The sequence below is a fragment of the Pyrgilauda ruficollis genome, unplaced genomic scaffold, assembly GCF_017590135.1.
Source record: "Pyrgilauda ruficollis isolate IOZ18807 unplaced genomic scaffold, ASM1759013v1 scaffold10, whole genome shotgun sequence".
NCBI lineage: Eukaryota > Metazoa > Chordata > Aves > Passeriformes > Passeridae > Pyrgilauda > Pyrgilauda ruficollis.
Genome location: NW_024508101.1, coordinates 3498127 through 3570215, shown reverse-complemented (window position 1 = coordinate 3570215; position 72089 = coordinate 3498127). Strand labels below are relative to the sequence as shown.

The 72089-nt window shown below is 45.8% G+C and overlaps 1 protein-coding gene across 2 annotated transcripts; it reads right to left on the bottom strand.

The window, feature by feature from the left end:
* Positions 1-17785: 17785 nt before the first annotated feature.
* Positions 17786-59940, bottom strand: LOC121352432 (RING1 and YY1 binding protein). Of its 2 annotated transcripts, XM_041465389.1 has the most exons (5): positions 59705-59940; positions 58758-58883; positions 25876-26052; positions 25663-25761; positions 17786-21773 (listed from the first exon to the last, which is right to left on the bottom strand). In XM_041465389.1, exons 1-5 carry the CDS (start codon positions 59734-59736, stop codon positions 21521-21523), a joined length of 687 nt encoding a protein of 228 aa, XP_041321323.1. In that variant the 5' UTR covers positions 59737-59940; the 3' UTR covers positions 17786-21520. The 2 variants fall into 2 exon arrangements, with proteins under 2 accessions (XP_041321323.1, XP_041321314.1); XM_041465380.1 differs by lacking the exon at positions 59705-59940 and having other exon boundaries at positions 58758-59017.
* Between the last annotated feature and the right edge of the window lie 12149 nt (positions 59941-72089).

Below are 72089 nucleotides of genomic sequence, written 5' to 3'. Positions count from 1 at the left end.
GCCACCCACGGGGACAGGGCACAGAGCCTGTCCCACGGCACCCACACAGCTCCTCAAAGGGAAGGGCACAAAACCCACCCCAAAGTCAGATATCCACCCATGGCACAAACCACAAACCCCCCGGCACAGCTCGTGACCAGCACAAATCTGAGCTCACGCAGGGAAGGAGCAAAGTTTAGATAAACCAGGCCCCTCCGGGCTGCTCTGAATTCCAGTGCCTGGGACCTGACACAATTCCTGCCTGGCTCTGCAGCCCTTTCCCCCAGCTTATCAAACCCCGTCTTGAAACAATTTTGTCCTTGAACAGATTTGTTAAGCAGCGTAATATGAAGATCAAGGAATAAAGATGAGGAAAAGAGAAATTAGATTAAGGCTGTAGATAGCATTTGAGTATAACCAATGCCAAATAGCCAGAGGGCAACATGTCAACAATTTAATGGGGCACAACGTAAAATAATGTTTTCAAAACAAGCGCTTCATTGGATGCTTCCCCTTTGAATCAGATAAAGTATATCACCACAGACAGATTTGCTTTGATCTGTTCTGCAGCAGAAGGTCAAGGGTGTCTAAAGCAGCTATTCAGAGCTCATGAGTAATAGAATTAAACCACTCAGATCACATCTCTGAGCTCTCAGCATCCCCAGATGTGGGGCCAACCCCTGGGGTGGGGAGCCAAGCCTGCACCCCCGGCTGGCAGCAGAATTGGGTGCTGGTTCTGAGCCCAGCCTGCTCATGTACAGCCTCTTGTGGGGTGCCTTGAGGCAGAGGATAGATCAGAAACTCAGGATCTCTGCACCCATGTTTGTGCAGGAGCCATCTCTATTTCTATAAAGACAAGGTAGCACCTTCCTCCATAAAGGACTTTGCACAAATAAATTCACACCAGTTCCAGGCACAATGAGATATTGTGAAACCTGATCATTGTGAGGATGATTTAACCCCAAAGCCATTTTCCACCTGTGCTGATGGTGACAAGCCCAAACTCTGATGTGCCTTTTGCAGAGGGGCCAGTTTTACCTGCTCTCCTGCCCCAGTGGGTGAGAAAGGTGCTTGTGGGGCACAGCAAACAGGAAGACAAGGTGGGGAATGGAGGCAAATAACGGGAAAAGATTAAAACAGGGCAGCAGGCGTGTTTCTGATGGCTGCAGTGCACAGCACCACAGCATGCCATGGCATCTCACTGCCCCTGTCCCAGCTGTAAAACCTGAGCAGAGGGAGGTGCCACAAAAACCCCTCCAGAAGGGCCAGACACAGATGTTCTCTCCCAATCCAAGGGATCTTGGCAGCAGGCTTGCTCTTGGTAAAACACTGCAGCAGCCTCAGCTCTCTCCCAGAGCGTGGCTCAGATTTTCATAGCCTTTGTAAGCCCCACCTGCACAAACAGGCAGAGCCAGGGGGATTTGCTGGGAAGAGCCCTGAGCACCTCTGCCACAGCTGATGGGGCCTCAGGGGACTGCCTGGGGCTGCAGGCAATAATGGGAGTCATTTATCTCTGGGATGTCACCCTGATAACAGGCTGCTGGCTGTCCCACACTCGCTGGGTACTCTGCTGCTGATGGAGAGGGCAGCTGGCACAGGTCCCCCTGCACCCCGTGGGTCGGGTTGTTTTTGAGAATTATAGCCTTGCCTCATTTCAAAATGTTGGCAGCTTTTTGTTAGCTCGATTTTGTTTATGCTTTTTTCGCTCCTGAAGGGAAATACAGGCACACACACTTAATCCGCCTCAGCCAGGCAGTTCTGCTCATTCCATTTTAATTTACTTCAGACACGAGGGGTTCAGGGTTTCTCTGGGTAATCAGGATTGCTCTCCCATCACCTGCTCATCTTTCCCTCTGAAACCACCTGATGATCTGTGTTATTTGTGTTATCTGCCTTCTTCAGTGCCCCTGCAGCCCTTCCTTGCCCTTGGAGGCTTCTCCCAGGTACCAGCCATCCCATGCCTCCACAGCATCCAGCCAAAAAGCTCCTATTTTTTTCCAGGCTTTTGCCCAAATTCCCTGTCTGCACAGAGAAGCACCCAGCCCAGTGAAGCCACAGCTGGGATGCACCTTTACTTTTTTGTGATGCCCTTCCAGGAGCTTCTCAAAGTGTCAAGTTTTGCATCTGTTCATCAGCTTTGGCTTCTTGACCTCTGAGGAGAAGTTTGTTTTCACAGGCTGTCACGTCTCAATTAGCCCTGTCCCTGTGGCAGGGCAGCGTGTGACACGGGGTCACCAGGTCTCCACAGCTTTGTAGTTTCAGCATGGAAAGGTAAATTCATCTGAGCGCCCAGCAGTGCTCAGAGCTGCCCCTTCCCTGCAAGAGACTGGCCCCAGAGCAGGGACATAGAGCAGTGAACCCCTCAGATGGAGGCAGAGGCCTCTCCTCATCCCAGCTTCCCAAAGGAAAAGAAAATTTGGCAGAGGCAATGCTCAGCAGTGACCTGCCTGGACCACATCTGCTGCCAGCCCTGCTGCAGACAGGCAGGTCCAAACCTTGCTCCTCTCCTGCTGCCGTGCTTTCTGCAGGCAGCAGAGCCTCTGCCCTGGAGACCAGTAGTTAAAAGGAAACCAAACACCAAGAGGCCCTATAAAATCTCCACCTCCCACTGCTGGAGCTGCCTCAATGAGTTGTCTGGCAGGAGCTTGTTCCAGCTCCCAGCTCATCCCTCCTACAGCCCAGCACCCCCAAGCCGCCAATCCCTCGGAATGCTGAACCCCTCCTGCCTCCTCCTCCTCCCCCAGCCCTACCATACCCCAACAGCTCCAGAGCTCTGACCCTAAATCCAGAGAAGAAAAGGGACAGGAACAGCCAGAGCAAAGCTGCAAGCTGGGGAAGGAGAACAGGTTTAGCCCTGACTCCTCCAGGGTAAACTTGCCACCTCCAGCGGCGCTTGTCGGGGTGCACAGCTCTGTGTGGCTCTGGGGTGCCAGGGAGGGGCTGATTGCCACCCTGGCCTGTGCTCAGTGACCCGTGGTGGCCCGGGAGGGAGCACTGGGGCTTTGCTTCCAGTGTGGTGCCACGGGGACCTTGCAGCTGTGGCAGCGAGGGTGGGACTCGGCTGATCGCTAATTACTGGAGCTTGTAATCAGCGAGAGGCACTGCTGAGGTTTCTGTGCCCAGAGAGCTCCAACTGGCTGTCCTGACATTTTGATGCCAATTACCAAAATGCCCACACTAGAAATAGCTATAATTGATAAGGCAGGTCAGCGTGCGTTAATGAAGCTGAAATTGAGACAAAAATGGAAATGAAAGTTTGTGACAATGCAAACAATTTTCCTCTCGCTCTAATAGCTGGGTACAACTGGGTGTTATTTATGGCTGGGTTTTTTAAATAGGATGCTTCCTGTGAGGCATCCAAAGGAAATGCCAAGCTTTGCATCCAGTGTGCTGGAATGGGCAGGACCAGGTGGGTTCCCACAGCCACCCCGAGCCCACCAGGACAGAGGGGTCCCATCCTCACCCATCCCACCCCAAGGTGGGTGCTGCAAGTGAAATCAGCCAGGGTGGCTTTTTCCCTCCCCCAAACCAGCCAAGAAGCAGATGGAGGGGAAAATCCCTCCTCTCAATTCCTGCTAGACTAACATTTTACCTGCAAAATTGAGGTAGGAGGCTTTTAAATGACTTGTAGGTGGATCTGGTTCTAGAAACAGCTCTGTTTTACAACAAGTCTTTGCTGTTTGAAGAAGGAGGGTGTAACAGCAAACACAGAAACAGTTAACTGCAGCCTGATGTTCCTGCCTGCTCTCCCCAGGATTCTGAAATGCAGGGATTCGGGGGGTCACAGTCACAAATTTACCATTAAAGCAAATGCCTGTTTCATCCCTTTCAAGGGTGGGTTTTCTTTAAAGCTTTCATCCTGGCAGAGATGTTTGAGGAGCTAAAAATAGGCAGCAAAGTCACGTGAGAACCTCCGGATGTGAGAAATCACATAAAAGATACGAGCGTGAGTCCCTGTTTCCTTGGAAATAATAGTAGTAGTAATTCTTGAATGTGAGGTTGTAATAGCAAGATCTGAAACCGGCCCCTTGTTCTCTGAAACCCTCTGTGAGCAGCCAGGGCAGGGTAAAACCAGAGAATGAACTGCCCCAGAGCACAGCACTGCGTGAGGAAAACCCTCCCCTGCAGAGCTCCGGAGAATCAGCCCGTGCCAGAGGTTTCTGTGTGTGCAGGATTGCACCTGGAGACACTCCATGGAGGGATGGGAGAGCTGGGCAGAGGGGCACAAAGCTCTCCAGACATCCAGCAGAGGGGCACAAAGCTCTCCAGACATCCAGCAGCAGCTGGTGAAATCTTACTGAAGGTTTCAGTTTGGGACGAGCCCACGGGAAACCCCTCGGTCCCTGCACCCCCAAGTGTTGTGTGTGGATTTAAATTCAGATCTTCAGCTGGTGCTGGGTCAGAGGGCTGGCTCCAAGGGATTTGGACACCTCTGGAGAGATTCCAGGTCAGGAGTAAAACCAGTGGCACGAGCCATCCCTGGTGGGAGTCACTGAGCTCAGTGGCAGCAGTAAAGGGCTCTCACCCCTCCACAGGAAATGCCTTGTACTTACATTTTAACATCCCCAGACTGAGCACTCACTGAATTCCAGGCAGTTCCCAGGGACCTGGGCAATGCTGGGCATTGTTAACAGGAGCACGGTGACCTGTGGGATGTCCCCACAGGGCACAGGCACAGAGCCACCCTCCAGCCACAGCAGCTGCCACGTGGGGTACGGGGTGACCCCGAGCCCCCAGTCCTGCCCCATCCCTGCCTCGTGCTCCACTTTCCATTCCTGCACTGCCAGCTGGAGCCACACACTGCCTCCTATAAATCCTTTCTAAATGAGCATCAGCATTTAATTTATTTCAGAAAGACTTACTGCTTTGCCTGTATGGATTCTGCATGGGAAGCACGGGTAAAGACCAGTACTCAGATCTCAGAGCCAAATGCTCACCAGTCAGTAAATGCTGGAAATTTGGGTTCCATAACCCATCCTGCCAAGTCAGAACTTGGCACTATAAGACAGCAGTGCTCAAACTTTCCACTAAAGCAGCTCCCAGTGCCCAGCATGTTACTGGGCATCACTGTGAGTCACCTACAGACATGAGAGCAGATGTGGCTAAAATCCTTCCACTGCTGCAATTCACAAACAAATCTACTGGCAGTGGAAGGCTGCCAGTAGAAAATTTTTCAAATTTTTTGAGCTGGATGTGTTGTTCCCCTAGGCTAGAGAAATGCCACTCTTTTCCTCACTCCTCCTCTCTTTCCTCTTTTTTTTTGCTGTCATCACAACCATCAGCACATTCTCTCACTCCTTTTTGCCAGGAAACAAGGATGGGAGAAAGAGAAGCAGGAGCACCCTGACCGTCACCAGGATCATTGCTTTGAGCACCCAGCTCCAGGTGGTACCCAGCACTCAGCAGGATGCTGCAGAGCCCTCACCTGAATGCTACACTCAGGCTCACTATAAAATCCTCAAAATCAGCCCCAAGCAGGGATTTTCCTGAAATAATCATCATGCCAGATGCTCCAGCACTCCACCACAGCCTGTCTGTCACTCTGATTGCCAGATGCCTTCATGAGGTTTTGTTCTGGATGACCAGAAACAGAATTAGGCTGCATCCAAAGAGCCAGTGCAAGGTTGCTAGGAGATTCCTCTGTCTGCAAGGAGCTGACAGTCACTGGAGGCACTGATGGGTGCTGTGGTGAGGTTTTCTCTTCTGCATATGTGACTTGGGCATCTTTGTGCAGACTCCAGACTCTCAGGGCAAGAAGACTTTGGCTCAGCTTTGAAGCTGATGGAGCTCAGGAATGGGGTGGGGAGGGGATGCTGGTAAGGCCAGCAGTGCCTGTAAGGAAAAACAAATTGTGGGACAGCAGAGGCTTCAAAATCATATCCTGCTCCAAAGTTAGAAAAAAAAATTAGCTTCCCCCTTTGATGTAAGGTGAATTGCTTTTATGGCAGGGAAAATGGCATTTCCTCCCCCAGGGCAGTGTTATTTCAGCAAAGTCTTTGTTCTGCATGACAGCAAACACTGCCCGTGGCCCGAGGTGATGCCCCAGACAGCTCAGGCTGGTCCTTGCCTGGCTGCACCAGTGCTGCATGTCACGGCAGCAGGGCAGGATGGCCACTGTCCCTGTCCCCCACGCTGCTGGCAGGCACTGGCGTGTGTCACAGGTTAATTACACCTACTCATTAGGGCTGGTGCCAGAGGGTTTGTGGGGAACAGCAGGGAAATGAAAGCAGCTGCAGGAGCAGTCAGGGCAGGAAGGGGAGAAGGCAGGAGGGGACTGAGCAGGGGGAAATTTATCTGGGACTCAGGGAGCACTCCTCCCACTGCTACCTTTTACTAATAAAATGATGCTATCCAAAAAGGTGAACTTTGAGGCTTTGGCAAACCTGTTTGCTTTAATGAGGCTGGTTACACAAATTTCTGCCCTTAAATGCAGCTGGTACCAGATGCAGAAAACAAGAGAATGAGGAGGCTGTCAAAGCAAAGAAGTGGGCAAAGAACATTAAAATGAGCTCCTCAACAGTCTGTGATGCTCTGAAGCCTTGAGCACACGGTCACCCATAGCTGTCCCAGTTTCAGTGGCTCTGCTAACATTTTGGCTTCCCTCAGGGACTGTGGAGATGTTGATTCAGCAGCTCTTCCCAAGGTGGGATGGGGTGCTGTGGTGCTCAGCAAGCAGCCTCTGCTCCAAAATCCTGCACTGACAGCTGTGGCAAAGGCAAACCAGTCCTAATTCACCACATCCTCCTGTACCAGGCACATCCAGCTTTCTCAGAGCTCCCACCTGAGAGGGGAAAAAAAAAAAAAAAAAAAGCACACTTATATTTCTCAACAATGCCCCTCATTTCATGCACTTTCTGGGTGGAGAAATTTCAACACCAGTCCTAGGAGGAGAGGATGCTCTGCCTTAACACCCTCTGGAAAGCTGAAACTGTTCCTTTGCCAAGAGAGCACAAGACCAAGTTTCAAGAATCAAGTGAGCAAGTGAGCCCAGGGGCCCTCAGGAGTCTGGGGGGCTGTGCAGATCCCCCTTTCTGCCCCAAACCTCGGGCTGCCTTGCCCCTTTCTGCCCCAAACCTCGGGCTGCAAGGCAGAGGCTGCAGCTGCTGAGGAAGCAGGAATGTGCTGCTCGCTGCCTTGCAGGATCCTGGCTGGGAACAGCAATTGGCTCAGAGTCATCCTTATCAGCTAGCACATTAATCTTAATTAACAGATCGACAGCAACAGTTCCTCCCTGAAGCTCCCCTGAGCATTCCCAGCCTTTGCTGTGCTGCTGCTCCAGCATCACTGTCGTTCCTGACACGGAGGAAAAAACCAAATTCTGCACCAGATGGAGGGGCTGCCCTGGCTGCAGCCCTGCTGGGGGACCAGAAGAACACCCACCCATAGCTGGGACCAGCACCAGGAGCATCCCCTCCACCCCAGAGCACAGAGTCTGGTCTGGGCTGTGATGTAGCACCCACAGTCCCCAAACTGTGCCACGTCCTTTGTCCAGGGACAGACCTGAGAGAGGAAGGGTTTCCACATGTTTGCATGTTTCTTAAAGAAGAGGATTTTTTTTAAAAAGAAAAAAAGAAAGCAAACCCAGAGAGTTTATCTGTGTGGTAAAATCCATCCAAACCAAACCCCAACAGCAGGATCTCTCTCACCTTCTGCTCCCTGCTTCTGTCAGGGCTGGGAAATCAGTGCTGACTGTCCCAGCAGTGATTCCACCCTGGTGCCTGGAGCATGAGCCCTTGCATGGGCAGCCCTGAGGGCTGAGGCTCCAGCCAGCAGGGACCCCACTGCTGGCATGGGACCACAGACCCCAACTCTGTGACCCACTGGGGTCAGGGGATCCCCACCTTGGGGTCGTGGGGCAGCACAACTTCAAGCAAGCCTGAGTCCAAAGAGGCAAAGGCTGGAACTGGGGCAAGGGGGTGAAGAGAAGCAATGGAGTGACTGAGGCTCCAGTGAAGAAGAGAGAAGTTACAACCCCTGGCTGCTGCAGTGTGCATTTAGGGCACATTCATTCCCAGCAGGTAATTAAAGGGCACAGGGACAACCTCCATCACACCTTGTCTGAGGACATCTCAGGTCAGATGCAGAGCCAGGACAGCTCAGGCCTGGCAGAGCTCAGAAAAGAATGTCTTTCTCTTATTAGAAAACCCCAACAAACAAAACACAACAACAGCAACACAAAAAAACCCCCAACTCCTTTGTCCAGATCAGCAAACCCCATCACCTCTGTCCAGACTGGACCCTGGGATGGAGCAGGCACTCATGGCCACAGCAGCAGCCTCAGAGGACTGAAATCACGACTGTGACAAGCAGAGCACTCTGAACAAACCCCGTTAACTCACTGATGAAGGTGTCCCAGGATGGTGTGTGCCCCTCAGTGCCCTTGCCCCCTCCCTTTGGGTATCTCCACACTCAAGCCTTGGGTGCAGCAGTGGCTGGGACTGGGGTTCCTGATTCCCAAAGGCACCTGGGAACCTGAAGCTCAGCTTCTCCACTTGCACAGATGTTACCAGAAGAGCAGCCTGGTTTGCTGAAGCTCCTTTCCAGGGGTGCTCAGTACTTGTGAAGCTGGAGCACCACGTCAGGCAGAGAGGTCAGCTCCAGGCACTGACTGCTGAGCACACTAATCTCAGTGTTTTTCCAACAGAAGAGAGGAAAAACCTCATCTCAGCTGAAATACCAAGGCTTTAAAAATTAGTTGCTGTTCATGTGCAGTAGCTCTTGTTATTGAAAACACCATAAAAGTTTTACTGTGCTGACTTAGGGTGCACGTAAAGAACCTCGCTTGTCTTGACAGGCCATAAAGGAACTTTTATGACCTATTGGGTCAATGATTTGCAGAGAAGGATTTACACTGCTGTCCAGGGCTGGGATGAGCTGCTGGAGGAGGAACACACCAGAAATGGCACTCAGAGCTGAGGGGTGAACCTGCTGTGGGATAAATCCAGCACGACTGTGTGTATCAGCCTGCCTTGTTTTACACAGATTGTGCTAACTCAGAAGGGCACGGGATTATGTGCTGAGTGGGTTTAACTGATTGACCTTTATTCTTTTGGGTTTACAAGTGGAGTTTTAGGAGGAAAAACCTTACCCATGCATCAGTTCAGCTCTCCCCTGGGGATAAATCTTCAGAAATCCAGGCTGAATCCCCAGTGTTGCAATCGCTTTATCTTTTATCACAAAGTGTCAGCTCCACTGGTCCAAGGTTCACTTTCAACACTCTCCTGGGGGAACTCAAGGGAGAAGAGGCCCTGACTTAGTGAAATATCATCACCTTGGGCTGATGTTGCCTGGTGTGCTCAAGATAGATGGAAGGGTGTGAGGGAACTCCCTGCTGTGCCAGCAGCCTCCCATCAGCATCAGGGCTTGTTTGCCTTTATAAAGCACTGGGCACAGACTGCAGCTGCAAGCAAAGCTCCTGTGAAATCCAAACACACACCTCAGGGGCTGGTGACAGGGGCCCAGCACCATTTGCAAGTGACAAAAACTGCCCTGGAAAAGGGACTAAGCCCCCAGTGCCACCTTCCTGGGGCAGCACACCCACCTCGCAGCCTCTGCTCTGCCTGGCCAGCACAGCTTGTGTCACCCCAGCCCCCTCCAGCCCAGGCTTGGCTGCCCACATTCACTGCTGGGGTTGGAACCATCCCCAGGGCTGGGCAGTGATGGGGGGAGTCAGCCAGAGCACCCCCCATGCTCCTGCCCAGGCTGCCAGCCTGGAGGGAGCAGGATGGTGCCAGCCATGGGGAGAGCAGGATGGCGCCAGCAGGGAGGGAATAGGATGATGCTGGTCATGGAAGGAGCAGGTTGATGCCAGCCAGGAGGGAGCAGGATGATGCCAGCCATGGGTGGAGAAGGATGATGCCAGCCAGGAGGGAGCAGGATGATGCCAGCCAGGGGTGAATAGGATGATGCTGGTCATGGGGGGAGAAGGATGGTGCCAGGCAGACTCAGAACTCCAGGGATCTCTGCTCCTGAGCCCAGCACCTTCGGGAGGGAAACAGCCCAGAAAGATCAAACACTTCAAATGTTTCTCTCCCGAGTGCCAGCGTGAGCTGAAAGGAAAACCAGGGAAGTCTTAGTGCCTGAGGCTGGAAGGATCTTCCAGGCAGGCACTCACAGGGGCGGTGCTGCTCCCTGGGGTGATGTCTGGAGGGTCTCTGAGGGATGAGATCTCCAGCCCCAGCTCACCCAGCTGTCCATGCTGCTGTGGAGATGCTCGTGCAGGTCAAACCCTTGAAGTGGGGCCCTTGCAGCCTCCCCAGGCAGCAGCAGCAGCAGCAGCAGCAGCAGCACTCTCCCTCCTGCAGCTGCCAGCCCCATCCCCAGGGTCATCAAGGGCATCGGGGTGGCTGGACTCTGCAGACTTTCCTCCCCAAAGCCCTTCTCCTTCATCTCTTGGCATCCAGATGGATTGAACCAGATTTGCTGCACACGTGGCAAGCAAATGAAATGGTTTCTTTGGCAACAATAATGAAAGCTTAGGGAAAAAAAAAATCTGCTTTCTGTCTCCTGTGACTCCAGCAGCCCAGGTACCACAGAGCGGGAAGCAGAGAACTGCAAGCATCTGCCTTGAATTACTGCCTCTGATAGGAATCAGACATGCACTCCAGCATGTCTGCTGCACGTTTATTTATTTATTTGGGGCCTGATTGATTTAAAGACTCCCTATTGCCTGAGCAGCAGCATGGCACAATAATTCACTTGATCTCTGATTTATATTTCATGTTCAAGTGAAGCAGGACGCTTCTGTCCAGCACAAGAGCTGTGTGTGCCAACATTGTGCTCAGCAGCTTCAGAGAACCTGGGCATGTAGAGAAGCAAAAGCTGTGGCTGCAGAAGGGATAATCACAAGATAAAAGCCCTGTTACACATCCAAAACTGCGTGGCCAGGGTCACAAACTGAAATGGGGACTCACAAATCACTGTCCCTATTTGCCCCCTTGCACAGTGCTCAGCCCCTGGCTGTGTTTTCCAGCCAGGATCCATTCAATTTTATCCTCTTCCCGAAGCACTCCCCTCACCCCACAGCTCTAACAGCGACCCAGGGGTCAGTGATGATCCTTCCTGAGCTCTCCAGCCTTTCCATGGTGCTGCAAGACTTTGAGCCTTTTACAGCTCAGCAGGAGAGAGCACAAGGTCCAAGGCATCCCCAAAACTCCTCCACTTTGGCCCTGGTGGGCCCAGGATTTCCTCTTTGACCTCATGCCAACAGGCCTGGCTGCTCTGCAGTGGGTGAGGTAACTGCACCTAATTAACTCCCTCTGCTCTTCTGCCTCCCATATGGAGAAGGATCAAAGCCCTCCAAAGGCAAGGGGGGCCCAGGAGGGGTCTCCTGGGCTGGCAGGGGGATGCAATCAAGCAGAGACACCCCCTTTTTCCCTGCCAGCATCGCCCTTCCCGTGGCCCCTCCAAGACATCCCCAGGAACCTCTGGCTCCAGGTAGAGTCAGGAGCCTGTGCACCCCATGGGAGACAGGACCAGCAGTGACCCCTTCACCCCATTCCCCTTCACCCTCAGGGTACCAAGGGCTGCAAACACCTCCAGGAGCTTTGCTACCCCATTGGTGGCACCAAAAATAGACGCAAGCTATTTCAAACATCTCTCTCTCCTTTTCACAGCAATTGTTACATGGAGCAGAGTTAAGATCTGCTATTCTCTGCTCTGCTTCCCACTTGGAAATACCTTCTAGAAATTAAGGAGGATAAAAATAGTAGCATTCAATGGGAACAGGAGCGAGCTCTTCTCTTCAGAAGATGCTGCAATCACGCAGCGCCCGCGCCCGAGCCCGGAGCCGCCGTGAATAGCGCTGCCAGTTGATCTCCTTCAAAGCATTGTTGAATGAGGTCTTAGCCTCGTAATTTAAGGGGATGAAGTCCTTCCTGAGGCTGTGAAGATTTGGGCTTTCCAGATCTATTATTTTATATTAACTCCTCCTGGACAGCCTAATTAGACAAGGGAGAAAGGGCTGTTCCCTCCTCGCTCCGTTATCCAGGGCCCTTCCTCCTCCCGCAAGAGATTTTATTTGTGCTGCACAGAAGATTTATCAACTGCCTTTATAGCCCTCCCTGCACTAAATCACACTCCTAATGGATAGCCTGAGGTAAGAGCACCACTGTTTATTTTATTATTTTTTTTTTAATCCATGGAATAGCAAGGATATATGCACTCAGAGCTGCAGGCTGAGCTCTGCCTCCCCGGGCAGCAGTTTTAAGACTCCCGAGCGGAATTACTTGCACTGGCCAAAATCCCAAGAGAGAGCTTGTGAAAGCCTCAGCAGGAACATCTCAAGGTCCAAGAACACAGGACAAGCCAGGGATGACTGGAACAGAGAGGCAGCTTTCCCTGCTCCCCCTCTGCTCTGCTTCTGCCTCTGCCACCAGGTCTGTGACCAGATCCCAGGTCCCTGTCCCTGCAGACACAGATCACCTCCAGCTTTGCCAGAAAGATGGAAACAATCCAGATGCAGAGATACAGTTAAAAAAAATATCTCTATTTACCCTAGTCCAGATGTCAAGAGTATTGTTAATGCTAGGTAAAGGTGAGAAAAGAGAAAAACATCCCTGGATTTTAGTGATGTTTGAGATCCACTCTACCGTCCCAGCTTTCGGGAATGCCAACCCCCTACTGGCAAACCCAACAGGAAAGAGAACATGTTGAGCACCAGGAGAGTCATTAACCCACAACAAATAAACTTCTGATCTGCTGTTGGGAAAAACATCTCCCAGTGTCCAGCAGCACAAGACACAAACTCCCTTCCTGCATGGAGAGTCACTCCCAGCCATGTGTAAAATACAACACTCAGCACATCAGCAGGAATAACTCCAGTGGCTCAGTGCAGGCTCCTCCCCAAGACAAGGAGGGATGGTGGTCTGCCAGGAGACCAGGGGTCTGAAAGCTTCACATCCTGCTCCATCCAGCTCCTGCTCCTCAGACAGTGTGTGGATGTGGGGAGGAAAGGGAGCACTCTGACGAAATCCTTTAGATAAAACCCTTTCCTCCATGGGTTAAGCTCTGTGGCTGGCAGAGAGGGCAGAGTGAGCCCCCAGCACCAGCTCAGGGGGATCACCAGCTCTACAGGAGTGAGCCCTGGCTCCTCACTGCTCTCAGTGGAGTCACCTCCCACTTGTTTTAACTCATTGCCTTTGATCTAATCTCTTGATTGACGAGGACTTTGGATGTATAGATCTGTGGGATTTATAACTTGGCACAGGAGGAAAATTACAATTGGCATCTCTGATAGGACTTGCAGAGGATACATGTGTTCATGAGGACCCAAAAGCAGAGCTGCTCCTGCATGGTAAAATAAACTGAGGCAGGAAATGAGCGTAAGGCTTGACAAAGCTGTGGGTGAGGGGTGTCCAGCGGGGCCATCTCCCCAAGCCTGCTCCAGGATTGCTGGAGCAGCACAGCAGCACGGAGAAACAGAATAGGGAGATGGCAGGAGGGATGGCAGACCCTGCAAAGACTAGGGGGGTGGCAGGGGGATGGCAGGGGGATGACAGACCCTGCCAAGGCCAGGGGGATGCCAGGGGGATGGCAGGGGATTGGCAGACCCTGCCAAGGCCAGGGGGATGGCAGGGGGATGGCAGACCCTCCTGGGATGAGTGGGAAGGTGGAGGCAGGCGGCACAGACAGCAGCCAGGGCTGAGTCAGAGACAGCAGCCTGCAGCAATTCCCAAAACCTGGCACCCCCGTCAGCCTCTCCCGCCCCCCGCCAGGCTTTCTCCCGCTGTGAGTGTCATCACAATTCGGGAGCTCTGCAGTCAGGGGAGGTTCCCATCACTCATTTTCCCCGTGCCATTGTAGCAGAGCGACTCGCAGGTCGATCCCTGTCAGGGGCTGTCGCGCATCCATCACATCCCGCGCTGCCAACAATCCCGCCCGCCGGGAATCGCCGGATTCCTTTTCCAGGGAACGCTTCCGTGACTCCAGTCCGCATTTCCCTTCCTTAACTTCACACCAACAAAACTTGCGTTGAATAACGAGAACAATAGGAGCGGCTAAATACATTTCCACCGCCTGTCCCCGGTAGCAAGCACAGGTCCTGGGCACGCAGGGATGCTGCCAGGCTTCCGCAGGCTCTGCTGTCGATTCTGTCAGAGCCTGGATGCAGCCCTAACCCTCAGCCAAAGCCTCAACCTCTCACAAAGGCTGAGCAGAGAGATTTTGAGATTTCAGAGGCTTCTCCTTGCTGGGAGTGAAGAAAAGGGACTGTGCATGTGGGAAACTTGAAAACAGAGGCATCCTCCTGGGCAGAGGCTTCCACAGGGCTTCCCCTGGCTGTGGGGCAGTTTCTCCATCCAGGCTCCCTGAAGCCTCTTCCAAAGCCACTGGGAGGCTCAAGGCTGATGGACATCTCTTCAAACCTTTGAAAAAAATCTGGATGTATAAATAAATTAACCCACCCAGAGAGTAGCATCAGCCTTAAGCCCTAACCAGCTCCTTCTGCTGCTCCATGATTTTGTCTTTCTTGGATCAGAAAGAAATTAATTTAATGGAAAGCTACTTTTTTCCTGCCCTTTCTTCATCTTGTTTTTATAAACCCCATAGGGAAGTAAAGCATATGAACAGAGACAGCCTACTTGGTGTGGAAGCCAATTTGCAGAGTAAGAGAGTAATAACCACCCAAAAGGGGTGGGAGGGATTGTTGGCCCTATTTACTCTTGGCTTATGCTGGTGATTTCTCTAGATACTCAGAAAAAGAGTAAATTCCTGTCAGAGACAACTTTTGACAAGTTGTGCTTTTAAACTTCACTTTAGCCTATCCCACAGAATATCTCTACAACCTATGTAAAAGTATACCATCTATATTTAAGATTATAGCTTGTATGTATTAGGTAGGTATCAATTCCTGGGTGAAGGCAGAATTAAAATTTCAGTGGTTCTGCTTCTCTACTGTGAGCTTTAATCCCTCCTAAAATACACACACAAACATGGAAAACTCCTCCTGCCAACTCCACACCAAACCTCCAGGGCAACATGAATCAGACAGCACACATGGGGAGGAACAAAAATCAGCTTTATCCATTCCCATTCTACTTACCTGGGCCACTACGTGCTATTCCTACAGCATTCCAGCCTCCTCCTGCTCACAGGGATATTCTGTACCCAAATTCAGCTCCCAAACTTGTTTTTTTCCAACACTTCAGATCTCTCCCCCCCCACCCCAAACTCTGTCCAGCTCCAGTAGCTGTGGCCAATTAAAAAGCTTCCTAAAAAGCTTTTGATGTGCTGTTATCAAGTGTGTATACACTGGGAATTTCACAGTATTTAAGGGAATATCAGCTTTGGATGCCTCTGCCTCACCTGCTGGCAGGAGGAAGGGAGGATTGCCAAGGCAGGGATGTGGAGCAGCAGGGATTCTCACACTGGGACTCTCTAGTTGCCACTGTGCCATTTTCAGTCCTTCTCAGAATGGTTTTGGAGAAGGGGGGGAAGCGGAACAGTCTCTTAAGGATGTCAGAACACTTTTGACAACTCCTAACAATGAAGGAAAAGAGGTTGGAAAAAATTAAGAATGTTAGAAAGTAATGAAATTCCAGTATGCTGGGAATAATAAATAGTCATGGTGGAGAGCAATGCCTCTCTCTTTTCTTTTTCCTTTTTTTTTTTTTTTTTTTTTTTTTTTTTTCTGTATGGAGACAGAGGAGAACAAGGGAGTATTTGTTTCTTGATTCCTCATCTAGGAAGCACAACTGGCTCGTGCCTTCCGTGCTTCCTGCACAGCCAGGGCTGCCAGAGCAGCTCCTGCTGAGCAGGGAGTGATCCCTGTCTGAGGAGCACCAGGGGACTGCAGGCTAGCGCTGGGATGTGCAGCACTGGCTGCAGGAAGACAGCATTTTTACCTTTCCCATCAATACTAGCTGCAGACCAGAGCTAGGCACAGAGTGTTCTTCACTGTCACAGGCTTCCCTGCTCTGCCACGGGGAAGTTTTGCAAGTGGGATAATTGCAGTGGTGTGAAGTGCTTTGATTGGGAAATTCTGAAACAGCTTTTGATGTTATTGGTGATCTCTGCATGCAGGTTTTTCTCTGCTGAGAATAAACAATGAGAAAACACAGCTGAAGTTTCCAGTGTCTTCGTATTAGACAGGTTCAGCTGGAATCAGCATCAGCCCCAACCCTGTCTAGGAAAAGGCTCCACACAAATATCAAGCAATCCATCATTGTAAGGGAAAACAGTGAACAAGCCTTGCTGTGTCTGCTGAAAGCAGGAGCAAAGGCAAGCAAGACTTGGGCACGTAAATATTCAAGGAACAGCCAAGAGAAAGGCAGGCAGAAAGACCTGACATTTTCCTCTCCTTGTTACAACTACAAAAGGCATGAGGGCATCCAGGTGTTACAAAATGCAGCCAGTCTCCCTCTTCCTTCCAGATCCTGCTGGTTCTCCAGATCAGTTTGTTCTGGTTTTCTTTTAATCTGATCACTTTGTGAATCACAAGTGAAGTTTCACAGCTCTGCTCTGTTAAAGCATTATAGACTCAGGTTTACCTTTAAATAACCAAGTGGGGCTGTAGGAATCCATCCAGCCTGCTGCCAGGCAAGCCACCAGCCTGAATCTGAACATGTGCATCCTGGAGGGATCCACAAATCCGTGAGTGTGGCACTGCATCTTCTTCATGCAGTGACAGCCAGTGACAACTGCAGCTCCAGCTCGGGAGGTGGCCCTTGGCTCACATGGCTCCGTGGCAAGGAATTTCCAGACCAGACACCTGAAATCCCAGCAAAGGGTGACTGTGCAGGCTCTGAGGGAGATGACACTGCCATGGAAGTCTTTTGCTGGCTCCATTCAAGCTTTTACCTTCATATTCAGCATCAAGGTGATGAAGATGCAGCCGTCTCCTCCTCTCCCTGCAGCTGTTGTTTTGCCCCCAAGGATGGCTCTGGCAGCTTTGGCTGGTCACAGGTTGAGGACAGGGACTGTACACTCTTCAAGGCAAGGACTGTTCCTCTCCTCAGTCCTCAGCATGCCAAACAAGTGCTTTTCAGGGCTGTAGAACAACCACTACCTTTCCTGTTTCTTCTCATTCTTGGCACAAAGGCACCTGAATTGCTTCCAACTGAGGTTAAAAGCATTCAAGCATCTGTTTGCTCATGGGGTTTTCTAAAGCGACCTCTCTTTGTAATACACACTTCTCTCAGCATACCTAAAAGTATCCAAATGCCTTTTCCTTTAGGAACTGCCTTCCTATTCCAAGGAAAAATATTCTGTCCCCTTGGCATTTTATCCATTGCTTGTTTTCAAATTTCAACTTCATATTTGAACAGTTACATCACACATCTCCCATCTCAGTGGTGGAGGGGAAACACAAACTAGAAAGAGCACAGTAATTCACATCACCTTGTTTCCTAGGCAGAGACCAAAACGCTGCTTGCAAAATACCAGTATTTTTATGTTACAAAAATACAATTAGACTCTCAATTACATTTTATTAAATTTACTCCTGGGACTTTGTTAGTGCAAGACAGGCAAAGGAACTCCCAAGGGCTCTCACTAAATCCTCCGCACTAAGCCTTGCCACTCCTGCAGCTACAGAAAAGGGAAAAATTATTACTTCCAGGGACCTGGAACCCAAATTCTGCAGACATGTCTGCCAGAAAGTCTCCCCCAAGTAGTGAGTCCCAGGGAACAAACTGGATTTACTCACTTGACTGAGGTTTTCCATGGGCACAACCTGTGTTTGCAGAAGTGGGTCCTCGAGCGGTGGCTCAGGAACGAGCGAGACACACTGAGGAGCTGCTCCAACAACAGGACTCTCCACCTTTTCTAAATACTGGCATCTCCCAAAAAAGAGAGCTTGCAGATTTAATTAAATTTTACTATTTTATTTGTGAAAAAACTACAAGCAGAATTCATAAATAGACATTTCTATTTAAAGCAGGAAAATGATAAAGTGGCTTCTAATAACAGTCGTGCACATGCCAGTAACAGGAATATATTAACATCTTTTATTTGCTAGACAAAGAGCAGTGTCCAATATAAATTTCCCAAAAACATTTAAGACCTGTGAATTTCTGACCAGTTCACAAAACCACCATTGACACTTTAGCATGAAGATTAAAACAAACCTAACAGGACTGTCAGCTCTAAAGACTTTACAGAGCGGAAAAACTTTCAGAAGCGTTATACAAGCTGTCTTTCTGGGCAAATGAAAAATAGAGCTCGTATAATACATTAACATAAAAATCCACAAGATAAGATTATGTTTTGACATACTTAAACAAGCAATCTATATTTGTCTCCAACAAACAAAGCTAAGGAAATAATGTAACCATCTTTACACAGTAAATTAAGGTTACAAGTCATACACAAGAACAGAACTGCTTGCGCATTAAAAACTGTTCAGCTCCATTGTCATACTCTAAATGTTGGCTCTTAAAACCATTCGGTTACATACAAGCAAAGGTTATTATATAGTCAGCAATTAATAAATTTTCAATAATTTAAGTTTATGGTAGAGCTTAAAAAAGTAGACTGAGAATGATCTTGGTAAGGCAGGTGAAAACATCTCAGTGGAAATAAACTCACAGAAGCTGCTGCCAAATTTTGGATCTGTCCAATTTGAAGCAAAGTTCCAATTGAAATAAATAGCCTGGTGGTGTAAAACGCTGTCACCTTTCCTTTGCAGAACTACGTCAACTGAGCGAGTCAGGCAAGCTGTGTCGGTGTCTGTGTGTGTGTCTGTGTAAGAGTCGAAACTTTGCCATCGTAACACTGTGCTTCACTTACCTGCGTTCTGTGCCACTGAACACCGTGAATCTGGTCCTTCCCTACACTAGTGTTTGCTTGGTTTGGTTCTGGAACACCTTCCCCACCAAGGGCGGGCCACGGCGTGGAGGGAGCCCCACGTGCGGCGCCGCGGGAACGCCAACTTCCGAAATGGTGAAAGCAAACGCTGTCCTTCAAACCCACAACACAACAGCTACGGGTGAGGCTGGGGGTTCAATGCTTAGCTAGCACTTCCTAACTGATTGCAGAATTACAGGTCACTCATTCCAAAGAAATTTTCCCAGCTGTTTATAGCAAGCTACTTCATCGAGGAGGCACGCCAAAGGGACAGATGTTACCGACTTTACCACGAGTAGCTGGGTACGGCGTTAAAGCTTTTCAACTGATCTACAGGTCTAGTTTCACTTGAAAAAGAAGCAATTTCCTGGTACACACAATGCTATTTTTTTTCCTTTTATTTTTTTTTGCACAAATTCCCAGATCCAGCGAAGAAGGTGAGCACGTGGTTTGACTTGAAGCACCAGAATGAGCCCTGCTGAGGCCAGCGGGACCTGCCACTCGCTCACGCTCTTGGCTGGATCACGGCCGAGATGCACGCAAGCCTAATTGATAATGGATCATTTATAAAGCAGTGCAAAATATACAAGTTCAGGGGCATCTTCAAAAAATCTCTCTTAAAAAATTATTCCAATACATTTCAGTAAAATAAATAAATATGGCTGACCAGTTTACCCTCCCTGAGACCCTTAAAGGAATAGTAAAAACTGGAAAAGGAATGTCTTTGCAATATCCCACTAATGTTAAAATGTGGATTGAGATATTCATAGTATTTAAAACTATGTATAATAAATTGTCTTGATGCTCATAGGAAGCATCTGTTTTCCTTTGGTTCTTTAATACTTTTAAAAATGCTTACAAAAGACAGTCTATACTGTGAATATAAGCAGAATTAAGTTGGGGTGCCCATGCTAAAGTTCAGAATAAAACCACTGCTGCCAAGGCACTGTCACTGCACATGCCTTAAAGCAGGGGCCCTACCAGATCCCTTACTCACACATTTCTGTCACCAGTGTGAAAGGAACCTACATCTGCTACTCAAAACCACACAGATTTTAAAAGAAATCTTAAATCAATTGCCTCCACAAAGAGAAATTTCTCTCGCCGAGCAAATAATTCACAATATAACAAGCAGGCACACAGTTGTCAAAATGTGGCCCTCTTTCATCATGCCCAAAAGTTATGCATTTGATGTCAGATGAAGCCACAGCCTCTGCACCTGAAATTACTGCAAAGCACCCTGGGGCCACTAAATAAAGATGAAAAGCCAAAGAGGTTTGGGGTTTGTTTTGTTTTTTTAACAAAAGTTTGTTTCACCTCTTCGGCTGAGTGTTTTTAGCAGGATAATGCATGGAAGGTAAACTGTAAAGCAACACTAACAGGCCAGGAAAAGAAATTATAGTCTGGATAGCTTTAGAGTAAGAATGAAGGAGATGCTGGTCATGAGCATGAGCCACACGTCGCTCACTTGCCAGCACAAAAACTTTTCCCTACTTTTGCTCCCACAGCAGGAGACTCGGAAGTGTCCGAACGCTGACAAGGCCATCACTGGACAAGATGCCGTTCAGAAACCACTCCTGGGACACAGATGGATGCCAAGGAAAAGAGCCACCCCAACAGCATGGACGGGACAGGTGGGACAGGGCTGACAAGCACCGACCCACGCGCAGCTGGAGCGAGCAGAGCTCGGATCCTGAGCTCGGGATTGCTCCCAGGCTCCCTTCAACCCACAGCAACCACTGCAGTTCTAGTTACCTCAGGCACTGAGGCTGCTGGCTGGAATTCATTAACAACACCAACACGTGTGGGACTGGCTGTGCATGACACAGCCACGCTCGTGTTACCAAACACACAGATCTGGGGTGTAACAGCACCAGTCTGGTTGGGAATGCTGCTGCTCCAGCTGGGCATGGACCTGCACATCACCAACCTGAGTGACCCTAGGGGAAACACCAGCTACGTGGAGCAATCCTCTCTCATCTCAGATTCCAAGCTGTAACAATTAAAACCGTGTCCAGTACACTTTAGCCATTGCTTAGGGAAGAAACGGGGAAGGAACAATAGAGAGAACAGGTCCCATCCAGGTTCAAACCTTCAGGAACACTTTTCACCTAAGACCAGTTCCATTTCAGTTTCAGTAATTTCACAGAAGGGGACTGTCCCAGATCTTGAACTGTTCAATTATTTTGTTTTATCACTTCACAGTGTTTCAAGCACCAGCGTTTCCATGTATTGGTTTCAAATAACCCTTTATATATATTTATTTATATATATATTTATATATAATTTATATCAAAACTGATAGTACACAGTATAACTGGAAGAAGAACTGAACTTAAAAAGGATATGTTGAAAGAGGATGGAGTTTGTGAATGCAATAAATAAAGCCCCCTTCCCACCCCACCCACTCCCTACCCCAAAACAAAAAGTTGTCATGTTCATGGAAAATTGTGCACAGCAGATATTATAAAAAAGTAGATTCAGGAGCACATCCAATTATAAATGATTGTTAGGAAAATCATATAAAACAATGGAATACATAAAAGTGTCAAGAGTAATCGCTAGGGTGAGAAATTCCTGGGTGGCCAGATGCCCACGGCAAGCAGAAATTATCCTGGTTGCATCAGTAAGAGGTCGATGTCCGAGAAAGTGTGTTCAAGCACAGAAGAGGCTCTCCAGGATTTGAACAGCGTGGGCAGGTGGAGTGTTTGAATTTCATACCCTGATTCATAGTTTCCACAACTCCATGTGCAATTTTTCAGAAAGATTCGTCGTTGACTGCCGACATGTCCCCCTTGGGCGTGGAGGAACGGGACGAGCCCTTGTCTGTGCTCTCAGAGCCCGAGCTGCTCTGATTCTGTTGTTCTGATCCTGCACTGGAGGTCACTGTAGAAGACGACGTGGATGAAGAGCGAGTCTTTTCTTTAAAGTCTGTGATAATTACTGTGACATTTCCCACTGTGACTGCCAGCTGCTGTGCGGTACTTCTGTCCACATTTTTCAGTCTGGGTCTAAAACGAATGAGAAGACATTTATTAAAAGGATAAAAATAAAGGAGAAAGGGAAAGTTTATTAGGAAAAGCATTTGAAAACAAACTTGGTGTGACTTGTGCTCCCTTGCCTGCACAGTTGGCAGTGGCTGGGAGGAGAACCCAGGCAGGCAGAGTGCTGCAGAGCACAGGACGAAGGTGTGCCCTGCTCCCTGTGCCAGCCAGGCTCCCTGTGCCTCTGAGGGCTGCGGGGCACACTCAGCCCCAGAGAACAACTTGTCTCACAGAGCTCTGCACAGGGAGTCTCTTGCAGGCTTCTTCCTATCCAACCCTGCCAGAAAGGAGGACACCACAGCAGAGCCAAGGGGACAGGAGCCAGAGAGAGCAAAGGATCTCCTCCCCAAGGGGCAGATGAAAGACTTCTCTTATCTAAATTCACCATCTCATCATGTGCCCTGATGTTATGAGACAAGGCTGTGACTCTGCAATACAAAACCACATGAAAGCATTCGGCCACGGCTCTTTCATTCCCCATGCTGGAACTCTGCAGCTGCAAACAACACAGGCACTGGGACAACTTGGCTTCTCTTTCAGCTGCTTTGAGCTTATACAAATCAAATGCCCAATCAGCCTATGGATAAAATAGCTCATAATGTTCCCTCTGGAATTGAGGCTATTGTAAATAAAATCCAAAATGTACAACGGTATTTTTTGCAGCCAGAGCTTTTGGTTAGGGGAAAAAGAAAAGGGTAAAGAAAAAAATACAAACCACCCGAAAAGAACCCACTGGTATTTATTGCTCAGGATTATCTCGGTAATTTGCATGCTGTGTTATCATTCAATTAGTAATGTAGCTAATAAGGGTCGAAGCTCTAGGAAGCTGACATTCAAGCACATTTCACAGGCTGGTCCAAAGCTCTGCTTCAACAAGCCTTGGACACTTCTTCAGCTACCAGCAAATTCCAAGTCAGCTGCAGAGACTGCTGTAATTTACAGCTTTTGCTCCTAATTAAGGGTCAGACTTAAGCAGCAGAATATTCCCAATAGGGAAATTAAAAAGGAGAGTCTTTATACATCAGTGAAAAGTAGCTTGCTGAGAGCTGCCTTATTGAGAGGGATGGAGGGTAGGTTAATTTACTTTGGGATCAAGCTTCAGCTTTTAAACCACTCTGCCTTTTCTCCTCCTCACTTGCAGCACACAAGGCTAGTGCAGTAAAACAGAAAAAGAGGGAATTAAGCTCATTTTCTACCCGCCATGAATACTCAATGGCTTGCAGTGGTAAGTTAACAAGGAGAAAGTCCTTAAGCAGCAGTTATCCAAGTGGTATTCCAAAATCAGAACAGAAAAATGCATTGAGGACAGATGCACAGCTTCCAAAATAGAACAATTGTATTTCTGCAAACTTCCTCACCAAAAATAAAGTTACCGCACCAAAAATAGTACTTTCTTATCTAACCTAGGAGGCTGCTGCAATTTTTAACAAGTTCCACAGGAAGAGCATTTTTAATAGACAGAAAACACAAACAAAACCCCAAAACACTGCTGCACTGGGCTAACACACTCAGTAAAACTCCTTGCAGCAGCCCCATCGCTCCGGGACCGGCCTTTCCAAGCCCAGAGCTGCACTCTGGATTCCCGGGGCAGGGAGACGCTGCACAGACCACTCACAGGAGCTGCCAAGCTGCACAGACAACCACGGGGAGATGAAATGATGCCACCTCGTTTGTGGCTTACAAGAAAGGCCAGCTGGCTCAGCAGGTTTTGAGGTTTCCGCCGGCGCTGCGGTACCGTCCCGGCAGATCCCCCGCACGGCCGCCGGTGTTCCCGGAAGCGCAGCACGAGGACGTATTTTCCTCCCCGAGCCCCGAGTTCCTCTAGGAAACCCAGTCCTTCCTGTAATTTGCCTTGGTCATTTGTTTCCTCTTGTAGTCAGAAACAGCCAAAATGCTGGCCCAGATACCGGAACAGAGCCCGCTGCCTCCGCCTTCCTACAGGGTTGGATGTGAACTCTGGCTATTGCTCGTTAAAAGGTAGCTCTGAGAGGTGTAATTAGTTTTAAAAAAAGAAAAAAATGGAGCGGCCCGTGCATCTTTAAATGGCACAGTGGAAGGGCTGTGGGAAGCAGGGCTGAGGTACAGGATTTCCCCACAGTCCCACTCACAAACACTCACATTATCACTTTTAGAACTGAGCCTCCCAACCATTTCTCTGGGAGGTTTTCAGGGTTTCCCCAGTACAAAGAGTTGATTAAGCACAGATGGTAACCACCAATCTCTTCAGCACATGCATACAATTTTTGCTTCTTATAGAAGAAAGGGATTGGCCCACTCATGTTATTTTGCAAAATTAAACACCCTGATGCTTCAGGTTTATAGCAAAAGGGTTTTATGGCCAAATAAGTGAAGTGTTTCAAAACATTCAATCTGAAAGTACACAGGAAGGCATGGTATAAACCAAGACATATTGTCAGAAACAGGCATGGTATCCAAGAAATTTAAACAGGATTTCTTATCAATCCAGAGAGCCCTAAAAGACAATTTACAAAAAAACCCAGAAAAACTGTTAAGCAATCTGGGCATGAAAAAAACTTCTCATTCTGTAAAAATCAGAAATAGATTCTTGACAGCACTCCTGAGAACACTGAATAGCAAGAAAAGTTCCACTAAATAAAACACTTAAAAAGACAGTTCAAGTAGTAAAGGAGATGAGGTATCCTTTAAAAATACCCAGCTAGACCTAGTACTATTAAGGCTTAATTAGGCCTGGCAAAAGCTTGCCACAAAACACGGACTAAAAGACTTTGCAGTAGACAGAGTGACTCCTTTAATGAGTAAAAACAATTATTTGATGTAATCTCTCAATTTAATATTATGTCATTAGTCAAGTACATCAAGTCTCCTGCATCCTAAGTCTCAAAGTAAGTACCATTTAAAGAAGAACAGGACAAGAAAAGAGTCACTGCAATAAAGCTGCCTCTCCGTAATCAAATCAGGAATGGACACTTCTCTCTTTGGGGGCTGAGGAAGAGTTAACAGCAGTCCTTGCAAACAGCTCAGTCTTGTAGCACAGCAGATTTCACACTGCCCTCACTACATTCCAGTGGGTTACTGTGCAAAGGATATTCCCTCTTTTTACAGATTTTCATGGTATTATTTAAAAACTTCCAAGATAAGAGTTTTCTGTAGTCACACCTTGCCAATTGAATGCCAACAGCATATTTCCCATGTGCTTTACCAGTGTTTGCAGCTAATACTGCCTCAGTTCATGTGGCTTCACTATAAAACACCTATTACAGCACATTTTAAAGAGCTATTCTGCAATTCTTATACAGCCCACACAGGCAAAGCACCCAGTTCAGTTCTGCCTCTTGTAGCTCTCAAGTTCAATAACACAAAAACTGTTCTGTGATGTGAAATTTGATTTAAAAAAATGGAAGAACAGTATAGGCAAGACTAGGAATAAAGACTACATACGCTCATTTCAAACTTAGACAAATATCAAACCAGCCATTTGTGCTTTTTGTTGATAGCAAGATCCTAGCAAATCTGTTCATGTATACTTAGTTCCTGTATACTTGGAAAATTATCTTGACAATTACAGTGACCAAATTACAGATAAGGAAGTAAAAAAGTAACCTTTGTTACTGCTATCAAGAGATGATAAGAATTTGATACGATTGCTGGTTAATGTTTTTCCCCCACTGTGTCTACAGTCAAAAGCATTACTAGTCAACTGAAAATACAATTATTTTAGCAGAGAAATGAAAACAGAATGGACAACAGAATATTTCCAAAGCCTGAATGTGTCCTCACTAGTGGAGTGTTCAAGTGCTCGTACATCAAAAAGAGAAGTGTTTGCTTTTTAACACAGTTCTCAGATACCACAGGCTCAACTTTAGTCTAGAGTTACCTTGAAGTGTGATTTGAGTCGCTGGTCTTTGTTGTAGTATTCCCAGACTGTATGCTGTTTGCTTCACTAGGAGGATCTTTCACAATATCCGACTTTGGTCTGTGAGAATTGGAGGGAAGAGGGAGATTACAATGTTGGTTTAACTGCACAATTAACCAATGCACAGTGCTACCGAAATCACATTACATTTAATACTGCATCCTTCAAACTTACTTGGTCTTCTTGTTAGTGTTCTTCTTTGTAACACTTGGACTAATTTCCTTCTCTTTGTCAGGCTTTTCTTTGTCTTGTTTTTCCACTTTCTCCTTCTTCTCCTTCTTAGGTGGTGGTGGGGTTGCATATTGCTGGGCAACTTGTTGTGCCACCAACTGAGAGTTTATTCTAGGTTTTCTATAATGACAATGAAAAGAAAGATCTATAGTCAGTCTTGCACAGTAAAAATAACTACACTGAGAGCAGTATGAAGATTTACTTCAGCAACCAGGGAAGAATACTTCACTTAAAGAACCAAATGGATGTCCTTATTTGACGTGAAGTACTACTGCTGTTACCAAACAAGACAGAAACATTAAAAGAAAGAAATACTCTGAACTGCTGTTTCATCAGGTTTTAGCATCCAACAATATTAAGTATAATGCTCCCTTTCTTCATCTATGTCATGAAATCACAGCTGATTTTGGGGGGACAGTAGTGAAAAATCAGCTTTCAAGAAGCTGCCAGCCATACACTGTGGCTACACTTTAAGAAAAGGAACAGAATGTGACAACAAAAAAAGTTTCTTGATAAACATCAGCCTCTTTCATATCCTTCAGTTTAATTTCTCAAATAAGCTTCTGGGTCAGCAGCAGCAAACCTTGCACAAATAACAAAGAACAAGAGAAGGTAACTGAGATGACTTTGTCCCAAGAGCCGGGCTGGCAGGAGCACAGGAGACAAGTGGGCATTCACAGTGGCACTGGGAACGGCCGTGCCAGCCTCCGACACACTGTCCTCACACCATTGTCCCCAGCCCCCAGCGTGCTCAGACAAAAAACACAAGCAAGCTGCCTTTCAAAGGCTGCTTCCACTGCAAATTATGGCTTACACAGAGAGGAGCTTTGCATATAACCAATATCTTGGTTATTGATCCTCTCGTACCCCACAGGAATTGGTACCTTTGTCTCTCCTGCATTCCTCATCCAAACTCTACTGTTCTCTCTTGTCAACTCAAAAACTTTTCCCCCGGCATATCACAAAGCAATTTATACTCTGAATACTTCAGCTATTCATGATGAATTCAATTCCTTCAACACTCCAGAAACATCTGTACTCCCTGTGACCACACAGCTCGTGGGAGAGGAACAAAACCAGGTAATCAACTCCCTTAGTCGTCCATAATAAACCAAATACTAATGGCAGCAGTTGCCCAGGCTTGTCCAGAGCTGTTAAATTGTTCACAAATACAATTCAAATTTTGCACATAGCTCAGACTACAGCAGATTGCCAGTGAAAGCTGTACCCAAGTACCATCAGCTATACAGCTGATGAACCGCAGGGGTTTGTGCTGCAGAGCTCTGGACCTGCACCCAGCTTTTACTACAAACATCTAGAGAGGTTTCAAGCACCTACTTAGTGGTGTGATGTGTTGAAAAAAAGTCTAAACATTAATTGCTCACACATAACATTTGCATTGAGAGATTATACACACAAGGGAACACCCAGAGAATTTCTACTCCCTGTCATGGGAAAATCCAAGTATCTGCTAAGCCTCTCTACTGGTTTCCTGTAGAATGGTACCAAGATGTTTTTACTAAAGCCAGCTATATCTAATAATTTTATTTCTCTACCACAGATTATTTTAAAGTCTTTTCAACAAGTTGAAGTCAGGCCCCTGACCCATCTCAACACCTCTGGCAATTGGAATTTTCACCCAACACAGACACTGTAACTCAGTTGATGCTACAATCTGCATACACATCTGAGTAAACAAAGATCTGGCCTTCAGCCTTAAATAACTGTGATACTGAAACATTTGCAGATCACATCAAGCAGTTACCTGTTCCACAGAACAGTGAAGATACTTAGCATCCTTGAACTCCAGTATACAGCAATTTCTGTCTGTATGACTGAGAAGAAACACGTAAAAAGAAGTGGTTTGGTTACATGGAAAAGATTTTCTGATTGATTCAACCACACTAAAAGCTGACAACAGTAACTTGTGTCAAGCAACCTGCTCACCGCCTACTAAAAAAAAAAGATAAAATGTCAAGAAATCTTCAAAGAGAGGGCAGATACCATCTCCCTGCATGATTATACATGATTAACTCACTGCTTGAAGCTTCCACTTCTGTCCAGACTTACAGTTATTTGCTGTTTACACAACCAGCTAAGTCAGAAACCTGAGCCATTCATGGGAAATCCCAATTCATGAACCTGAGAGGTTTTCCCACTTTACACAACTCTGACGTGATCCTTGTGATGTGATTTCCAAGCCTTGAGCCCAACCTGTGCAGCTGCCCTTCCTGTTGCAGAAGTGCTGCACTGCTTGAACAGAGATACAAATCTTAAAATGCAAACTAAAATAAAACCCAAACCTGCATAAATGTGTCCCACTGTATTTCCCTAGAGAAGGCTGGAATGGCAAAAGGACCAGCCTTAAAGCACCCCTGGGGAGACAATGCTCTGTGCTCTTCTATTCTGTACCTGTGACAGCACACTGCATTCATGAAGTTTGATCATTTTCTGGCCAGTCACTGACCTAACCAGCACAGCTTCTCCAAAATCCATATTTACATATTGCCTCTTAGCCACCAGGATGGTTTGCTGGTGAGGGCAAAGCCAAAGCTGGAAGGGAAGAGAGCAGGAAGCAGCCAGGGACCTGTGAGAAGGAGAACCAGCCCTGCCCATGGGTTTGCTCCTGCCATGAGGGAAGGAGCACAAAGCTGCTGGGACTTTGGTCAACACTGAGCATCTTTCAAGGTCTGCTGCACTACTAAAACAGATTTTTTTTTATTAAATCATGCAAATAACCCAACAACTTCCCAGTTCCTAATCTGGCTGTTTCACCCATGCCAGCAGCAAGCTTAGGAAAAGGGTAAAACCCAGGTAATTTAAGTAACTGGCATAGTAATAGTAATAATAATAGGAGTAATAAAATCCTTCAAGTGAGGCCCACACTGCCACTACAGCCAGGACACACTGGTTAAGAGCCCTTTACTAAAAAGCCAAGCAAAGCAAGTCAAGCAGCACATTTTTAACCACAGCAAACTATAACCATAGGAACCACAATTGAGTAAAGCAGCTGCAACATCCAAAACTTACTCCAAGTTTCCCTGCCTACCAAAAATGATTTATTTGGCCACCTCCAAAGTGAATGCTTCAACCCAAATACACCACTATTATATTAAAGTAGTTATCACTTAAGCAGAACAATCTGAACAGGAAATTGCAACTACTTCTAAACTTTATTTTCAAGAATAAACAGCTACAGAAACAAGTATTAACCATTTTTTTATCCCAAAATCTTCTCATCAATTTGCTTTCTGCAACATTCAAGTGTTCAGGTACACAGAGAATACATCTAAGTGACAAAAATCAAACCCTAGCTCAGCTTCTTCAGGCTTTCTAACCAGCACTCATGCTTAAGGAATAGCTATGTTGTGAACAACTAGAAGGTTGGAAGTACCAACACCACTCACAGCTAAAAAGCCTCAACTTCCCAAAAATTATCTGAAGAGATGCAATACTTAGTGTTAGACTTAGTTCTTTTATTTTCAATGCAAGTATCTGAAACAGGTGTGCTCTCTCCTACCTGAACTTCTTTATGATAGTAAAGTTCTGCTTTGCTTGGGCAATTTTCCCCTGATTTAGGTGACAGCCTGAGTAAAGATGCAACACTGATGTGACAAACAAATGCATATAATTTTTCTTTTTACAACATGAAGAGGATTGTCTTCTCCCCCTCTAAAACTAAGAGCAATTAAACAAAATTAAACTGTGCTTTCAAAGTTATGTACAGACAAATTGTTTCACATTAATTGATCTGTAGTTTACATCCCAGGAGAAGACAACTCATGACCTCTGCAACAAGGACACACTGCTGCATGAAAAAGATGAAATATATTTGTCTGCTCTAAGAATTGCTGTGGCACCTGGGTCTCTTCACCATCAACTCCCGTAAATGATGCACACAAATAATCTTTACTACCTTTTAGTAACAGACTTCACAGAAACACTGTGCCTGAAAATAAAAACTATATGCAAATATACATATATATACACACACACACACTATATGCAAATATTGTACCCTCAAATTGCCATGTGAAGTGACACTGGGATGTTTCACTCATGGGAAGTGGAATAAATGTATGACTTTTCTGAAGGGCTCACTACCTACACTGCTGTGTTCTTTTAATAAATTAAAAATTAAAAAGCAAAGGGTAACTTTAAGGTTCTGGCAAGTAGTGTTTCACTATTGCATTTCCTTCTGTATCTCAAAACTTCCCTTTAAAGCACGCCTCAGGATCAAATCCAAGAGCATGGACACCAAGGAATTCTGCTGCTCCACTCACAGCCCCTGCAAGCAGGCTCAGGAGTGCAGCAGCACAAACCACCACACATCCAACACGGGAGTTACTCTGACCTGGATTTCAAAAGGGATATAGGAGGATATGCTGCACCTCATTTTTCATGTGAATAAGTTCTGTATCTGTTTGGGATTTCTCTGGCCACACTGCCTTGAGAAAAGGGAAGGCACCTGTCTCCTGCAGACACCAGGGAACAGGACTGGGCTTTATCCCTACAGCACCACAGACCTGGAGGGACCCCAGCAATCCCCAGGAACGTGGATCTAATTACAACTGCTCTGACTTCCCTACAACTATGTTATCAGAAGAATGAAAGTGGCATCGAGTGGGATTTCAGAGTCAAAAGCCACATGTAAAGTGAAGTAGGGAGGATTTGGATAATTTCATGCTGTTCTGGCTTTGATGCACGCGGTGATAGCAGCTGACCTCTGCGCGGCTCCGCGGTGCTCTGAGAAAATGTTTCATGCACTGTGCAGTGTGAAGTACATGATTATTTTAATAAGCCCAGTCACACATGAATATATCTTTGCTCAAAGAAAAACAAGAAAACAAGACTAAAAGTATTTACAGTGTTTATAAAACAGTTAGTGCCAAAACACTTATACAACAAGCATCCTTCTGAGCATGAAGCAGGATTAGAAACTAACCCATGAGCACAAACTAAATTAACATCTCCTCAAAAGAATTTTACATCCAGAAGAACCAAAGCTTTGGAGAAATTAAGCTGTAGACATGATGGGGTGAGCCACTATTCCTACATGAATATTTTCCAGCTCATTTGTGATGACCACAGGGTCCTTTTTAGCAACAAGAACAAGGATGAACGGACACATTGTCCTTAGAGTAGAACTGCAAAGCAGCATGGAAGCTGTATACATTTATCTCCAGTTCTCCACGTGATCCAGCAAACAAAGCAACAATAACAACAGTAGACTAGAAGGACAAACTGCAAGAAATATATGACTGAGCAGTGTTTTTGTGGAAGAAAAGATTTTTCCTTTAACACTGATGTGCTAGCACCGTGTTTCTATTTAGAAGACAGACATTTAAAAATACAGAAGTCCATCAAAGGAACACCCACTTTTGGGCTCCAGGTGTTGGGCACAGCAACAAGTTTGAAAGATTCCAAGTGTAAGTTTTGGAATATTTTAGAAAAAACATGAAAGAAAACAATAGCTTCACACAAAGAGAGCAACTATTTGTCACAAAATAAACTAAGTACATTTGAAAGTGTACAGCCACCTCCAAAAACTGTTCAACTGTTCAGTCCTCCTTGACCATCCAGCCCGTGTTCTACCTCCTTGCAAGAGTCAAGAACAGGCAACAGAGATAAAGAAGCCTCAGCTTTGCTGATAACTATTCCTGGCCATGACTACAAACCTTGAGCTGTTCACATTTCAGAAGTGTTTTAAATTTTTCGTTTCTCCACCAGAAGTTTTTAGAGTTCAGCTCACTTCTCACACTGAACAATCTTCCCCCACCCCCATGCCATCCCATACTTATGTGTGTAAACTTTAAAAAGTTCACAATTATTTGCAGTACTTAATATTTACTGGGCTCACACAAAGCTGCCAATTCTTTGCCTTTTTGGATGAAAACCTGCTTTTCTTCTGGTTTTCCCCATTTTCTTTTGAATCAAATAAGAATGAGAATGTTATTAAATGAAACAAAAGCTGCCACTGGCATATACAGAACAGGACAGGCATTCCTGGCTGCTGGGAAGTGTCTGGTCAGTGCCACCAGCATAGACTGAATGATGCCTGTAAAAAAAAAATACTCCATTCTTGCTTATTACAGAAGCCTCAGCATGACTTTTTAAAAAATATTTGGGCATGTTTACAAATCAAAGTGTATAAATAAAAGAGGTTTATTCCCAGAGATGTCACTGTGCATATTCTGCAGCTCATGTTTCTGATTTTTTTTTTGTAAAAACGTGCAAAAACAGTTCTAAGAGAGTCCCAGAACTGCTCTATAAGCTATTCCACTATGACTACTCAACAGTACAGTGTAATAGGTTTTTCAGTACTTTTCCAGTTCTTTTTTAATATACATTGTTCCATATAATCCCATTACAAAAATCTGAAGTCAGGGCCTTAAGATGTTTTTGGAAACAATTTGACCAGAATTTTGCCACCCCAAAATGAAGTACAGAACTCCTCAAAACACCCATTCTATTACAGTACAGAACTAGAAACTGCAAACTGAATGCAAACATGGAAGTAAGTCTGGACCATTCACCTCCTATCAAATTAAGAAACATCTTATATGGTGCTTCTTGCACAGCTGGACTTAGGACCTGGTGGGCAGCCAGCAAGAAAGGAGCCCTGAGCCAGAAAACGGGGCTATTTGGGATTTTGTTGGAAAATTTTCAGCAGAGAAGCATCACTGTTTGCATTTTTGCAAGCATTTGGCCTCTCTTTTGGTTTGTTTTGCGTTTTTTTTTTCCACTGGGAAACTGATAAATCACAGAGTGGGTTTTCTGGTTAAAAAGGGCTGAACCTGAGTGACCACAAACCTGGGTCTGTTCTACCAAATGCCATGGGCTCTGCTCCTTGTCCATGCCTATCACACAACACTATAAAAACATTCAAAAAGAGATATCTAACACTGTATGGTGCATGTGCTTTGGACCATAGGTTTATCCTGAGGAGGGTTAACCCTGTGTTAAATCCTCTGTGGAGGGTTCCTGATACTGAGCAGTTTCAAGACAGCAGCAAACAGCAGCTTCTGTACACTCTGGAGGACAGAGAGCCAAAAGCAAGAGTTAAACAGAAGTTGTTCTTCAGGCTTCTTTGCTACCAGAGTGAGGATTGAAAATAGCAGTGATGATGAGTAACAACGCTGAGTATCAGTTATTGGAACAGAGCCTGACGTTTACTTAAGCGCTAATACCGTGAAATTTAACTTACTGTGTCTGCAGGAGGCAAAACAAAAGGCACGCTGAAGTTCTGGAAGAAAGGCTGCTGTTCCTCCTTTCAGAGGAAAAGCCTGCCTGGAAGCACAGTCGGTGCTGGCAGCCTCACCTGCCTGCTCACCTGTAGCACCCATCTAAGCAGATCATTTCATATCTAATCTGTACTAATGAGTGCTAGTGAAAGCCCTGAGGCTGCCCAGCAGAGGCTCATCCCACAGCTGCTGTCTCTGCCTAGTCCAAATCCCTAGAAAACATTTCCTTGGATGTTCCCAGCCAGTCCTGGATCATCCCTGGAGCTGCAGCCCCCACAGCTCCCTGTCAGTGCGCAGTGCTGGAGCTCTGGGTGTGTATAAATAAATAAATATATTCACACACCACACCCAGCAGGACAGTGCTGAAGAGCTGTGTACTCTAAGGATTGTTCTGTGCTCATCTGCTGGAATTAACTTCCAATAGGAATGTCTTTTAAGGACTACAGTGGGGAAATGCGTGAAATAGCTTTTTCTGCTTTCATTTAAAAAGTAACATTTCCTTAAATAAGGGTTTCAACACCCTTAATTAAACAAGTATAAAATTAGTAAAGAATTGGCAAAACACCAAATTTACCACGTTTTAAGACCATTTTTGTCTCGTTTGATGGGGAAGCAGAACTGTCCAAGTGATCACAATTTCATTATGCTTACAAATACTATAAAATTACTACTTCTGATTCATGCCTCTATACAAAATATTCCCTCTCTGGGAGTGTTCAAGACCAAGCTGGACGAGGCTTTAAGCAACCTAGCCTAGTGAAAGGTGTCCCTGCCCATGGCAGGGGCGTGGAACAAGATGACCTTTAAGATATCTTCCCACCCAAACCATTCCAGGATTCTGTGACTCTGTAAGACTAAAGTACATAGACAGAAATACAGTTTTTCAGATGATTTCTTGCTCCATTATTTTACTTAAAAAAAAAAAAAAAAAGTTTCTATTAAGATTTTTAATGGTCCATTTAAAAAAAAACCATAAATTAAGAAAATAGAGGACAATACATCTCTTCTGCTTAAAACAAAACTCGCAATATGTAATAGATTAAAATGGCATAAACTCCCAATTGCAACATCACCCTAAATTCCAGCTGAATAAGAACAACTTTACAACTCCCCTTCTTGCCCTCTACCACCAGCAGTGGTTTGGTCCAGACCTATGCACTCCAGAAAGAGCATTGCTTCCTATTAATTTATTGCATTTACAGGGAAGAAGTTCTACAGCAACAGCAAAATTGTGTGAACATACACAAAAACCACAAATGAAATGAGATGCAACTGGAAATGTAAAGATCATCCTGAGTCCAAACCTGAAAAGATGGCCTTGAGTTTCCAAAATCATTCCACTTAGCTATGCCAATTTCCTTGGTCACCAACAATTTTAGTTCTATGTTGCAAGTGCTGCATAAGCTTAATTTCTGGAAACTTACTGCAACTGCCCTGCTTGTGCTATTGACCCATCACAGATCCACTTGAAGCTTCAGTTTAATCCATCACTGAAAATTCCAATCGCTACTTCGCACTCCCAAAGAGGAGAATTTATCATGCAGCTGCTTCTGGTGTTTTCATCTATGGGCATACCTGACTGCAAAATACCAAATGTTCCATGATTTACAGGGACTTACAAAGTTGTTATGGAAAATCACTGATCTCAGCACAAAATTTACTTGCCTACAAGCACCAGAATGATGATAAAACTAAGGCCATTTTACTTGCTTGACAAAAATAAGCTGCTCTCACTAGCAAAAATTCAAAAACACATCATAAAGCTGGAAGCAGGCAAGATGCGTATAATAAAATACATGGATTTACAACAAAAACAATTATTTAAAATACTTCTCATTTAACTGTTTATTAAGTTACATGTAATCCTGAGAAAAGCACACTGGTTCAAAACTTCCCGGTGAGTAACAAAGTACACTTGGACAGCATAAGGGGACAAATGAATCTGATAAAAATTTAACACGTAGATTCCCCAAACTGCTTGTGGTTATTGTACAATAAATTCAAATAACAAAAATATGAGGAAAATAATAGTTTTTAGCACTAAAGCTAGAAACCAGGAATACCAGGCTTGGTGTTATAAAAGTACCTTATCACTGGAGCCAATATATGTATTTCTGTTTCAGACACTGAAATCCTGACCAATAATAGAAATTGTCACATATAATCCATCTTGACATGTCCCATCTGTGAGCATCTGCCTCCAGCTTTTGGGATACTCAGGTCTCACACTTCAAAATCACACCAGGAGAGAGACCAAACTTGGAAAACAAGGAACAAAAATGAGAGATGCAGAGAAAATATGCTCCCTACAAAAAAAAAAGATATGTCAGTTAAATTCTCAAGCTGATCCCCTATCACCAGTCCAGAATTTAGAGAACAGTGCTTAAATGCACATAATATTTACTGTGTGAAAAATGCAAATCACTTGAATACCCAACCAGTGGATAGAGAGGCTTTTCTTAAAAACAATGAAAGAATTTCTACTAAGCAACTCTTGCAAAGTGCCCTCAAAATATGTGGGCTGGTTTATCAGAGCAAAATTCTGCTACACTTGCATGACACTGGAATACTGTACACTTAAAAATGAAGACTTCTCTAACATTTACCAACCAGAATAAGTCCAGATAGGAGCAAAATGACAAATTACCATTTCTACCACATATTCTGAATAAACTTAGTAGGCCCTAAATCCCTAGGGATGCCACTAAAAGAAAAAGAGTGCCAATTGAGCAAGGCAGTAATTTTACTTCAGCTACATCACACACTGCAGGCTTTACCTAAATGAGCAAAACTTGAGGCTTTTCCAGCAAGCCAAACCTCCTTATTATTAAAAGAACATCAATGATAGGATTTCCTCTCATATGAAAGCAGCATTTCAAGAGCCCTTGAACAGCCAGGAATGCAGCTTCATGACAAAGCCCCAGCCTGTAGCAGCCGTGCACTTTGAGAGAGACATCAGGGCTGCTCCAAGCTGGAGCAGACACTGCCAGGGAAGCAGCACAGGGTCCCACAGGTACCAGTGAGTGGTACCCCATCTACCCCTTGACACCTCTGTCCCAGCACCATCAGCAATGAAAAGGTCACTGCCAGTGGTTTAGAGAAAACCCCACTGCTCAATAACCCAGCTTGCTTTTATAAACATGCCAAGAAATAAAAGCTGCTCTGAAGGACGGGGCAGGCAGACATGCGTTTTCAAAAGGCCACCATGTGCTCAGAGGAGCTCTTTTTCTCCATTGTGTTCTCTGAACACAATGTGATAAGTGAACACAGATGTACCAGTGACATTTGGGGGTGTCCAGCTCCAGCAATCCTGCACACGCTGCCGCTGCCCGGGAAAGCCGCAGGGAAAATCAGGCTGCTGTCGATAGCTGCTGTGCAGGCACCGTGGGAACAACACAGCCCCAGAGCACTGAAACTTTTGCTTTCAGAATTATTACTCCTGGGCGTGAGGAACTGACCCAGATGGTTTCAAAATTTGCCAGGAAACAATATTACAATACTCAGTTTGAAAGCTCTTCCTCCCACTAGGCTAGAAAGCCTTAGAAGAAGCTAAGTAAACTCTGGTTCCCACTTGGAGTACCAGTGTGAGTTACCTGTATGTGCCTAGCATGATGTAGGACAGGGCAACACAGCTACCTTTGTAAATAAAACTAGCAGAGAGTGCTCTCCTACACAACAAAAAGCCAGGAATAACTAATTACAACAACAGAAACATTTCCGAGCTCTCCGGGAGCCAACTTCTGATCTGCGGATAACAATGATAACTACTTGTCCAGACAAACTATCATTTTTCAAGAAAGTTCTCAGATAAGAGAATCTTGAGCCTAAATGCTGATTTTATTGTCCTACCACTGTTTTCATCCTGACGACTCCTACTTTGCAGCTTTGCATATACTCACATGGCTTGTGTTTATTTGTATGTACCTGAACACACCCAACCAAAATCCTGAACTGCCATCAGTCTGGTACAAGTCCCAAGGAGGGAAAGCAGGCAAATTCAGCGAAGAGCTCTTTTCCCCCCACCTCTTAATTCTTCAAACAACTCTGGTGTTCCACCCTGGAGAAGTGGTTAGTCTCACTGAAAACTACCGGTTACACTGTGATCCTGCGCCAGCGGCAAATCACTCCAACTGCCCTGGCACCATCATTTAAAGTCATTTTCCATTTAAAGACTCTCACATCAGCGCCAGCACAGCCTTTCATTACCCATCCCACTTAATACCCACAATCTCTCCACAGCTCACTCGCTCGGTCTCCACTGACCAGGCAGCACACAGAGACTGATGTGTGGATTATTGGGATTCCTAATGCTTCTCTCCCCGCTGGCCGAGCACGGAGCTCTTGGCAGCCTGCCTGACCCGCAACACGTGTGGGTTTGTCAGCCTAATGCACTCTGTCATCTGCACAGGCTCGGGGCGAAGCAGGCCCCACAGCTCCCAACACTTCCAGCTACTTCACTTCCCAGCCCTGGTGGAAAAGGAGGTACAGAAGTGACTGTCTGGGTGTTTGCCACCGTTTGATTTCCGAGAGGCAAATACGTGAGGTAAGAACAGCAGCATCCAGCACAACCCTTTAACCAAAGGCTGGAGAGTCAACACGAGGCTTTCTGGTACAAAACATCCGTCCTTACTTGACTGTTGTCTTGCAATGACTCAAAATCTGCACATCAACAATATAGATCTGAGTAATTTCTTTTTATATAACCTACCTTCTGTTAAACTAAATAATGACAGTGAAAATTCAAAGACACTGACTCAAAAATGATTTGTGACCAAGTCAGTTGCCACTAATTAAGTTTAAGGACTTGTTAAACTGTCCCTATGCCTGCCAATTAGTCAGGACATAAAGAAATGAGACTTGGGCATTTTTCTGTATAAAAGATATACTGAGGTATTTTTAGGCGTGAGACAATGCATCAGCCCTGTAAATCCCACTGTAAATTCTGACAGGATGAATATACAACAGGAAATACCATGCAACGTGCAAATAGCAAATAAATGCAAATTTACCATCATGCGTAACTAAGAAGTGTAATGAAAAGTGAAACTGGTTTGTAGATGAATGAAATACAGAAGCCGTCAGAGATCTTACTTGGAAATTGAAGAAAAGAATACTCAGAATACAGCTGAAATTTCACTTCCTCTGTACAACAAAAGAGAACAGAAAGCTCAAGAACAGCACATGGCATATCCTCTACAATCTCCTCAGACAACACACACTGCCCTGACACACCAACACTTTCTACTTTATATCTGATGTCATATTACAGAGATTTTGTGAATTATATGAGCAGGGAAAGATAAAACTACCAACTATGTAACTAAATACAGGGACTTTTAGACAACATATTACAACTCTTTTTGGTGCTAATAAACACACATGAGTTGTTTTTGACTAGCAAACATGGTAACAAAAAACTATTTTTTAACAAAACAACTTTGTTACCGTGTTTGCTAATCTAAAATAATTGACACTACTAAGCTACATTGGGTTGGGTTCTGGTTCAAGTGAATCATCCAGCATCACAATACCCAGGCACCTCAATCTCAGGTGTACTTACTAAGATACCCCTTGGTTAGGGTTTATTTCCATTTAACTACAGGGGAAGGTTTTTTGGGCTCTGGGACTACACCCCACTGGTGATAAACATCTACCAGATTAGAGAAATTACTCGCTTCTGGAGACTTACAAGAATGACTCAGTGGGATTCTGCTATGTTATGCTGCTTCTTCCTCTAATTTCTTACTGGATTTGTGCAGCTAAATGCTTATCACTAGAATTTCCAAGTTAAAGCAAGCTAAAAACAGAACCTTGTTTTTACTCGAACGCATTGCGGAAAACAGAGTTGAGCAACCACTTCCTAAGGAGCTCCTACCCGCACTCTGCACCAAAACTGGGGAGTAAAAGAGCACAAGCTATGGGGTTAGCATAACTTTGTGAGCAATTACACACATATGAACCATCTAGAGGAAAAACAAGAAAATATTTTTCATCACCATCTCTTTTCATAATGCCTGGAGTCACTTAGAGCAGCAGCAAGTGCCAGGATTCAAACCAAACAAACCTCCCCCATCTGTCTGCACTGCCTACATGAGACAGCCCTGCCTGTTCCTGCCATTCCTGCTTCCCAAACCCACCTATTCCCCCTTGATGAACCCACAAAGCCACAGGGGTTGGCACCAGCGCAGTGGCGGCTTTGTCATTCATGGTAAACAGTGAGGAAGGTTCTGAGTACTGAAGCCCCAGAATGAGTATTTACAGCCTGACCTGGAATCTAAAACGTCTAATAACATCTTTAAAAGCTGAGTAGCAACTTGGAAAAACATGCAGGCTTAAGCTGACTGCTTGAAATTGATCACTTCTACTAAAAACACTGGGGTATGTGCGGCAGGAAAGGTTGAATCAACCCCTTCATCTGCAGTAACACAAATTTTTGCTTTTCCACTAAGTTTCCTCAGAAGAAATTGCAAGCAATCAAATACCACAGAAAAACACATGGAAAATATCATTATGGCACAAAAACAAAAGCAGAAAAGCTTTTATGTGCCTCCTTTTAACAAAAGAAAGTCCACTTGACTGACTTGAGCCCACACCCCGAGGCAGGGGCTTGGTTTGGTTTTGTTTCTGTTTATTTCACCGTTTCCCTGTTTATTCAGCTTCTTCCCTCCCCCGGTGGCAGCCAGGGCAGCACGGGCAGGAAGCTCCATCCAAAACCAACAAGCAGCCCTTGATCCTGACAGCCACTCCATGCTGCTCTTTGAACCACAGATAGCCAGTGTCCTTGTGAACCTAGAAAAAGCTTCAAGTCTCCTCTAAAGGAAAAGGCAGCAAATCACTTCAGAGCTTCCTTGAAAAGAATTCCTATGTTTGACTCCAAGTGTCACATTAAGCTCAAAGAAGGTGGTGGAGGTGAAGAGGGAAAAGCCAACAAGTTACACAGTCAAAGCTTGATGTAGCTTAAATGCCACTCACACGGTGGTTAAAATCTACCACCGTGAGTTGGAAGAGAATCCTTTGCTCCTTCCCTGGAGGCTGCAGACATTTCCCAGAGATGCTGGTACAGATACCAAATGCTTGGGAAGCATCCGGCTTCCCTGCTCACAGACAAATGCACTTCGGCGGTGTTTCAGACAATACAATGAAGTTTAACCTCAGTGACACCAATTCCACCAGGTTCAAGCAAACTTCTTTGCCTTACACAGGCAGTGGACTGAGGGATCAGGGCTGAAGGAAGCATAACATGAACCTTTTATGTATTTTTTTTAGCAGAAAACTTGGATACTAAACATCATTTGCTCATTTTGACATCTGCAGCAGTGCTCTTCTCTGCTCTGCTTCCTTTGGGAATGGTGTGCTTGCATTAAGGTATAAATCTGGGACCCTCATTCTCCTAATCTCAGGTACACCCAGCCTGCAAAAACGCAATGTGCTTTTCCATCACTGTTCTGCCTCAACAGTCTCCTTTTCTTTACAGCAGGAGCTGAAACACAAGTTTCACAAAAGCAGAGAGACTCCCACCAAAGTACCTGGTAAAAGAAATCTACAATAAAGGGTTTTTCTCAGGAAAGCGGATTTTTAATCTAAACAGATGTCTCAAAGGCTACCATCTCAATGACTGACATAAAATACCTGATAAGCTTATAAAAGAACCTTGAATGATAAAGTCTAAAGAAGCTGACCTGTTAATGGGCAGCATCTACAATGCCCACTGCAAAACCAGGACACAAAGCCTTTGACAAGCTATTTCTTCACTGCTTAAAAAACAAAATCCACCACAACAGCCTCACATTCAGCTTCTTTTAAAACACAGGTTCTAGCAACAAAATCATCTTCTGTATTTCTTTTTTCATGCCAGCAAGAACATCAGGTCATATATTCCCCTTTGGTCCACTCACAGGAGAGTATCATTGCCCTAACACAGGGTCTAAGTTTTCTGTCAGAATTTTACAGACCACAAAGTTCTCCATGCAGATAATGCTATGCTAATCCTGTATGCACATATCCTCCACACCACACACAGGTGCACAACAAACCTGCCCAGGTTCCAAGTGATCAGAAATCTTTTGGATCCTGCAATACATTATAACAAGCATTTTACAGAAAGCAGCAGCAACAGTAGTACTAAGGTTGTGATGATCTGCTGGTTTAAGTTCAATAATATCTACAGTAAGATACAAGCTTAGTCTAAATCTATCCCATGAAGTTGAAAAATAGGCCCTCAGACTTGCATGCCTTCTTTCAAGGGAACCACAAAAAACTGGAAAAATTCTAAATATTCCACTCATTATTGCAATCACAGCATCTCTCAAATTCTTTCAACCTAGGTAAGACATTCTTCTATCAGCTGGACTGATTTTTGTACTGATTTGAACTTCCCCCTTTTCACACCTGTTAGGAACAGCCCACCCACTACCCAGGTCCTGGCAGGAAAGGTTCATCCAGATGCCTCAGGACAGAGAAGGGAGAAGACTGGAAGGCAAACACTCCTGGAAAAGCAGGAGCGAAAGAGGCTGTGAATAAGTAATACCTGCCTACCCACTGAAGCACACTAATTATAGAGAATAATTGAACAACTGCTTTCCTTACTCAGGGAGGTGCAGATAAGAGGCATGGGCCTTCTCATACCTCAGATGGGAGTTTAAAGTGCTCTCAGCTGGCAGCAATGCATAGAAAAAAGTCACCAGCTGTGACAATTAACAGCTTCATTTTAAGTCTCTTTTGTTCAAGTAACTCTTCCACTCAGACATATTACATGAAACAACCCTTCCTCAGATTTATTCAAGGCACACAGCTACAACCTGAATGTAAAACCCATAAGGCCCTTGATGTTGGGAAGTAGCCACACTGTGTCTTAATGCTGTGGAGTTAAAGGTGTAAATGGACCAGGGGTCCGGTGGCCTCCTACAACCCCAGCAATACCTCACTGTATCAATTCATTCTATTTAAAACCAGGTTCTCAGGGAAACTCAAAAACAAAGCCATGCACCAGCCTGCAGAGGAAAGAGAGAGATGTCTACAAAATGAGCTGCTTCAGGACATGCACAGACATGTGAAAAATGACCTAGAACTTAGGGTAAGCAGCAAATCCTTAAATGAGATGTAAAGTAAGGTACAGATAGATTTCATTTAAGTAGTTGTTTACTAGCAACATTCCAGGAAAAATGTATTTCAATTAACAGACCTATGGTGATTTTATCCAGTCTGTCCACTCAATCAGTGTTCCTTGGAACTGGATGCATGGTGGGAATTGAATCTCTTTGTGGGAACAGGTGTGAGCATTTGCTGGAGCTGTGTGCAGTTCTGCATTACCTCTGTTCCAAACACAACACAACCTTCATTAAAACCTCTCTTCATTAAAACATTTCAGTTGTGAGATTTTTGTGTCACTTGCTGCCTGAATTTGCAAAAAAAAAAAAACAACTCCCTTTTTCTATAATACACTTTACACAGAGGCTAAAAAGAGATTGCTTGCATAACAAGTCTTATGCAATTTCCCAAATAAATTTCTACCTTTGTAGGGGGGAAGATTATGATGACTTGAAGATTTTCAAGGCTGCAGATTTGGCTTCAAAAGCTAGGAGTCCACATGCCATTCAAAATCTTACTGATAATTATTGCCACCACATCACACCCAAAGATCCCATCTGGAACAGTCATCCACTGTGTAATAACAAAAGACAACCTGACAAAATACACAATTTACCACCAGAGTATAGTCTCTCAAGAAGAGGCTGACACCAGCTAAAGAAAAACAAAATCAAAAAAAGATCAATAAAACACAAATTCAAGTTTATGAACCATCTTCAGCCTGGAATACTTTGCCAGAACAAATACAGTAGTGATCGTCTCATGTGGCAAGCCTAGACTAAGAAAAAAGCCCACTAAAATACCATGCAACTGAAAGAATGATCAACCTGAAGATGTTTAAAAAACAAACAGCCTTCACACTGTAAACAAACAGGTATTTTAAGTCACAAACAATCCAAGTAACTCAGAGAGCAAAAACAGAAGAATGAAGCCCAAGCAGCAGCACAGAGAAAAATAAGAAAGCAAGAGACTTGTCTAACAAATTTTGACAAATATTTTCACAGGTTTGAAAAGAATTTTTCTTCCCCTTAACATTTTTGTTGTTTTTGTGACTTGGCCTTTTCTCTCCACTGGTATTTCTCTGGTCTCCACTCAGCCCCCAGTGCACAGGGCTGGCAGTGACATCGACCCTGCTGTGGAACAGCAACAGCCTCCTGCACCAAGCCCTGCTCCAGCTGAGATTCCTCCAAGCAGGAATCTCAAATCCCCACCCAGGGCACAACTGCAGCCTTGGAGCTGCACTGGGAATATGCTGGAAGTGTCAGTGATCCAGAAAGGAAAAGAAGCATTAAATTCATTTTCACTGAAAACTGAAGAGGTCCACTGCAAGTTTCAGATCTTGGAGGCCCAGGGGGTTTTCAGCAACAGCTTCAGCTGGGTATCAGGGAGCAGAAGAGGAACATCAACCCCAGCAGAGGCAGCATCCATCCCACCAGAAACTACAGGCATTAAATGACACTTTCACAACTGAGCTAATCAGCCTCATTCCAAACAGAAGCTGCATTTATCATCTCAGAACAGCAGGCTTTTTTCTTAATTATCCAAGGTCAGTGGCAGTGAATATTGAGCAAACTGACTTGGGGGAGCAATGTAGATAGAAACCAGGAGGGCAGGCAACCTTATATTTCATTAGCAGTAGCATCCCATTTTAAAATAAAATAGCTCTTTTAAGAGAATTACTTTCTAATTAATCACCAACTAATCACCAATCACATTTGGTAAGGTACCTTGTTAGAAACAGAAATACGAAGTTCTGTACCAGAAAAATTCTCCCTTTTTCACACAATCACATAGGTTGGAATAGACCTTTAAGATAGAGCCCAACCCTGCAGTGCCAGGTCCACCTCTAAACCATGTCTCCAAACACCACACCTACACACCAGCTAAGAGAAAAAAAAAAAAAAACATTTTTAGCCATTGAAGTGCAAAGGTTTAAGACAACTGAAGTATTCAACAGTCAGCTAAAGGAAGAAAATTACATTAATTTTTTATCAATTCACCCAGAATTAGAGCAACACCTCAAAATTTTGATAACCATCTCTGTGCATAAGCTATTCACAGACTTTAATATAAAGAACTTAAAAGCATTACACCTCCAATCCAATTCCTACAAGACAGGAGGTCTGAGGTGCACAGACTCACCTGCTGCCTTGCTGAAATACACAGCTTTGCCTGACAGGTTCGAGCTTGTCACAAAGCAGAAATTACTCTGGAAGGCTCAATAGCCATTTCAGCTCCCCTAAAAACACAAGTGGTTAAGGGCTGACAGGTACTGCATAGCAGAAAGGTGTTGCATAATTGCCCTGAAATGTCTATTCAAAAACTCCACAACAGAAATGTGCATTATTCTCAGCAGCTGGGGAGTTTTTCATGTGGCATCCATAATTACACAGCAGCCAAAGATTTCTGTAAGCACAGAGGCAAAGAATAGTTCCAACAAGTGTAACACGAGCAATGTTCTTGGGTTGACCAGGGCCTGATGAGAAGGACATCAGGGAAGAGGAAGGGAAGGGGAAAGGTGCAGAAAGATGTCTCCACAAGTCTCGTGAGGAACTGACACATCAGCAACAAACCTGCCCTGACCAAAATCATCCTGGGACAAAAAGCACCACCCTTTAAATGCACAGTGGTCCTCAGGCAATGCAGGGATTGCACAGGGCTGTGTTTCTTTCCAAGTTACATGCTGGCTTCCTAAGCTGGTTGGGTACATTATATAACTATTAATTACACCGCTGTTCGGCATGCTTTTAACTGCAATGATTCAAACTGCTTCCAGGAGCTCACTAATCCAAAGCACAATCCTCTTGACAGCAACTGACAGATTCAGAATATTCAGTTCTAGCTGAAAGGAAGACAAATCAAACCCCTCATCTGTCTGCTGCAAAAAGAGCCAATATTCCTGCTGACCAGACCCACAGCTCCATCAGGGGCTGGGACACGCTGTGCACAGGACAGCTCTGGGCAGCAGCAGGAGCCAAGCTCTGCTAACACAGCAAAGGAAGGCTTCTTCCCAATGGCCACCTTCAAATTTATAGGGAAAAGACAAAATTGGGTCTGGTTTGCATTTCCCCAGAGGCAGCAAAAGGCTTCAGCCATCAGCTCCTGGATCCAGCAGAACTGGGCTCTGCCCTTCCCAGCCACTGCCAGCCAGGACCTTCCCTGCAAGCTCCAACACAATTCTACATGCATTATTTATCCCTCCTGCTAAGTCATGCAGTGGGATAATTACTTAACTATTGTAATGATATTTTGCAATGGCTGTACTCTGTTATACTGATTTTTGTGAGCTTGCTTTTGCTGCATGTTTTGAGAAAAGAGCATATTTTCCTGGAGTATAAAAAAGCCCAAGTCTGATTCATTTCAAGCCTAAGAGCTGGATGTCAAAAGTGAATTTTTAGAGTTATCAATGTATTCTTAATTAAAACAATGTTAGTATATTATTTGATTTCTGCTGATTCTGCTAACAACCACAGAAGACATGTTTATTCATTAATCTAATGAAATTTGAAAATAGTTATTAACAATTTGTACATGTTAATGACAAAGTTTTTCCTTCTAATAGAATGATGTTTTCCTTTTAAAATTCTTCAAGACTTCAGTTAGCATAATTACCAAACATCTGAAAGCTGAGAGACTGGCAACATTTTTATTAACAAACTTAAACTCAAGTCAAGACACATTTGCATGTCTTGCTTACCACCACATTAAACTTCAGTGGGATAAATGCTCATCTTCAGAATCAGAGAACTGTTACCATAAAACACAGTTTAGAATCAGTTTTTTCTATATACTCAACATGATGTAAGCTACACAGCAGAGCAATTAAACAATTATTTATGTCTCCCTACCCCCAGGATGCTCTTCAGGCTATGCATGATTCAAGGTGTACTCGCAGCAGTTAACAGCATTTCAAAAAATTCAACAGTCCCAGTAGTTCAGAACTGGTTGGAAAACTTTTTCTGCCTGGAGCCAGCAATTCTTCCAGGAGGAACGTCACTTTAAAAGCTGTTAACAATAATACCCTGAACTGGCACAAGCAGGGAAAGCAGCAAGTCACGATAATCAACCTGTCTTACCTACTAATAATCTGCTGGCTATACAAGCAAAGACATGGATACAACTCCAGGGAGAGGGAATGTAATCTTTTTGATACAAGTGAGCACATGGATGAGGCTCATTGAAAATTGTAGCTCTGCAAAATTTGGTGACCCTCTTGGGTTTTTCTGGGTATTTTGTTACATTCTGCTTGAAAACAAGAAAATGTCTGGTCACAGAGGTGCTCTCTTTAAAAAAAAAAAAAAAAAAAAACCCAAAAACAAACAGAAAATAACCAGATCCAGAATTGTAGCAGTCTCAAAAAAATGTCTGGTCACAGAGGGGCTCTCTTTAAAAAAAAAAAAAAAAACAAACCCAGAAACAAACAGAAAAGAACCAGATCCAGAATTGTAGCAGTCTCGGGCTCTGTTCAGACTTTAGAGGCTCCAGGAAGACCAACAGCAAAGAGTAGTCTGAGGAGTCCTCTGCTTACACGGACACAGAAAACGCTATTTCCTGAAGTCTTTGTTTAGGGCTTTATTCAACACATTTCTCGAATCTTTTTTATCTATTAAAAACATCTACTTGAACAAACAGTCTTGGGAAAAAAGCAAGATCACAAAAGACAACCATGTTAAGTTTCATGTCAACTTATTCCCTTTTTTTCTCAGTGCCTCAATCCCAGAGGCCTGATCCAGCCCTTGCAGCTGACAGCAAAGTGCTGCACTGACTTCTGCAGCCTCTGGACATGACTCAAAAAAATCAATGCAAGGAGCAAAAGGTCACATTCTCCCCAAGCATCAACTACCTGTTGAACCAAGACAGACCTGCAGATGCCAGCACACTCGGAAATAAAGCGACCAACTGTTATTAAACTCTTTTCTAAACACAATATCTGTATTCCCACACACGTGACTAAATAAACCTGCTCCTCACACTACACCTTTGTGGGGAAAAAAAATAAACCACTCATGCTTGTGACAGCTTTTATAAACAAGTAAGCGCAGTACACAGCTGTACAACTTCAGAGTTTTGAATTCAGAGTGCCAGTGGGAAAGTTAGTCTGGCTTAAAACGCAAAAAAATGGCAAGACAAGAAAACCAGAGAGATGGAAATAAAACCAAACTACTGCTCAGTGCTATCCTTCACTGTCCCTGCACATTAGGGAAAACCCTGAGAACTATAACAGGTACATTATTGCAGATCTTTTTCCATTACTTGCTTGACACGCTGGGCCACTGGCAGCACGAATGCCTCTTGCAGGCACAAGAAGTGAAATTGTCCTCAGGTTTTACATCTTTGTAAGTGCACAGGCTGAACATGAAGGTGTGAGCTCCCATGCACTCACAGAGCAGGTATGCAGCACACAGGCATGATGATATTCTACCCATGTTCTGCTTGTCATTGATTTTTATACCAATTTGTTAACTTGTAATTGGAAAAAAAATCATCCCCTTCTTAGAGACAGAACAGCTTTTCCTCACCAGAAAGTTTCACTGTTGCTTTTTTGAATGCTGATTTAGGTGTCTCAGCCCAGCAGAGTAAATTCCTGACGTGCACTTGTACGTTCCCAGCTGATGGAAACCAGGAACCTCAAGGAACGCTTCAGAGGTCTACAGTTCTGAATGCAAACGTGTGGCCCCAGCTGGCAGAGGTGCTGCCAAACTGTCACTGTCAATAAATCATCTAATGAAGCTCAACATTTCAGTTTGAGCTCTGCTATTCCAGCCCGTCCCTGCAGACAGCCCCACAGTCCCATGGATGCTAACAAAGCATGTCTCGGATGCATCAGATCTTCTTGACCTCAGAAGTTAAGCAACTTACAACTAACTTGACTCACATCCGGCATTAAGTACTCCTAATTAATGACTCTTAATTGCTGCCAGAGCCCTGTATTCCCACACCCATGACAAAGCATGCTCTGCTAACCCAATATGTAAAATTGCACAACTCTGACAGCCTCATGCATTTAGTATGACACAGCTGAGCCATTCCTTTTCAGGAGCAAAGACATCACTGTACATAGGAGAAAAGTGTACAAAAAGTACCTACCACACCATTCCAGCAGCTCAAAATCACTTGCTTACCTACCACACCATTCCAGCAGCTCAACATCACTTGCTTTCTGGCTGCCCTTGCTCTTTTTTTTAACCATTATCTATACAGTTCAGAGAAAATAAGATAAACACTGTTTGTTAAGTCTGACTTCACATACAGTTTTTGAGAAGACACTTCAGTACCTAAAGTGCCTCCCAAAAATGAACTTTATCTCCTACAATCTGTATGTGGACTTCATAGTGCATTTACTTTACAGATAGGTAAACGTATGCAGGTGAGTTACCTAAATGTCCAGATTCACAGCAAGTTAAAGCTTTTTTCCCCCAAAAAAAGTCATGTCCAAGCTGCCAGGCCCCTGCTCACAGTGCTGGAGGGTACAGAAACACCCACCAGAACATCCACTGGGAACAACTTTGTCCTCCCAACATTTCCAGCTTCCGTGCGTGCCCTGTTGGAACTGACCCTCTCTGGACACAGACTCTGCTTACACAAGGTCTGCAGCCTTGTATCCCATAACAGGAGCACTCCTGCCCACCTTGAGGGAAGTCCATGCTTGCTCCTGATGGGATCACTGCTGTGCTTCCCAACAGCCCAGAAAGGAGCAAAGCAGCCATGGAGGAACAGCAGTTTGCAGGTTAACTCACCCTCCCTGGGCAAAGCTGGGTGATGCCCAGCACACCAAGCTACCTTGAACCCAGCTCAGTGCAGCTGCCGCACAGCAGCACAGCCCCAGCTGTCCCGGGACAAGCCACCCTCCCTCACTGCCTCTTGCTCTGACAGAAACCCAGCGCCACCAGACTCTGCTGCAGTAACTTCTGCAACCCAAGGGCTTCCCTTTCAACACCTCTCCTCCAATTAAGACCCACTGCCCTTCAAATCAGCCAGCTGCCTGTCTCTTCTCCACCAGTCAAGCTACTTTTGTGTAAAACCAGTAAGACACACACAACTCCCCCAGAATAATTCACCATTTTTACATGATGCAGGTTTACAAATTGCTAAGACTATGCTGAATCACAAACATTTCCTAAAGCTTATTAATTATTTCTGTTAAATTGATCCACACCCACAGATAACAAATGAGAACGGTTTTATTTCTCCTCAAGGCACCTGTAATAACGGAGCAATGGCAGCAAACAGGCACCAACCAGCTCCCTGGCCCTATTAGCATTACAGAGGAAAGCCTCCCCTTCTGCTGCTAATGATGTGCTCTACCCTGTATCCCCAGGAGACAAATGACTGCACTGGCTGATTGACTCCATCACAGGGCCATCATCCATCAATGTATTGCCTCTCTTATTGAAATCTCATCTCAGGAAGAGAAAGTGCTCTGTGCCACTTCCGAAAAAAACAGTGAAAGCACTTTCAGAATAAGAGCTCCAAGATATATAATGAGAGCCAAATATTTCAGCAGAGACACACATTTCCAGCAACCTGAACAGATCAGCATGCTTTGTCCACCCAGGACAAATAAGATTTATGTCCTTCTGCTAAACTAGATCTTTTTTCTTTTTAATTAAACAAAGGAATGAAACACATAGACATAAATTTCTTGATCAAATTATAACACAGACTGTGAATATAATCACACAGATTAAAAATGGCATCCCGAGGATATTTAGCTAGCTGACTTGCTAAAGGGTGAATTCCAGCATCTCTTACACAGGCTGAAATCACATTAACATCATACAAGCCCCACTGTCACCTGCAAACAGAAGTGAAAGAAAACATAAATCCTTTCATGTATTTGTTTACCACACAGATAACAAAAACAAACAAATAAAAAAGGCAGCAATTCTAGTTCATTAATAAACACCTCTATAATTTATAAAACACTGCACATATGGGACTGGGGTGCAGGGAGTAACCCACACTCTCCACTCACTGGGGGCAGTTTTCTAATCAACTTTACACCACTGAAGCCACCAAATCCCAGCAGTTCTGTATCCTCTGTCCACATCCCCAAATCGACCATGTGAAGCTGCACATGAATTACCCACAGTTCCACATGCACAAAAATAATTTAGTTCAGATAAAATATTTTAGATTATGATCAGTCTCACTTCTGTCTACTCAAAAATATAAATCTGAAGAAGACAGCTTTATCTCAGGCAAGATATTTCGTCTCACTTAGCACCTCTGCATGTTACAAACAATTCATTATAACTCTGAAATCCCCATAAACAATCTGCTCGAGAAAACATGTCTAAACATTTATTCCTTGTTTAGCCCTAAATAAAATCCAAAACTGACTTGTTTTGCTTCCATTTTATTTAGAGACAACCAATCCGGTAAAATCCTAAAACGAAAGTTTTTGGAACTTCTGAACAGAAAAGGACCTGGGTTTGAAGAGATTCTAAAGATCTCCTTGTTCCAACCACTGTGCCATAGGCAGGGACACCTTCCACTATCCCAGTGTGCTCCAAGCCCCATCCAACCTGGTCTGGAACAGTTCCAGGGATCCAGGGGCAGCCACAGCTTCTCTGGGCAACCTGTGCCAGGGCCTCAGCACCCTCACTATGAAGAATTTTTTCCTAATACCTAATGTAACCCTGCCCTCTGTCCAGTTTGAAGCCATTCCCCTTGTCCTGTCCCTTCACACTCTTGCAAAAATTCCCTCTCCAAATTTTCAGCACCCTGATCCTTGTGGCATAAGGGTATGCTCCACAATCCCAGGCCAGTGTCTTATAAAAGACCACATACAGTTCAAATCAGGTCTCCTGGTTTCATGATCCATATTTTAGACCCCTACAAGCCCTTTCCCTTGTGAATTTCCAGTATTATTTAACAGAAGATTGGCTGTGGATGTACTTTGAACTTTCAGAAACACAGAGAGAACTTCAGGAATAAAAGCAACACGCAGTTTTAAGCAAATCATTTTGGGAGAACTTGAGATTCACATGATTTGGAATACAATGAGTTATTGAACAGTCAAACAAAACCCAGTGGGCCAGCAAAGAGAAGTGACGATTTTCTCTCTCACTTATATTTGAGCCAGTCAGAATTACTATCTTTCCCATGTTTAACAGGCAGTGATTTTGCTGGTGTACCAATTAGCACTCTGCTACAAAGAACATGCTCCTAATTAATAGCTGGTTTATGGGAAGAGCAATGTTAAGGATCTGGTTGTACTTCCAGATGCATCAAAAAAGTGCAAAAGGAGCTCTGCTTGATGTAAAGGAAATCTGTCTGCACAAAGAGACAATCAATGTATTTAGCATATGTCAGCTATAAAAGGAACTTACATAAACGTAATGGAGGCATTTCCACATTATTTCTGTAATCCTGGACATCTGCTTAGGGTAGCATGGATGGGCTACTCAGTGTTCCTTGTCTTTTTTTTGCTGTGCCCGTAACATAAAGTGGCAATAAGGGAAATTTGCCCTCACCTGTCTGAAACAACTTTAAATAAACACTCATAAACCCTCCTGTAAGACCCCTTCCCTCTGGAAATGGCCAAATTTCTCCTTTTACCTTGTGAAGAAATAGCCCAGTGCAAAGAGACAAAGTACAGCTGCTAGACACAGCCACAGAGAGAGTTTGTATGAATCCTATTTCAGGTCAGAGCTACACATTATAAAACTCCAGCACACCTTGCAAGTGACCTACATTGCAGGAGTGGAACCCACTAACCTACAGAACCACCTGAAATCCCACAAAATAGGTCAGTGGGTTTCCTCCTATGAAGAATTCCCCAGACAAGGAGAGATGCACATGAAATAAAGGACAAGCAGAGCACATGCTTTGCCTGATGCAGGAGTAATGTGTCTCACTCTGCTGCCATATTCCTGCAGACAGCAGGACTCCCCAGAAGTGCTTGTGAACTTGTGTGCTCCTCACCAAGGGACCCTGGAAGGACCTGTCTGCTTGTCCAAGAACAGTGGAGCAGGAAGAAAAGGAGCAGTGCCACAGCAAGGAACAGCAAGCCCACCAATAATGCAAAGCAGCTGGAGTACGAGTGACACCCGATTCAAGATCGGCGGTGAACTCGCCTGGAGTTATGGCAGGGGTGCTACAAGTTACAGCACAAAAGCCAGGTGCAGCCAGCCAAAACAATCCATCCAGCCCACAGCACATTTCTTCACTCCTCTCACCCCTCATGAGGGTCTTGGGTCTCATGCATTTTCTTCAGGGACCTAAAAATTCAGCCAAAACAGAGTCCCAGAGTGCTGCACGCTGCTGGGGAACACCAACACTGAGCACAGGACACTCAGCCAGGATGTCACAGGAGCAGAGGATGGCCACAGGGAACCACACTTTGCATCCAGCACCTCCCTCCTCTCAACTATCACTCTGGGCAACACTGCACACTGTCTTATTTCCAGTTCAACCAATTCCTCTCACCAGACAATCCTCACATCAGGGTGCAAACACACCCACCAGCGCTGCAAAGGCAGCAGCAGCTGATGGGATCATGAAACAATCAGGGCAATTAAGAAAGGCATGCAGAGAAAGTTGCTCTGCATTCCTCTGCCTACCAGTTCCCCACAAGGACCTGTTGGGAGCCAGGGGTCAGCATCCCAGTGGACTCCATGTCTGCTCACAGCAATAAAAGAGAGCTGCATGCCCTCTCCTCCTACACACACATACACACTTTGATTTAGATTCCCATCTCCCAGAAAAGCAGCCTATGGAGGAAGGGAAAAATGAATAATATCCACACTGCATATTATCAGTGATGTCTTAACATGCTCAGTGTCGCAGTTTATCCATTAGATCTTCAGAGAGTCTCCACAAGAAATCAGAGATTAAACCCTACCACCCACAATTAACTTAAAAGTACTCTACGTAAATATTATCAACACCCCTTTTCCATGCTGAAGATTTTATTATTTATTTTAACCAAAAGATCTTTTTATCCTAATAAAAGAAAGAAAACAACCAGGTATAGCTATTGTTACTTAGTAGGACATTCAGGAAAAAAAGTGGTAGAAGCAAAGTGAGTCACAGGAACCACCATACTCCCTACTGAATTTGCCACCCACAGCTTCTCAGGTACCCAAATCTGACAACCATAGCAAAGGGGTATTGCCTTGGTGCTGCACGTCAACACTGAGGATTCTCCCTGCTGAGAATGATTTCCCAGAGGTGCTGAGATCTAAGAGAAATCCTGGGGTGATGGTAATGAGATCATTAATCAGAGCCAAACACCGCAAAGAGCAAATCAGGACACAACTCTCACTTCTTTCAAACAGCCAAAGTACAAGACACAGATCTTATGCCAGGGTTATGCTTGCACCAGGCTGACAGATAATAGCTGATCTGAAGCTGAACAGCTTCATCTGCTCAGTTGAAGACTCACAGACTAACTCCAAGCTAGTTTAAAAAATAAGTGTAGCATGAATCTGTACCAGAAGTCAGTTCATAACGGATCAATACTCCAAGCCATGTGGCTGAGACACATGTGGTTCTGCAATACAAGTCACAGATTCAAACTTGGTGTGCTGTCAAACCACAGCCCCAGAACTCAGGGTTTGCTGTGAACCATCAGCATTGTCTGCTTGTCAGATGGTGTTTGCTCCTGCCCTTGGCTCCTCTGCCCTGGTGGGTTTGCCAGACCTAGCAGCAGCACTCCCCAAATCCACAAAGTAACAGGCACTTTTAAGCAGTGCTTGTGAATAAGGGATGAGACATAAAGGATCTCTAGAACTCCTGGCATGAGGACAAACATTTTGCAAGTACGTATTGTGCATTCCAGCAGTACCCAGGCAGAGTTACACTGAACCCTCCCCTACCCAAGCAGTTCCTGAAGGGACACATCCTCAGGATGGGGATGCTCCAGTGGAACACTGCCACAACTGCAGTACAACCCATGCCTCACTCCTGCTAATCCAACAGCCATTTAAATTCAGCAATCAACAGGAAAACCAGGGATGATTTAACAATAGATTTAAACAGTCAAACAGTAAAACAAATATTCCAGAGTAAAAGCACCAACATTGCTGCCACAACAGCTTTTTTTTAGACAAGTTACATATTCCATTTTTATAGAAATTAGGCCATCTCAAGGCCAGCTATGATGCTAAATAAAACCCACCTTTATGCAAGAGAAAGCTAACTAACAGGAGAGAACCAAATTAAACCACTTGGCTTCCAACCTACCCCACAGCCACACATCACTGCAAGAGTTTTCAGAACAGTCCTGCAAACACATGGCAAATACGCAGGGCACATATTATTTGTATGGAGGTCAGGATCATAAGCCTGATCCTTCATTCCAGGAATAGCAGGACTATCTGGTGCCTATTCTGGTCAGCCCAACTTGGATGCAGAAGAGAATACTTTTCCATGGTGGCATGGACAGTAGTTTGCATCCTTCAAGGTGGTAGTTCATATCCTGCAAACATGAAAATTTTCTGCAGAACTAAAGGGAAACAAAGACCAGTATCTGAGGGTCCATACAAGAGAATTCTGTTTATAAATATAAACAGTTTTAGCTCAGCCTCCCCTCAAAAATAAGGATGGCAAGAAGGTGAAGCACTACTGTCATCAGACCTTGGGCACTTCACAATGAAGTGTACATGCACATCACTTGAAGCAAACTCCAAACCTTGTACTTCAAGCATACAGGTATTAGCAACAAATAAAACAGAAATGCTTACTCAATTTATACTTGCAGAGGACACACACATTTCAACTCAATTTTGTAGCAAAAGCTCCCATTGTTTTGTTAATTTGCATATCAGACATCAATTTGTTGCTTTCGCATTTTCCACTGACTTTAAGTGCATTTCTCTGTACTTAAGGCACATTCATGATAAGAGGATGTGGAGTTTGGAAAAGAAAAGCATTCATCCCAAATTTAGAGAAAAATTAACATCAGAGAAGCTCCACCACATCGTACCGCTTGCCTATTCATCCAAAAAGAAAGTTTCAAAAACCAGTTTCCCTGAAATCATAAGGAGGGGAGCAAGTATTCTTCACAATGAAGTCTGAAAACAATCCCAGGTAGAAACACTTACAGCCCTGCCTGGGAGGAGAGAGGAAGTTACAAGAGGTGTACAGGAACACAATATATGTAAACTATCAGAGAACCAAAGGAGAAGAGGAGCAAGAATGCCACTAAGAAAAACAAACAGAAACACAGAGCCATCACCTACCCCCAAATAGGAACTCACAGGAAATACGAGGCCAAATCCTGCCCTCACATTCTTAGGAAATCCAAAGTAAACTTTCCTTCCTTGTTTGAAGAAGTAATGGATATTGGAAAGTAACATGCCTCTGTAGAGCAAACTTCCTGGCAGTTCCAGTCTTCTCCTGAGTGCAGGAGCTGGTGCTGCTACACCAGAGCAAACCACCAGAAGAGCCACAGGACACAAGCGAAAGTGGCGACCAGCACCAGTTCCCTGAGCTGTGACACCAATAAAAATCTCCAGGAAAGGAATAAGGCCCAGCACACAGCTCCCCACTGCTCACTCTGCAGCCAGCTAAATCATCATCTCACCCAGCTGAGCTCTGTGTTGAACAGAGCTGCTGTCTTTGCCATCATCCTCGCAGAAAGGAAACAGTAAAAAACCTCATCATACTTGTCTAAATAGAAAGTAATAAAAGTTTAACCATAAAATAGCAAGAATCCAGGTGAGAAAAGGAAGTTAGTGACATACTGTAACAAATCCAGTATTCAAGTGCTACAGGTTTAATATAATCTTTGCACAACAATTCTTCAGAGATGGATTTGACCTAATTTTTATTTAAAAGTGCACCTGAAATATTTATAAACAGCTCCTTGAAAAAACAGTCGAGTGCAATTTAACTGTTTAGCCTCTACAATGATTTTGACTTGGCAGGTCAACTCTAAAACTCACTTTTGTGTGAAGCTGCTTTTAGGAGATCCTAGGGAAAGGAGATAGTTGGATCTGAGAAGATAAAACTTCTAACTGCTGCCAGCCACCCCTCCCACACGCCAACAGACTATATTGAGTCTGAAAAAATATACACACGGTGAGAATTAGCTCAGGGCCTCACCAGTTCTTAAATAAGAGAATATTTATCAGCCAAAGTAAATTCCACAACAAATAACTGGCTTCACAGCAGAGGGAGGGGGGAAGTAGGTCATACCAGATCTTAAAAAAATCCCTGGGCATGCTGTGATTGCACACAATAATTTGATGAAAAACAGTTGCCTCACCATGTCTTTCACTACTTGGTTGAGTTTTTTTTAAAGTGAGTTTGATAAATTTCCATAAGTGCTACTGAAATAAGTCACAATGAAGCAAGGCAGTTTTAACTGTGGAAAAGTGTCATCAACTTGTCAAATTGCAACTTAAAAGTCAAGCTCATCAGACACCTTATATTTCAAGTAATAAATTATCAATAATAACTCATTAAGTATCTTTACATCAGTCATTTAAAAAATTCTGAATAATTTCCAAGCACTGACTTGTACATCACATACTATAAAATTCAAAGTAACACCACAAATAGCTCTGACCTCCCAGAACTTCCCAGTACACAATGCTCTCTCACAACACTCAATCACTCCTGCTTTCTGTTATATTTATTCATAAATTATACAAATATGCAAGAAGACATGATGGGCCATTGAATATTTTAAATACTTTCTCAAATTCTACAAACAAAAGCCATTTTAAAAGCAGCAAAAATGAATAGAAAGCTGATGAATTAAATGAATTAAAATTAGAAGCCATTCATAAGGGTTCATTAAAAGCTAAACAGAATTACAATGTTCTAGACCCGAGGATCACATCTGCAAGTAAGGCTACAGCTCTTAACCTGAAATCATCGACTGCTATTGCTCTTAATGGCCCTTTAAAAGACAAACCATCCTACTACTGCAACAAACAGTTTGAAAATTATCTTTTAAAAAAATAAAAACGTAAGGGCTTGTGAGAGCAGGCTGCTGCTCTCCAAATGAACAGCAGCATGGTGGCCAATGAAAATAATAGTGTCTGATACAGGATAGATCCCATCTGGGCTCCTACATTTTATCAGGGCTCAGCTCCCGCTGACACCCAGGCACTGGAGTGACACTGGGAGCGTGTGGGGACTGCACGGCCACCTCCGGAGGAGCAGATCAGCACCAGGCACCTGCAGGAGCAACACGCTCCACCTGAGCCTAGCGGGAAGCCAAGAAGGCAGAAACCCGCAGGAATCAAACGTGCTGGGAAGGTTCAGCTGCACAGCTAAATAAGGCTGAAGGAGTCAAGAATCAGCTCCAGGTGCACAAAGAGCACTGCTGTCCCAAAGCTCCGCCTAACTCAATGCTCTAACCATGCTATTTACCGCTTTAAGTTCAACACCTTTGTACGTTTTGTAAAAAGCACAGATACTTGTAGCTGATGTGCATCACAAAACGCAGAGTGAAGCACTTCAGCGCTCTGTTACAGTAACTCAGAGAGTTTCAATGGCCCGAAAACATGCTCTCCATTAAAAATGTAGGCACTTCACATTGTCTAAAGCACAGTGCGAACAATAACAATCCAACACGCTTTCACCTCCTTTGTCAATCAAGCCAAGACAGCCAAGTCATGCAAACAGCCTGCTGATGAGAGCACCTCAATACACAGCTGCACTCAAGGAAAACGACGCCTCTCACAATGGAAACCTCACAGACTATTTATGTGGCAGAGCACTGCAATGGGAACTCAAATTTGGAAGGTACGATATGAACAAAATCAGAAATCAACATGGTAGAACAAATCACAAAAAGAAAGGAAAAGCACAGCACCACATGCCTGCTTTAGCGACAACTGATACTGCCAGGACAAACTTTCCGAACCCTCTAACTGAGAAATGGCAAGTTTGGGGGCTTTTTTGAGATTAAATTAACTCCTGCATGTCAGACTCACCACCTCACAAAGACCTCCACAGTTTCTCAGAGCAAGGCAATCAGAGAGACCTGACAGCTAAAGCTTTCAAAAACCCGCACCATTCCCACACTGAGCACAAAGCCGATTCCTTTCTGATGACAACAGTCACCGAGAGATCAACATCTCAGGGAGAGAGTTGTTCTCACGGCATCTTTAGTTTCAGCCGTTTCCTTTCTCGCTCCCTAATCCTAAATCATTTCTACTTCTGTAGAAAACGCAGGTAAACCTCCACACAAACCACAAAAAAACATCTGACCCAAACCGAGTCAGAGCATTTCTGGCTGGCTGTGCATCTCCAAAAGGTTCTCTGTACACCAACAAAAAAAAAAAAAAAAAAGCACAGAACAAAAAGATTCAGGTTGCTGCCACATCCACGAAACATGTCTTCCAGCTCCAATTAAAACGCTTGAAAGAGAATTTTTAAAATCCGCAAGCTTTTGAACAGGGACAGAAGGGACCGCATCGGGGGAGAGAGGGGATGCAACCAGCCGATATCCAGGCAACAGAGAAAAAAATCAACAAGTCGGCGCAGCCCAGCGCGGAGCACGAGCCGCGCTCAAAGGTGCGGACGTACCTTGTGGAGGTGCCTTTCCTGACATCGCAGATGCTGCATTTGAAGGCTTCGGCGCTGTTCCTGAAGGTGCACACGCTACAATCCCAAAAGCCTTCGTCGGCTGCAGGTTTGGCTTGCCTTTTCGGCCTTGAGGAGGGGGAGGGAGAGGGGAAGCGTGTGTGTGTACGTGTGTGTTTGGGGAGGAGGAGAGAGGCGGCAGGAGGAGGAGAGAGAGAGGAGGAGGAGGAGGAGAGAAAGAAAACACACACATGAGAAACCATGTTACAGAGCCCCGAAACCCAGCGCCTGCTCGCACCGCCGCTCTCCCGCGGGGCCGGGAGCAGCCGACAAACCCCAACCGGGGCCGGGCCCGGAGAGGTGCGGGGGGCGCCGAGCTCCGCCCCGGCCCCGCCGGGCCGAACCCGCCGGGCCGGGCCGCCCGCGTCCCCCCGCCCGCGGCGGGAGGGTGGGAGGGTGGGTGGGCGAGTTTGCGGGCTGGGAGGCGCGTTCCCTCCTCCACCTTGTTAAACCTCCCTTTGTCTGGGAGCGGCGAGTGCGCGGAGCGGGGAGTGCGAGCGAGCGGAGCCGCCATGGCTGCGCTCGCACCGCACCAGCCCTGGCACCGGCGGCAGGCTGGGAGACACCGGCACTCCTCCTCCTGCTGCCCTTCCACGCTCCCTCCATCTTAGGAGCCTCCCTCACTCTCTCCCCGCCCGCGGCCCCCCCCTCCGCCCCGGCCCCCCGCGTACCTGGCGGGGCGGCGCGGGCTCGCCGCCCCCTCCCCGTTCGCTCCCTCCATCTTAGGCGCCCCTCGCCGCCTCCCCCCGCCGGGGCCGAGCACACGCCGGCGGCTGCCAGCCAGGGCCTACCCGCCGCCATCCCCACGGCCGGGGCCGGGGCAGAGGCGGCCGCGCCGCGCTCCCTCCATCTTACCGCCTCTCCCCGCCCGCCCCCGCGCCCCCGCTCACCTGGTCGGGCTCTTCTTGTCGCCCATGACCATGGATCGGGGCCGCCCCTGCCCTGCGCACAAAGAAAGAGGCGAGGGGAGGGAGGGCGGGGGGACGGGGCTGCCTCCGTCCAGCAGGCTCCGGCTGCTGCGCACCCCGCGCCGCCGATCCTGCCACTGCCAGGCTCCGCTCCGGACTAGCAGCGCAGCGCAGCCCGGCGCCCTCCCTCCTCCTCCTCCTCCCTCTCTCCCTCCCCGCGCCGCGCCGCTCCGGCGGGCGGAGCTGCTGCCGCGCCGCGGCCAATGGGGGCCTTCCCTTCCCCCTCGGAGGGTTCGTCGCCCGCCTGTCCCCCGGGGAGCGGGGCTGCCGCGGGCGGGACGGCGGCGCACGGGGGACGGCAGGCCCGCTCCGTGAGGGGAAGGGCGGCCAGAGCCGGTTCGCTCGCCCGGTGGCTGCGCTGGGAGTACCGGAGCGGCTGGGCAGAGGGAGACAACTCCTGCTGCGTGCCCTGACCTCGGGGACGGGCCCCCGGTGCCCTCACGGATGCCTCGGGTGCCACCTCTGTGAGTTGGCTCCAGGCTCGGGGTCAGGGCAGCGGCCCGCCCAGAGGCCAAGGTGTTTGGCCAGTGCTGCTGTAGTGCTGCTTCCAGAAATGTTCCCATCAGTCCCTCAGTGATCTATCGACTCCACCAAGCACGAGCTGTGCTTCTGCAAAACTCCTGAGGTGGCAAAACGTGACGTTCCTAAAAAGTGGCATTCTCAAAAACCGGCGTTTCCCGAAAAGCAGCAGTCCTGCCCTGAGATTCCCCACGGCCCCCTGGGGCCTGTGGAAGCGCTGGCAGGGCGGGCTGCGATGGTGACATGCCAAGCATGAGCTGTCAGTGGCTTTGCTGAGCCCCTTTCACATGAGGCTGCTTCCTCTGCAGCAGCCAGAGGGGATGGGGGCCGTGAGCAGCTGAGGAAGGATGGCGCAAGGGGTGATGAGTGAAGGCTAAAAAGTTGGTACAGCCACACACGGCTTGCAGCGCAGGCATTCTTTCTCTCTGCTGTTCCACTGTGCTTTTCACTGTGCTTTCCCACTTTCTCAGCGGTGACTAAGCCAGGCAAACATCTCCCACCAGTGAACAGCAAACTTCATCCCCAGGCAAGGCGCAGGGCAGACAGGAGGGACGTGGGCTGCACGGGGCTGTACCTGAGAGAGTGGTGAGTGGAGCTGCAGGGAGAGCATGGAGACAGTCTGGGCAGAGTTAATCCATGGCTGAGCACAAGGAGGAAGAAAAATAAAATTATTGCTTAAAAGCAAACCAAGGTAAGTGGCTTAAAGCAGGATAGGCACCTACATGGCAGGAGGCAACATAACCATGTCCATTAAAGCTTTAGGAATCTGAGCTCACAAGCCACAGAGGGTTTTTCCCTCCAGTGATGCCCATTTTAACAGTCAAATCATGCTGACAGAGTCACCTCCTGTATTTAAGAGCTTTGTGTAATCCATTTACCCTACCCAGCCCCCCCATGCCCACCCAGGTAATTTAACCCTTGCTGTCACCTCCACCAACCACTTTAATTTCCAGACAGACTTCCAGTGACTTTTTTTCTTCACCACACAAGTTCCTGAACAATACAGCAAGATGCAGACATACTCCAAGGGCAGAGTTAAGGTTGCACAATTATCACATGTAGGAAGTGTCATTTTCCCATTGCATCTGCTGTTTTCCAAACATTTTTGCTCTTTTAGATTATAGCTGTAACATTTGCTTTGGGAATCTGTGTGGGAACAGGAACTCAGCAGTGCTTGTGGGGTCTGGTAAGCAGAGACCTGGTGCGCAATCACTTCCAGACCTTCGTGACAATGGAGAGTGTGGGGACAAGAGCAGCACCATTCTTGGGGACAAGGTCAGTGGAGAACCCGAGGAGCACAGAAAGGCAGAAAGCACTGAAATTTTGACTTAAGCACGGTCCAACTCCCATTTTCTGCCACAGGTGTTTCCCTTAGCTCCAGTGTTGTGTTAAGCAGAGTGACAGCCACCACAGGCATACAGTAAGTTTTTGTGGAAACAGCAGGGAGCTGTGGCCCATTTTTAGAAAGCAGTTTATCTCCTCAAAAAAGTTTCAGCGTTGCTGTTTTCATAGCAAAAGTTGTTTTCTTTCCAAAAACCTACTACATCCTTCGTTATCAATTCCCCTGGAAACCTTCCTTCCTTGACAAATAACGCTTTCAACGTCATGTGTTAAAAACTTGGCAAGCCAAGCACAGCATGACTTCATTCAATCCCATACATCCATCAGGAGGTGATCATTCCCAGTTTGTTAAACAGCCTTCAAGCCACAGTTTGGGGTCTCTTCCTTCATGGAGGGTTCCAGAGGAGTGCCATGGCCACTGGTGGGCTGGTCCAGCCAGAACTTTTGGGATGTGTTGTGTCCTGCAAGCAGCACTTCCCTGCTGACCTCTCCAGACACCAAGACAGGAATCACTGGCAGAAGTCAGAGCTGAAAATACAGTCTAAAAACTAAAGGGCAAGTGCCTTGGTGGGGGTATTTCTTTCACACTCTGGTATTAGCACAGTGAGTTATCCTGCCAGCCTCAAAATTCACTGAGGTGCCACAGGTACTGCACCCCTCTGAGCATTTGAGGATTTTTAGTGGAGTTTGGGCTCTCATGTCCTCGCAAGGCAGCCTTGGGCAAGTTATTTAACACTTCTCCTTAAATCCAGTAGTCTGGATTTCAGAACAGTACAGAATGAATTTTCTAGGCTCCCACATGGCACACATTCCAGCTAAATGGTTTGAACTTCACAGTGATGTTCAGCAGGTCCTAAATCCGCCTGAAGGAATTCCCACCCTTGCCTCCAGAAGATGCCACTTTCTCATTGATGCCAAATGTCTGCTTGTTCAAGAGTACTCTCATCTGCGAGAGGGTCCTGTTAACCCACTTCTTTCCACCCTTCCCTCACCACGTGGATTTTTAATGAGAAAATCCTGCAGGTGTTTCCAGGGCACAAGAGACACAGCAGTGGGGAGGACAGGTTCACAGCACAGGCCACAAACCTCTTGGGCCAGCCCAGCAGTCACAGCCTATGCTGGGAGGTCCAGAGCAAACTACTTCAGTACATCCTTTATATCAGTACAGAGATGTTGGGATGAGACAGATGGAACTTCATTCCCCCTCTGCAGCTCAGCATCCCCCTCACCCCAACGGCATCGAAGCTACTCCTGCTTCAGCCTGAAAACAGGCAACAGTTCAAACCCATAGTGTGGCAGTCCATACCCCTCCCCAGAGCAACTGGCCAGAGATGCTCTGAGATGTGCTCCTGAGATAAGCACCCTGTTAGCAGCTTCTTCGGCACAGGGAGACCTCCAAAACCTGGGGTGCCAAGAGCGCAGGGGTAATTCCCTGCACCTGGACCATCGGTATAAAAGGATGTAAAAATAAACGGGGATGCTGCACCCAGCCAAAGTCACTATTTTTGCATAGGGTTCAATAACAAATATAAATATTAACTTGAGCTTCTCAGCCCCCTTGGTCACTGTGGTAAATACACATTTTTGCGATTTTGCATCAGACATGCCTAACTTCTCAGAAGTGACTGCTGCCCTGAACAGCCCAAAGTCTAACCACTAGTAAATTACTTTTCTGTGGATTTAATAAGGAATTTGTTATACAGGAGTTGGAATCAGGCTCAGGACACAGATCTCTCTATTAGTTTAGCCAGACCTAGAAGGATCAGAAGTGATGATGCCGCTCTCCGGGGCGGGGAAGTTTCGTATCACCACACAATTAACACCTTTTAGTAGAAGTGGGTAGAAAGGGAAATTAGCAAATGAGGGCAGAAGTGGTGAAAAAAGCGCCTTAACAGCCACCATTCATTTTGCTGTGTCCTCCTGAAGAGGGTTGAATGTGTTTAACCTCCACAGATTTCCAGCATGAAGAGAAACTGTCCAGGAGTGGAAGAAAATGAAGCTGTGTGGAGGCCGGCAGACTTCTCACAAAGCAGCATAATGTTTGCCATACATAAGAGCATCCTTGGCAAGGCAGGCAGGAGCCTGTGCTCAGAAGCCTGGAAGTCTTCACCACAAAATAAAATACCAAACCAGAAAACAAGCATTGCCCAGAGGCACTGGTGGCCAACATACTGGCACTCTCTCTTGCCTTCAAAGCACAGCGTTAACTGCCATCGGGTTTGGGTGCTGATGCCAGAGAGAAGTCAGGAGGAAACTACTATTGGAAATCTCACTTAGCACTTGACAACATTTTGAATATATGGCCCAGACTGAGTTCATAAGCTTTTTGGGAAAAGCGTTGTGCTAGGACTTGTGTAAACACGGAGCTGGCTGATGGATGGCCCTAGTGCAACACAGAGATGTATGCACGCTTCAGCAAAACTTACTGAATTAACAACCATTTTGGATTAATACAGGGACACTCAGAGACTTTACTGATAGCTGGGGAGGGTGGGGAAACAATAAGCAGAAGTTATCACACAGTGTTCCATTTTCCAGACTTCAGGAATGAGTTGGATGCAAGGTCAGATGGGCTATTTTTAGTTGTGCTGGGAGCACAAGCATAGCAAAGTGGGCAAGGGATGAAGCAAGAAGGAGCTGGAGAGATAATTGGTAGAGGTCCTCATAAAACTGCCTGGGGGTGAACATTACTTGATATTTCCTTTAGTGACTCCATTAGGAAAAGGAGGGATTGTGCTTATAACCTGAAGATGAGAATGCTACACTGGAAAAAGAGAGCAACTTTGAGAGAGCAAAATGGAAATGGGGTGAAACATGCTGTTACTGATTTTGGCAGCTGGCTGCTTGTAATCAGCCATTCTCACCTGCAGCAGAAGCTCATTGGTGTGGCACGCAGGAGGGAGAAGACCTGCCTCGGGTGTTTGAGTGCCACTGGCATGACTTAGCTCCTGGAAAGGTCAATGCCAAGCAGGGGTGTCAGAAGCACCAATGAATAGAGACAGGGAGCATTTAACACCACTGAACAGTGCACAGGCAAGATCTTGGAATTCTCCAGTTGAAGACAAAAATGCATTCAAGCAGGGACAAGCATGGAGAAGAGCTTCTAGGATGGTCAGGGGAATGGAAAACTGATTTTGTGAAAGGAGTCTCTACAAGCTCAACTTTCTCAGTCTGGGGAAACAAAGGAGGAGATATGACCACTGTAAAATACACTGGGGAAGGAGGCAGCACATTGCAGCAATGAAAGAGCTCTTAGACAAGAATGAAGAGCGCAACTGATCCGTGCTGGACATGTGGGATGGAAACTAGACATCTGTTTCTAACCTTCAGAGGAACACGGAACAGAAACAGCTTTGCAGTGGGAGGAGCAGAGGCACTCAAAGTAAAGATGGACCTTGATCACTCGCAGAAGGAATCACCCAAAGGAGCAGCTCACAGTCCCTGTGATGCCACTGAGGTCAGACCCCGATGCTGTCACCAGAGTCCTGTCTCTTCCTTCTCACCCACCCACAGCAAAGAATCTCATCTGGCTTGTTCCCAGCCAACAGATTTCAGTAGATGTTCTCTCAAGGGAAGGGAAGACGTACAGGGAGAAGAAAACTCTTCATCCAGCTTTTGAGAAATCCATTTCTAGGCACAAACATCCTGGGATCTCTGATTTGCTTCTAAATTTGGTATGTGGGTTTTTCCTCACAGAAAACTTAAAACTTCCTGTATTCAGCAAAATAAGGGTGTTTTTAAAGTTTTCTTTTCTTTTTTTTTCTTTTAAGATCTATTTTTAGATAGTCTTTCATGGTTTCTTTGGAAAAAAGTTGTAGAACTGAATTAGCAAGTGATCAAATACCGACTATCAGGAACTTCAAACAGCAAGCCAAAAACTTTCTATCAGAAACAGCCTGCTGAAGAGCAACGTAGGAGAAAAAGGATCTGAAAGATGAGGAGCAATATGCAAGCAGCAGCCAGTGCCAGGAATCTCCAGGGTCTGTAAACCCTTAAAATGCCAGACAGACTGGAGTGAAAAACAGCCTGAAAGGTAGAGAGGCATAAAACACTCTGCATGCAACAGAGTTAAATATAAAACTCGGCTGAGTAGTAAAGAAAGGCAACAAAAACTAGAAGCTCTAGCTAAGCATCCTGCATGCTGTACTCTACAGATAGCAAAGGCTGTGCAATTTAAATCTGTAATCCTTTCCCAAGCAAAGAGGCTTTTGCAACAGCACAATCTGGATGTCACCAGCATATGAATAGGCATCTTGGGACTGATCTGGAGAGCAGAGGTCAAAGTTTAGTGATGTATGTACTTGTCTCCCTAATGGGTCTTATTGATCATTATCCATACAAACAAGCAACATCTCCAAATCTGCTTTCCCCTTTGGGCTAGATGCTGGCAACCAGGAAAAAGTACCTTGCTCTCCTAGGTCCATGCTCTTTGTAGAACACTGAAGCCTGTGATGAGGAAACACACAAAATTGCTGGACAGACTGGTGAAACCCAGCAAGTGGAAAATGGTCAGTAGATCTCTGTAACATCTGCATGGCAATGATATGAGCACAGTGTCAAAAAATAACTCCTGATAAAATACATTAAAAAATATTACAATGACATGAGTGAGGGAAGAGGAAGTCAACATTGCAATTCAATCACCTAAGTGAATTATGCATTGTGGAAAGGGCTGAAAAGTCCCAGTACAGATAAAATCAAATTCACAGTTGTCCAACCACAGGTATTCCAGCCAGGCACCTTAAATTGTCCTATCTGTGATACAAAGTGGTGGCAGTCCATTGCTATCTCCACACCACAAACACCATTTTCTTAAAGCATCTTCAACAGGAGAGCAAAAATGGGGAAAGCATGGGAAGATGGGACCAAAAGTACCACTGCTGTGTACTCCTACCACAGTGAGCACTGCGGTGGCAGTCAGCCAGCACGGTGGTGTGAGCAAAGCCAGCTCAGGTAGGGCACTGGGAACGCCCTCGGGTGGAGACTAAGCCGATAAGTACTCAAGGTAAGGGTGATAATCAGACCTCCTCAAACTTCCTGAGCTTGCAAGGTAGAGCCAGAGAAAGCAGCCTCACTCTGGAGACACTCTGGAGACTTTGGTACTCCCACTTCTAGCTGCTGCCAGAAACTGGAAGTGAGGAAAAAAAACCCCAATCAGCACAGTCTACAGTATTTCAGAACCTCAGAAGCCATCCCACTTGGGTTCAAGTTCAGGAACCAGCTCAGGCAGGAGGGAGGTCCTGTCTCTCTGTGGAGATGTTTGTCCACCTCCATAAGCAAACACAAGGTCACTAAGGCTGGTCCTGCTGATGTACAGCCTGAGATCTGGCTGTCTGCTCTGGCCATCCTCATGCTCACCCATCTCCCACCCTGCAGGCTAAAAAGGGGCAGAGGAGTTTGGCAGGTCTTCCCTGGACAGCAACAGCCATTTCCCACCAGGGACTCCTGCTCCTGGCTCTGTGGGATGTGCAGTTTGCTAGCTGGGGTTGCATAAACTTGGTTATCCACCTGCACAGCCTCACTTTGAAAACAATAGATCTGCACACCTAGAAAAAGCAGAGAAACTTGGGAGTATAAAGGCAAGTATGGACTGTCATGGATATTGAGCCATAGCCCAAACCAGAGCAGCAGTAGCTGTGTCACTCCAGTGGAACTGTAACAACATGATCCCAGCCCCTGTCAGGAATGTTGTTGTTCAATACACATCTAAGTCACACAACAGCAACAAGCCTGCTGCACGCTCAATTTTCTCCCAGATACAGCAGATCTGGCTTGCTCTGGGGTGTGTGAAAGCACCAGCTCCAGGCAGCCAGAGATGCTGTGCTCTGTGCAGCTGGCACTGGGATCAGCAGCATCTGGGGGAGTGCAGCTACTCAGGACTCACCAAAACAGCAAAAACAAAAAAGCCTCTTTTCTCCTAGAGTACAGCTGATCTCCCTTCCTTCCATTCTCTTAACAGATGTCAGAAAAAAAGCATGAATGGCTGCAGCTCTGTGCTCAACTCACAGATTTCACTCTTGCTGCAGAGCTGTCCTTCTGCTTCTGAACCCACTTCTGGAAGGTGTTGCTTTTTCAAAAGAAAAATAGAGAGAAAGGGGGAAAAAAACCCCTTAAACACTTGATAGTAAACTCCTTCAAAAGAAAACTTGCTTCAAGCCAAAAAACATTCACCAAGGTTCAACTAAACGTGGATTTTCACGACTCTGTAATAAACACCTCAATATGGGGGTTTCAAAATGAGAATGCTGAGACAACTTTGCTCCAAGCAGCTCAAAATATATATATAATATATAACTTGTTTTTTTAAAAGAAAAATCCAACTACCCCAAGGAGACACTTTATGGTGTTTCAGTTACATATACATATAGAAAAAAACCCAACCAAACACAGAATAAAACGAAATGAAAAGCTGTGGATTTGTGAGTTGCCCATCATTCCAGTCAGGCAGGAACAGGACTCTCCCCAGAACCAGATCATAGATCTGGATGCTATTGCAGCAGGTTAACCTGAGATCACTACAGGAAGGGAGCATTTCCAGGTGAGAGAAGGGGCTCACTGCAGAAATGCTCTTGCAGAACCCACCTGACTCCAGCCAGGGTTCCCATGGCCTCTGTGACTCTGAGCCCAACCAGAGTGGTGCTCCAAGCTGTGCCCACTAAGGCTGTAGGTGTCAGAGGGGATCCAGCAGTGCTCTCCAGTGACAGGTAGGGATGGAGTGAACCATTTAACACTCCTGGGGCTGGAAGAGTCTCAGTTCCTGACCACTCAGATGGTGGCTTTTTTTTTCCTGAGTGGCTTTTCCTGGTGCATAAGGTGGGATCCCAGGGAAGCAGAGCTCTTGGTGCAAGGGATGAGCACATCCATCCCTTTCTCAGGGCCAAGTCTGGCTGTTTTGCAGACAGACTTTGATTTGTTTTGGAATGCATCAAAACACCCTTAAATCCAATTTAGGCATTAAAGGGAAAATACCCCATGAGTGCCTTATGGCAGCTTTGCAGCCCCGAAGCACTTACAGCTCATGAAGGGACAGAGGTGATCCAAACCAAGCATCGTGGTGATGCCAACCACAGCATCCCTGCAGAGAGCAGCAGTGGGACTCTGCTGCCAGGGGACCAATGGCCTTAGGCTGGTTTTAATTCTTGCCAGCTCCCTCATGCTGTCACGCAGAGGATGGATTGGGAAAGCTGCAGCGGGAACACAATCCACATTTCCGCAGGGAAGAGACTGTAGTTAGGACTGCAGCCATGAGTTAGCTAAACTTGTCCAAATAAAGGGGGGAAAAAGCTACTTATGTTGTTTCCCCAGCCTCAGAGCAATATACTTCCCTCGGATCAATTCATAACAGGTTGTTGTGTTCAGAGCTAAAATTAATCTTACACCAGGAGAATGAATTAAAACAATGAAGAGCTTCCTGCATTCATTGCTAAAAAAATTAATCTTCTGAGAGCTTCCTTTTCTACTTTTCAACTGGCCACCTTGCTTTCATTCAAGGAAAGCCTGAGTAAAAAATGTAAAACTGCTTCCAGGTGGTTTTGGTTAAAGCGAACAAAGAGCTGTGAATTGTGTCAGAGCCTGGTTTCAAGGCATGGCAGAAGGTGGAGGGTTAGCCAGAAAGAGAGAACCACCACTGCTGAGATACAGCCACTGGCCTAATTAGGTGGAATAGCTATTAGTGATTCCACCTAATTAGATAATTAGATTAATTATCTAATTAACTGAGATTGTTGTTAGACAAAGGCAGGTAGAGCTTCAGAGGTGATAAGGAAGACATCAGGGCAAGGTTACTCTGATTTATATTGATTTCTTTAACAGTTCAAGAACTCCCCTGGTTCCCACATTTATTTACCCAAGTCTTGCTCCTCTAGGGTTGTTTTTAAAGTGATTAAAGCAAAGAAGGGGGAGGATGTCCTTTTAAAAAAAGAGAGGGGAAAAAAAAAGGATGTTTCACGGCAAGTTTCCCCCATACTACTGAAAATCTGGGATTTGGAGAAACCAAATGGGGCAGGGGAACGAGAACTACCTGTGCTCCCCCTATTTCTTATGCTTGGATCTTGCTGTGCATCCTCCCCACAGACCTTTTTGGCTACACAGTGTGTTTGTCTTTGGGGAGAGAGACAACATGTGAGCTAATGATGCACCAACACCGAGCGGGAGCTGCGGCTGGCAGCTTTTCCTGCATGGCTGGCTCCGTGCTGGCAGTGCTGGTGGGAACCACAAGCCAATTAAGGAGGCCTCGTTGCGGTAGACGTGGCATAAAAGGAGCATTAGAACATCCTGCCCCAGAGACCCGGCAGCCCTGGATACCCACGGGCGAGCGAGGCAGGTTTGCAAGTTTAACAAGCCAAGTCCTCCCCGCTCAGGCGTGAAGATAACATTATGCCAGGCAAGCCCGGGTGGAGGAGGCAGAGCTGGAGCCTCCAGCTTCCACAATTTCAGCCACCTGCTTTGAATTTCACCACCACAGACTCAGGCCCACAGTGCAGCCCAAATTTTAGGGGGCACAGGAGGGCACACAACTGAATCCACACTGTCCTTCCCGCCCTACATCTATTGTTAGATGCATCAAGGAATTTGACCCACTTTGGGAGTTTCTGGTGGTTTTTCACATTCCATTTGTCCTTTCTGACTAACATTTTGCACTTGTTTGTCACAGCCCTGGCTCTGCTCCCTGTGGTGGATGCTCAGATTGCTGGAAAAAGATCCAGCTGCTGTATCCCACTGTGTTTAGAGCTTCTAAGCTCTGAGTTGATCCAGGACACTACCCACGCTGGGTTTTGAGGCATCCTCCTTTCTCACCGAGCTTCCCTCCTCCAGCTGGCTGCTTGAATTCAGGCCTTACAGGCTTTGTATACTTGCTCACACCAAAAACACAAGCTTTGCACACCATGACATAATCCTTGCAGAGACTCATAACAAATGCAATCCCAGGTGGGCTTTCCCCTGGGTTTTGGAGTTTGGCTGGTCCCTGCTCATGCTGCAGAGTACAACAGCATTTAGTGATCTGGTGACTAGCATGTCCTCAGCACCAGGGCCCTTTGGCTCAGCTCCCTGCAGGAATCCTCACAAATCAGCCATATGGCAGAAGAAAATGGTTTACACACCTTGACAAGAGCTCAGAGGTGACTTATGGTTTATCTCCTCTGGCTCTTGTTGATCCCACAGACACACCAGCCCCTTCCCACAACAAATGCCTCCCCATCTCTCTCCCTGACTCTGCTGCAAACCTCTGAGGTTTCTCTTTTGTATGCCCTCCTATCACTTGACTTCTTCATCCAGCCTTAATACCTGTGTATAATAATAGCTTAATAACTTTATAATAGCTTCAGCCTGTCTCCTGGGAGGTACAGAAATAAGCCTGTCTTTCCTAGCTGCAGACACTATGTTAACAGATCATTATTGGTCACACCAGGACCATTAGAACTCTCACCACCCATTGCCCCTGCTCCAATCCATGTGCCTTGGCATCCTTTTGGGCAAGATGCTCCTCCAGGCCACAGCAGCATCCCCTGGAAAAGCTGCATGGGTATCTCATGGGCACGCTGTGCCCTGCCAGGTGTGGTATGTGGGCTTCCCACGCTCTCTTCCTGCACCCCCAAAAGCCACAGAGGCCACAGCCACGATCTCAGTCAGAACTTGCCGTTTCCTGACAAAACAGCCACATCTCCATGGGAGCTAAAGGGTTGCAAACACAGAGCAGCCACATCCCTGTGAGCCATCAGCCATCTGGTAAGAGTATCGGAGAGAGGGATTTTCAAAGCCAACAGACACTTATTCTGCAGAGTTTTTCCACTGTAGAGAAAAATCACAAAAATTTCTATTTTGTTGTGTCATAATCCTGGTAGCTAAGAGAGATTTTTATCAGTTTCAACAAACTCTGAAACCCATTGCAGACCTTGGGGAAGGAGCACTCTTCAGCCAGCCACGGGATATGGTGCCCAGGGAAAAGACAGGTCCTCGGGAATCCTGGAGGGTCATGTCTCCTCTGGAGAAACTTTCCCCAGTGGTTTGTGTCTCCTTGGAAATCTGTCACCAATGTGCCAAGGCTGTCCCCCATTATCCAGCAGGACAGAGGGAGACCACAGGCTGAGAGAAATGAATTTAAAGCAGATTTTCAGTCCCTATCGCAAAATCTGGCTGTTCTGCTGCAACAGTAGTTCAACAAGTTGCAGGAACCAGGCTGTAAGAAATCAGGCAATAAAGCTGGAGGCTGATCATCCACAGAATCCAGCAGCATTAATGTGCTGATCACATTTGGTGCTGAAGGGCCCAGGTGGGCAGTTATTTAATTTTTGGGGGCTTGGAAATGGACCAGCACATCTCACCGCATCCCCAGAGCTCACACCCCCAGAGGAGAGTAAATCAGGGAACAGTGCACAGGCAGTGCATTGACACTCCTCAGCATAAATATCAATTTTCACACTGTGGTCAGGTTCTGTAAGTGTGGGGA

What these genes read in the sequence shown, in the direction of transcription:
- LOC121352432 (XM_041465380.1), bottom strand. Translation starts at nt 59,017, where the DNA reads ATGGTTTCTCATGTGTGTGTTTTCTTTCTCTCCTCCTCCTCCTCCTCT. An exon ending in AACACTAACAAGAAGACCAA is followed by an intron (nt 25,762 to 25,875) that starts GTAAGTTTGAAG and finishes CAATTCTCACAG; the next exon opens with ACCAAAGTCGGATATTGTGA. An exon ending in GACTCAAATCACACTTCAAG is followed by an intron (nt 21,774 to 25,662) that starts GTAACTCTAGAC and finishes CATTCGTTTTAG; the next exon opens with ACCCAGACTGAAAAATGTGG.